The 72089-nt window shown below is 47.5% G+C and overlaps 1 protein-coding gene and 1 long non-coding RNA gene across 2 annotated transcripts; both read right to left on the reverse strand.

The window, feature by feature from the left end:
• Nucleotides 1–2915: 2915 nt before the first annotated feature.
• On the reverse strand, nt 2916–4731 carry LOC142814001 (uncharacterized). The gene is made up of 2 exons (XR_012894768.1): nt 4450–4731; nt 2916–3086 (listed from the first exon to the last, which is right to left on the reverse strand). It is a non-coding gene; the product is annotated as an uncharacterized LOC142814001 (long non-coding RNA).
• Nucleotides 4732–12549: 7818 nt separating this feature from the next.
• On the reverse strand, nt 12550–42816 carry LOC119172856 (cholinesterase). The gene is made up of 8 exons (XM_075893171.1): nt 42671–42816; nt 33949–34120; nt 29473–29493; nt 28599–28681; nt 22946–23093; nt 16286–16655; nt 14809–15101; nt 12550–12882 (listed from the first exon to the last, which is right to left on the reverse strand). Exons 1-8 carry the CDS (start codon nt 42814–42816, stop codon nt 12550–12552), a joined length of 1566 nt encoding a protein of 521 aa, XP_075749286.1.
• Nucleotides 42817–72089: the final 29273 nt, after the last annotated feature.

Raw genomic sequence — 72089 nt, forward strand, 5'->3', positions numbered from 1 at the left:
GTCGCGTTGTGAACTGCCATCGAAGTGAAGAAATAAATTGAAATGTTTAATTTCACCGATTTACATAGTTTTGCTGTAGAGCAGGAAGGCGATATGGCTGAATGCGGGCCGTCAAAGCTGTTGGGCAAGCGAATCTCTCTCATTCTCCACAGCATGTTGCAAGATAACGTGTAGTAATAATATGACTGTTATGTAGTTCTATTGCGCAGCCCTCACGGAGAACCACGCCATTATTGACAATGAACTTCAGCTGAGTGTCTGACCGCGGTGTGCGCCGTGTAGTGCGGAGTGAGCAGCTAGATACAGACTCAAAAGACGCGCGATGAACAGCACGCACAGCATGACTACCCCTAATCTGTAGTATTCACCACACAGCATCGCACACATACCTTTGGAAGGCGCGATGTTCCGCAATTAAAGTAGAAACTGGTTTGGTTGTTATTATCACTGTCTGGATTGACTTCTTGTACAATGTACTCCTCTGTGTATACCTATTGACTCACTCCCTGTAATGGCTTGCGAAAGGCCGACAGTATTTGACAAATAAAACAAAAAGTAATAGAATAAAATCCTAACACGTGCGTAGCAAGTAAATCGCAAAATGTTTGTCGTCACCACATGCAGGTTTGTTTTGCCTTCACTTGTACCGCGCGATAGCAGGTACGGCCGTATTTTTAATTGCAGTATATACAGACAAAACATAACCGTACACGAAACTTTCGAGGATGTGCAATAAAACAGCCCAACGCACAGGAAGCGAGAGCTGAAGGGAGAATGCAAGTGAAAAGCCGATAATGACCGTGTCCTTGATAAGGCGAATTAGTGCCACTTATGATATGATATATAGCTAAGTAATTTGATCGTGCAAGTACTTCATCGCTTTCTCATCGTATATATATTTGGGAGCTGCATGAAGTAGACGAGTTCGAGGGCGTGCCTCGAACCTGCTGTCATGCGATGCTCGCTTGTACTTGCGAGTTACAGCGAGCATAAAGAACTGAAACTTATTTTTCAGTGTACCTGCAGTGTAAATTATTTGGCTTTTCTGAAGCATACATGGGCGGAAGATGTGTCCGAGGTTTTTCATTTTTATGAAACAACATCTCGACACAAACGAGAGAGCGTGGTCTATTGTGGTCTGCACACGTTCATTTGCGGACGGCTCTGTTTGCACTACCCAGTTAGCGTCAAGACTGCGATGAGGCGCTGCCATCGGTTCTTTTGGCAGCGCCACCTAGGCAGAGTGTATTATCAATATACGGCTACCTCGCGAAGACGAAGCTTCAGTTGACGAAGTATATTTCGTGATGTGCAAGTGGCGCACTTACGTCAACATCCGTGACGTGACAGCATCCAAGACATACAGTACTGCAATCTCGTTTTCTAGTAAAATGAAAGAAATACGTCCGTTGTAGTGACACAGCGCTTCCGCCACTTCTTCCGCTCGCGCGTCCGGGTGGCACGACAAACTGGATGTGGGCTGACACGTAGATACTTGTATTTGTATGCTCTTTTCTCGCGTCCTTATTTAATTATTACCCCTTTTTGTCTGTTCATTACAATGGCTACTAACCGGAAGCTTTGCCTGACGCATGTGCCCAAAGATAACATATTAAATGTAGCATTTTATCTAGCAATTTCAAAAAATACGGCACGGCAAGCAGTGCTTCGGTTATTTATCAGTACACAAGGACTGCAAGTAAAATGGGAGAAAAAATGGCTGCACCTACTGTACATCGTCCTGGCGCTGTATGTGCTGTGGCCATCAAAAATCAATCCCAATTTTCAACACTTTTGCAATCATCAATTTTCCACAATTAACAGCCAAAACACCGACTCTACCTTCGCAGCTTCGTCTCATGCATTGCTAATGCAGTTTTCTGCACTGTAGTGGCCGTGTCCGCTCATATCCAACAACACCTGTGCATGTCATTCATAACTACATGCCTGCCTACAAACAAGGACATGTCTATGAAATCGCACGCTTAATAAAAAAGTATTTTTGAGCATACAAAAGTAGTTGTAAAAACGAAAGCCTTAGATGCCTCATGAAGATGTCTCATCAAAATGTCTCATGAAGTTCAGACTATCCCCACACTCCTCCCACCACCCATCCGGAAAAAAAAACTTTTTGGCTACACCACTGGTAGGTTCTATCATGTGTCACACGCAGCCACTTGCATTCCTACACTAAGAGCTCCTGTAGGAAATCCCGTGCTCATTCAAATAAAAAGCTAACGAGGTACCTTACGCATTAACCTGAGACAACTCGAAGGCGAACGCCTTGTGCAACTCACCTGGTTTTTCCCTGCCTCCAGGATCAGCTCACCATTCACCGCGACGTCACATCATGACGTCATCACGCGATGATTGTTCGCATCTGTTGTGTGCTTGCGCGTATATACAGTACAAACTGCAATGAGTCTCAGAGTGTTGGGGAACACCCCAAATCACGCACCCTCCAGGCTATGCCACAGGTCCCTACGTAACGAAGTATGTGTTCCCATTTAAACTAACGAGCCCAGTGGCCTTGTCGTAATTACTAAAATTAAAACCAGGCAATTTTAAAGCCAATGCTACCATTTATTGGATATGCGAAAATGAAATCAGTCATGAAACTACCACCCGCCGCTGCCTACCTCCCTGATCTCATCGCATCTTTCTCTTTAATAGAAGAGAAAGAAAAAAGCACCTCTCCAACATGAATTTATTTCTTTTATTTTGATTTGTTTATTTCGTCATCATGAATTACAGATGAAGTTGAAGAAATATTACATTAAAACGTTAACCTGATTACTGGACGACACAGTGATCAGCACTATTTTTGGACAGTCTGTGAGGAATGTTTAAAAATATCTTATATTGATAAGAACAGTAAGATTCACACGACAAAGTAATCTTTTTGCTTTAAGGAGCAACTACTTGATTTTGATGAGCTATATTCTTAATTCAAAGAATGATGTTAAGATTTGCAATCGGCGTCAAAACTAGTCAAGTTCTCTTTGCCGTCCTTGTCGATGAAGCGCGTCTTGCCGAGCTTGCTGAGAGGCGGCCACGGACTTTGGTCGGGCAGTGGAGGCACAGTGCTTGATGACGCAGCCAGAAAAGAGAGGTCATAATCAGTGGTGCAAAGGCACATTCCACTATCAGTGTTCATTTCATATCACTCAAGATGGCCGCGTTATGGTTTGTGGCACGTATTCGCAAAGGCAGAGGATGTCGGGCACATTAAGACGACCCCCCCCCCCCCTACCATTTCAAGTAGCGATGATGGGGACCTTTATTGCAATAACAACTATGCAGACACTCGAGGCACTTCATACAGAACCTTGCGATGACGTCATGTCCCGTATAAAGTCCAAATTGTCAAGATTGGCTCTCGGGCATCCTGCCTTCTATAGGTGAGGGAAAGCGAGTGAGGGCAACCGACGATCGCGGCTGACGCGGAGGGGAAACTCGAAAACTCGCCCACCGTCTAACCATCTTTCGCCGTCGTAAAGGCCTACCGGAGCACAGCCTCCTAGATTTCCCCTGGGCCTGCCGGATTATCGGCGGTCACTTGAGAAACGGCCGTCGTCGGAACTGCGGTGGTGGCGCCACTTAAGTAGGGTTGTCTTCAAATAAGTTTTTACGTTTCTGGAGCCGATATGCAACAAAAATAACGTAAAAAGTTTTATAAAGGCGTAAACGTAATTATAATTAATTATAATTAACCCCACGTAACTGACGGTGCCATAAATGACGGGCGTTTGGCCTCATTCAGCAGGCAACCCTTTCAATACAAGGCATAGCCTCTGAAATTAGCAAATGCCAAAGTTGCTGCTCTTAAAGGCTAAGTACCCTACGCAGGTGGCGCCGCCATAGATGACGGGCGTTTTGCGCTCATCCGGCAGGCAAGAAAAATATAGGAGACTATGACCGGAGAGAGGAGGCAAGGGGGAAGCATGGTTTTTGAAAATGAAGAGCACATCGCATTTAACGCAAATTATATGTACATTTAGTGAACGTGTATGCGGTGCACGCATCTTCGAGCTCACCATAAAAATAGTGAGATTGAGGTTAGTGTGCCGTAGTTGGAAATAGAGGAAGAGTGAGGGAAAGGACAATGTGCGTTAAGTGTGCGTATTCTGCTCTAGACAGTATGGTGGGAGAGTCCTTATGTAGGAAACGAGAGTACCACGAAGCGACGCTCTTAAACATTAGCGGTGTTTGCAATATTTGAACGATGTTGAAACGGTTGATCGCTTCTTGTGAGCCGGCACCGAACGTTGTGAGTCCCTGTAATTAAATGAGGGAAGAGGTGACAACAGCACACGCTCATTGCACTGTCAGCGCACCCGAAATTCAGGCCTATGCTCCAAACGCCGTAGGACAACGTTGGCTGCACACGCTTCGCTTGCACGTACTCCGGGTTTCCAAACGAGCGTGAATCGTTTCACCCAAACTTACCCGTTGCTCGCAAACTGAGCCACCTGCTGGATACCCAAGGGCGGCTGTAAAGACCCGCTGGAGACGTTCGAATCGATGAGGTAGTGGTAGCCCTCGACGGCGGCAGTGGCAACTCGAAGTGTCGCACACGTGGAGACTACCAGCGGAAATTTGCGCGCCAAATCTTCCACGCTGTTGACGTTGAGTCGCCCCCGGAGGAAGGACTTCACAAAGGAGGGTATGTTGAACACATTCAGCGTGTAGTCTACAAGCGCCTCCGTTGTAGAAGCGTTGCCATGGCGCTACGCGTTATGAAAGGAAGATGGAAAAAAGTGTTACTGCTGTATCCATTTCACGAGACACTACAAGAAGAACAATGCACGTGGTTGTTTAAGTAAGAAGCACTGACAAGTACATAAGAGGGTTTTTGGGGCTCATTCTTTTTGTTCGACACAATAGTAATGATAGGTAGCAGGCAACAATGCCAAAGAATTTATAGGGTATGACATTTGTAGTAACTATGTATAAATGTCTAGAATGTAAAATGAACAGATATTTAACTTGCCTACAGCAGCAACCAAACCTGCAAGCTTCGAATTCCGGGAGTGACGCTCTACCGTTTCAGCTACAGCGGCAGTCATTCTCTCGTCTTGTTCACTGGGTAGATGTGTGCATTTAAATTTGAGAGTGTTTGTTAGCACTGATCGCAGCCATGACGGTTAGCGTGGAACGCTTTTATTGCGATAGCAATTATACAGACACTTTCGGCTGGATTTTGCCGCTGGCGTCGGCGTCACTCACCGTATATGTACACGTATCCTTGTATATGTAAACGCAAGAAAGAAAACAATTCAGAAAAAGACTCTAGCGCGCGGAATCCAACGATGGACCTCTGAATTGTGAGTGCGACGCGTTAGCCACTGAGCCAGAAAGGAGCACTTTTTTTTCTTTATTGGAGCCAGGAAGGAGCACCTCCTTCAACGCTCAAACAGCAAGTTATTTATATCTACCACTTACCACTGGTGACTTGCATCTCGGGGGGAGGTGGAAGGAACTATCATGTTTTCAACATTACCAGCAAGATGGCGCAATGAGCGCGCGTCGCCACATCGTCGCGACGCGGCGGCGCGCACTCTCATCTCCCACGCGTACTTTGCCCCGAAGAGAGAGAGCAAGGTGGACGCTAATGTTGAATTCCAATGACAGATCGTGAGTGCAGGGCCGCATTGCGAATGGAGCGCGCAGATCCGAGCAGGATTGCTCTCGCCAAATCTACGATTGGAACGCGCGCGTCTCGACGGGAGCTCTTGGTGAGCGGAAATCTAGCGAGGGAGCAGGAGAGGGTGCGAGAAAGTGCAAAGCGGTTTCTGGACATCCATCGGTGATTAGATGAAAAGCGGGCGCAAAGAATAAGTCACTTGAACTTCCGGTCAAATCCGCCGATTTCAGTGGAGTGAGAATTCCTGCTCCACAGAGCAATTCGCGATCTGCAATTGGCTCTCAATCTGCCATTGGAACACACAATTCACGCTACCAATCCGCCATTGAAATGTGATTGCACCGCTCAGAGCAGAAAAACTTGATCTGGATCTGCCGTTGGAATTTAACATAAGCGTGAGCACCCGCTGCTTCGCATCCAAGGACATTTTAAAAAATTGGCAGATCCCACGTACAGTGGGAATCGATGATATGCGAAGCACGAATGAGAAATGTTGATATGTCCCTTTAAGATAAGCGCAACGTTACGAAGTGGAAGTAAATGATGCCGTACATAACTTTCGTGTCATGATTATCATGTTTGGAAGTGTCGTTTACCTTTGTCATCCATTGACGTCACGTAATACCGAATTTGGTATGTGTAGAGCTAGCAAAACGGCCGCGAGCGCATCGTGAAGGGCCCAAAATACTCCAATGTAGCGTTGGCGCGCACGCACGCTGGGCCCAGCGACACTGCGTTAGCAAACGCGAGCACGTTAGCAAAACGCGAGCACCAGCGCGAAATGCTGCATGCTGCATTTCGCGCCGATGCGTTACCCAGACAACACTGCGTCTCCCTCTTTTCGCGATGGAAGGATGCCGGACGCGCTGGAACGCGCACGCGTCAATGCAACGCAGTGCGGCACCCAGCTATGAGTATATGGCAGGACCGGCGCCTGGCGTGGCAACGACAGCGTGACGCGACGTAATGAACGCTGGCGAGCACGCGCTCCGCATCACGGCGAAATTTATTGCCGCCTTGACTGTGGAATGCAGTCATTTTCACTCATGACACACATCTCATGATTATCGTGTTTGCGACTGTCACATACCTTCGTCATTCGTTGGCGTCGCGTAATACCGAGTTTGGTACGTGTGAAGTTAGCGAAACGGCCGCTCGTGCATCGTGAGCGTGGCATGTAGTCATGTTGTTACATGAAAGTCATCTCGTGTTTATCATGTTTGCACCAGTATCATACCTTCATCATCCATTCACGTCTCGTAATACGAAATTTGGTATAAGTGAAGCTAGCGAAACGGCAGCCAGTGCATCATGAGCGTCGCATGTAGTCATGTTATTACATGACACGCATCTCATGATTATATGTTTGCACCACTCACATACCTTCTTCATCTATTGATGTACCGTAGTACCAAATCTAGTATTTGTGACGGTAGCGAAATGGCAGCGACCGCATCATGAGCGTGGAACGTAGTTATGTTGTTACATGACACGCATGTCATAATTTTAATGTTAGAGTCTGTCGCTTGTGTTCGCCATGCAATCACGTAATACCATACCAGTTTTGCGAAATGCCATGTGAACGAAATCCCCGCAAGAGCTTCAAGACCATGAAATATAAATCATGACATTCATGACATACATGTCATGCTGTTTATGTAATGACTAATAAAATATGTTCTTCATGCAGTCATATTACGCCACGCCAAGTTTGGTATCAATAGCATTATCCAAACGTCCAGGAGAGCTAAAAGTCGTAGGCGGATAGATAGATAGATAGATAGATAGATAGATAGATAGATAGATAGATAGATAGATAGATAGATAGATAGATAGATAGATAGATAGATAGATAGATAGATAGATAGATAGATAGATAGATAGATAGATAGATAGATAGATAGATAGATAGATAGATAGATAGATAGATAGATAGATACGGTCAAAGTCGCCAAAGTTCGCTAAGAAATGCTCGGCATTTAAACACTGCAATATTTCAAAGCTGTTTGTTCACATCTACACATGATTCACTTAGCTGGGAGATGGCGTAATTTTTTTCTTCTTTCGGTAAATGCGAAGGATTGCTTGCCGGACTTCGGCGACATTGAGCGTATCTATCTATCTAGCCGCCTAACGACTTTTAGCTCTCCTGGCCGTTTCAATAATGGTATCGATACCAAACTTGGTATGGCCTAACATGACTGTATGAAGAACATATTTAACTAGTCATGACATGAAAATCATTATATGTATATCATGAATGTCATGATTTACATTTTATGGTCCTGCAGCTCTTGCGGTGGTTTCGTTCACATGGCATGTTGCGAAATTGGTATGGTATGACTGCATGGCTAACACAAGCGATAGACCCTAGCATGAAAATCATGACATGCGTGTCATGTAACAACATGACTACAGGCCACGCTCATGATGCGCTGATGGCCGTTTCGCTAGCTTCAAATGTACCAAATTTGGTATTGTGGGACGTGAATGGATGACGAAGACATGATACTGGTGCAAACATGATAAACATGAGATGCGTGTCATGTAACAACATGACTACATGCTACGCTCATGATGCGCTCGCGGCCGTTTCGCTTGCTTCACATGCACAAACTCGGTATACTGCGACGCAAATGAACGACATAGGTAAATCCAAACATGATAATCATGACATGCGTGTCATGTAACAACATGACTACATTCACACTCATGATGCGCTCGCGGCCCTTCGCTACCTTCACATATGTTCACATATGGTATTACGTGACGTCACATATGGTATTACGTGACGTCAATGGTTGACAAAAGTATGTGACTGGTGCAAACATGATAATCATGAGATGCGTGTCATGTGAGAACATGACTGCATGCCACAGTCAAGGTGCCAATACATTTTGACGTGAGGTGGTGCTCGTGCTCGCCGGCGTTCACTTCGTCGCGTCACGCCGGCGTTTGCACGCCAGGCGCCGGTTTCGCCATATACTCGTAGGAGTGCGCCGCCCTGCGTTGCTTTGATGCATGCGCGTTCCAGCGCGTCAGGCGTCCCTTCTTCACGAAAAGAGGGAGACGCAGTGCTGTCTGAGTAACGCATCGGCGCGAATTTCGCGCCGGCTGCCACCGGGCCGCGCCGACAGAAGCTGATCGCGCCGGTCGCACCTGGCGTCTGACTATGGATTGCTCGCATTTTGCTAACGTAGCGTCGCTGTGCCTAGCGTGCGCGCGAGTCAACGCTACATTGGAGTATAGTGGGCCCTCCATGATGGGCTCGCGGACATTTCGCTAGCTCGACGCATACTAAATTTCGTGTTGACGTCAATGGATGACAAAAATATGTGACTGATGGAAATATGCATGATAATCCTTACACGCGTGTCATGTAAGAACATGGCAACATACCATTCTAATAGCGTGCTCGCGACCGTTTCGCTAGCTGCACATATACTAAATTTGTTATCACGTGACGTGAATAGATGACGAAGGTAAACGACACATCCGAACATGATAATCATGAAACGGAAGTCATGTACGGCATTAACTTCTACCTCGTAACCTTGTGCTGATTTTAAAGTGACATATCGACCTTTCTTTTTCGTGCTTCGCATATCATCGATTCCCACTGTACGTGGGATCTGGCAATTTTAGGGGCGAAGTTCCTTAAAGCGGCACCCAATCGTCCCTCGTAGTCGTAGTCGTAGTGTGTAACAAGTGGTACATGTTGACCTGCAAGGTGGTGTCGGTGAGAGATTTCTCCTGTGCTTTGTTGAACAATAAAAAGTTCGTGGCGTGCGCGTTCACTAAAAGCCGAATGCTCCTGTCTCTCATTCCCCATTAGCAGCCATCGGCATGTACATTGACCACTATCTGAACAAAAAAGGGCTGCTACGTTACACTCGCTGGGTGTAACCTCCTTAGTTTTAGAAAGGTTTAGCGAGCGTTGAGCCGCAGGGCCTTGAATACAATGAACTAGCATATACCATGAACTCGAGGTGGTTAAAGGTGGGAAGTAGATAAGAAGCGCAAGCCGTAAGAAAGTATGCGTGGGCCACCTCTCGTTTAGTCCTTGGAATGTCCGCTGGATGGCGGTGCTTCTATATGGGCAATATATAATGAAAAGATGCGAGATGGTGGTACTTGAAGTGTTGAATAGAAGGACGAACGGACACCCAGACAGATGCACGGATGAACGCATGAACGGACGCAGGGGAGGATGCGTGGACGAACGCAAGGACGGACACATGAACAGACGCACGCACGGACGGGCGGATGAACGCATGGACGGTCACACAGACGGACGCATAGACGGACGGAAGCATGAACGAATGGACGGACGAATGCTTCGCCCCACTCTCCATCATTCACTCCGTTGATTTTCTGCCAGTTTTTTTCTTCCTTCCCGGTAACCACATTTAGCCGAGCCACCCACTATTTACAAACTCTGTAGCATTGTATCATTGTCTAATTGTATTAGTAAAGTATCAATACAGCAGTTAGTTTATTATAATACGACTAGAAGGACCAGTCGCTGAAGGAATATCTGTGTTGCTGAGTTGAAAATTAGGTTTTATTTAGTGCATTCAAGAAATATCTCCATAACAGTAGAACAGGCTGCTTGAGCATCGGACAAGGTTCTCATATAGGTAGACTAGGAGAAGTAGTACAGTTATCTCTGGAGACGCGAAGCACTGCTGAGCTTTCGCATTTGCTGCGCAAGAACTTCACATAGCTAAAAGTGTCACCGGATGGCTTTATGCGCTCCCATAGTAAAGTTCCTTGTACTCTAAATCAATAACTAGTCTTCCTAAGCACACAATTCTTCGGTTATCGTTTAGTTTATACCGGGACAGCTTATAGCTCCCCATAGTACACTGCATATAGTGCTCTAATGCGTTCACAATTCATGCTAAGCGCTTCATTGGGGAACGTACCGTGTACGACATCTCAGATTCTCATGCGACGTGAATTTCATCAACACAACCTCATGAAGTGCGTTGCCCACGAGACGGCTTGCGAGATCTCTAGAGCGGGTATGTACCACAGAGGTTGCGAGATGGGAGATGGCGGTACTTGTAGTGTTCAATAGATTTTCGCACGGACGGACGCATGGACTGACGGACAGACAGACTAGAAGATGGGCGGACGAATGAATGGACGCACGAACGGATGGACGCACGAACGGACGGACGGACAGGCGTATGCACGGACTCACGGACGAACGCATGGATTGACGCACGGATGGTCGCGCAGACGGACGGAAGCAAGCACGAACGGACGGGCGGAAGCACGGACGCTTCGCCCCACTTATCTTTCACTCCGTGGATATGCTGTGATTTTTTTTCTGGCTGCTGACGTCCCAACGCAAGTTATTTTTTATTTTTTACCGTTCGGTCACTGACCATTAAACTGTCGCATAATACCTGAAGGCATTGTCTGCCAGAACAAAACTTTCGATTGTTGTAACTGAAAGAAAGAAAGAAAATTTTACCGAAGCTGGAACCTTCGTTCTGCCTGCCGACGTCAAGTGGCGCTAACAGACAGAAGAATATTGTTTCGCATACGCTGGTAAGGCTGCAATGACAACTCGGCAATGACTAGAACTCTCAAATTTAAATTCAGTTCTCTGACTGAAGTGAATAGGTGTAGCTGACTAAACAAGGCAAATCAATGTAATGCTCTCAGGTGGTGGTTCGGCTGTAAGGAAGACGTCATCCTCTTCTTACCGCGGTGATAATGAGCTTCAGATGATACATTCGTGTAGAAGACTTCAAGTATTTCTAAAAGAAGACTTGCTGATGAAGTGGTTCTTCTCTCATCCAGATACACTCCCGTAACGAATGTAGGTCAAATACCTCTTATTTTTGTAGAAACGTTTTTGAAATATTTTCGATAGTTCGATATTTTTTCTATAAAAGGAGTAATGAGGATTTAAATTAGAGAGATCTACAGTCTTTAACTTGCTTCTGTTTTTAGAGAACAAATAAACCTAGAGCGCTTCATTCATTGTGCATTTTATACTATGCCTTATTTTTTTGCCTGCCATTTTCAGTATCGTTATTAAATAACTTATAATCTGCATGGCCCTAGAACCAACGATTGACACTATCCAATATGCAGCAAAATACGAGGACTCTATCAAACTATGCAGAGGTTGCTATCAAACCGATTGTCAGGGTAAATCTTCAAGTCAGAGTTAAGTTAGATTTGATTCTTGCTGGTGCGTGCCCTTAACGATGATTTCTATCAAGATTACGGTGGCATAAATGATTCCCGAAACACCAGCCGATCACCGGGTGGCCTAGGTGTGTTTTCCCTCAAAGAGTTTCTTATTGCAAAAAAGTGGGCTTTCAGGGGGCATCCCTTATCTACTGACCACGTTAATGCGCTTAAACCACGGGCAATCAATTCCATGAATTATCCACCTAATGTCTGCTGAAAAAAATTACTTGATTAGTAAGCGAGTCGTGATGAACGTAACAGGGACACTGCAATTTCTAAGTGGCAGGCAGTTGTCACGTTTCAGCCCAAATAAATTGCGCAAATTATTTTGTTATCGGAATAAATTAGTGCCACAAACATATGCCACCAGGAACTCAAGACCTTCCATAAAACAAGCCCTTGTATGCCTGATTTTTCAAAAGTAGTGTGTGTGTGTGTGTGTGTGTGTGTGTGTGTGTGTGTGTGTGTGTGTGTGTGTGTGTGTGTGTGTGTGTGTGTGTGTGTGTGTGTGTGTGTGCGCGCGCGCGCGCGCGCGTGTGTGTGTGTGTGTGTGTGTGTGTGTGTGTGTGTGTGTGTGTTACGTGTTTTGCAGAATCTCGTTCTCGTGCTATACTCCTAAACTTTATGAATCTTCGTTAGGTGGCCCATTCTGTCATGCTTTCCTTCTAATAGCATGCACTTTGTTCTCAAGACCTTGGCGTGCTCCTCTTAACACTCGCATGCAGTACCTTTGCGAGTGGTAAAATTCGCTGCATGAAGAGATCCCGGGCTTCGGCCGTGTCGGATCCCGCGATGACTGTGTGCGTACGGCCGGCCGGGTTCGCCTGCAGTGAGCTGATGTCGACGCGGGGTGCGAATCGCAGCGGGAAATCGGAAAATTCCCGTGCCGCGCGCACCATGTCGTCGGCAGACGCGGCGCGGAAGCAAGGCAGCCACGTCGACGCATTCGCCCCTTCGTCCGCGGTTACGTTGCATTGCAGAGCCGATGCCAGGCTATGATACGGCTCTTTCCTGTCTGCCTGCGTTTGTACGTGGAGCCTTTGTAGACTTGTGAGCACGCTCACAGTGTGAACGTAACCATCACTAACATGCAAGCGTTTCAGCGACACATTGGCTAACGTTGTACGAACAGGAAAATGATTTGTTACATTCTCGTAGCTGTAGCATGCTTACTTCCTTTCTCTCTTGTATTAATCACACTACTTCGTATAATCTGGAGGGACATCATTTCATCGCAATGACTGATCTTTTTTGTTCTTTACACTTCATTTAATGTAACCACCACCCTCTTCAATGCCATTTAGTCCTGAGGGTATTAGCACTAAAGTAAAGTAATATGAAACTTTCATTTAAATTATGCGGCAAAAATTGCAGATTGTACACATATAACTGTGCCTGTTCTTGTCAACATCACTGAACTAGGCCTCCTGTTCTGGGAACACAATCGAATTTGGTCTGTTTCTGCTTGTCTTCATTTTTCTGTTTTGCCTAGCACACCTACAGCCTTGCGCTACCGACGAGTCTAAGGGCGCCCGAGGTATGCGCCTAGCGGATGTCCTTAGGCAATATCCAAGCCTATACGAAAGAAGGGGAACTCTAAGGGCTCGTTTTTTTTTTCTTGGACGCAATCTTCGTGATAACTAACAAACAATCAAGCCAAGGAAAGTACAGGAAACGAAGACGTGTGTCTTGCTGGCAAAATTTCCTTGATTTGGTTGGCGGATAGCTCTCATTTAACCCGAAAAAAATTCCTTGTTGCTCGCTACAGCAATCACCAATTGGCATTATGGTGACATTTAACGACGCGCTGTCTTTGCGTATTATTTTTTTTTCACTTAATTTGGACAAAAGCAACAAGGAACAACTCCGTGTTGGTTTTACGTATAGAGAGGAATAATCCTCCAGGTGTCTTATTCAAACGGCGCTATATTTTATGTGGGCTGTTGGTCAATGGGCTGTTATCAGTTATTCGACGTCAATGAGTGGCACCGGCAGCTCCAAAGGGAGTAAGCACGGGCACTTCATCTAGCGGCAGTGACACAGGTGTTTGTATGAAACGTGGGAGCTTGAGGAAACTGCAACTTGGTGCTTTGCGTCTGAACTTTCCTTGCCGCACAAGACTCCAACATGTGGATGAGCTTTGTATTGCAGTGTCAGCAGGATGAGTTATTTCAACAGGACTTAGAGGGGTGGTTCACGATCTACTTAAGAAAGACACGTTAATCACGCTTCAACACGTGACGCGTTCGATTCGACCGGCAGCGATGAGCAACGCCGACATCTTCTCGAAGCTTTTGAAAGAAGCGCGTCGTGTAAATTAGGCGATGGCGGCGTACTTAAACCCATGCGTAAAGTATCTCGGCGGATGGCGCTAAATCTTACTCTGCAAAACACTGTGCAAGAAATAAAATGGGCTAGAAAGATGGACCACCATTTCTTAATGTGAATATCAAAGGAGCGAACGGGTTAGAGCGAAGCTCGACGCCAAAAATATCTTTCTATTGAACACATTCAAAAGCGAGCTGGTAGATAATGCGGCTCATCAACAAGGCGATGGGAAGGTATTGAGACTGGCGAACATGCACTGATATTAAACACGGACCGAAGACACCACGAGCATTGAGCCTTTCCTGGGTTTTACAGCGACGTTTAACTACTTCTCAACACATACAATGTGTTTTAGTACACAATTGGTAACCTTACAGTTTTTTCTTTAGCTGACACACTTTTTCTCAGTTTTGAGGTCTTTCGAGGTCACCATTATGCATACATCTTGCGTCACCTTTAGTTCAAAAGCTCATATATTTACTAAAGTATAGTAAATGTTAAACAATCCTTGAAACTTCACAGCGAAATATGCAAAAAAAATAGATTCAATTTCACAGATTGCCACAATATCCATTGCTGTCAGAAAGGCGGTATTGCATGGGTGATGCGCGAGATACCGGATCGAGTGGGAGCAGCGATCCGTAGACAATGCCATGGTAGAATGCCCGCGACGCCGTGTCGTTAGGCAAGCTGTTGGAAGCCATGGACAGCAGGTAGGCACCCGACCCGCGTCCTACGAGCACCAGCTGCTTCGGATCGGCGCCGAAGGTGTCGGCATTGTCGCGCGCCCACAGTACGGCAGCAACGACGTCGTCAACGGCGGGGTCTTGAACCATGCCGGGCACCGGAGGCGGGTGCAGGAAGCCCAGCGGGCCGTGCCGATGGTTGGGCGCCATCACGACCACGTCTCCTGCACGCATGGAGCACCACGCGAGCTATTCGGGAAGTGTGACGTTGTGAACACGGCGAAAAGACGTGACACGCGGGACTCGTTCGTCTGCTCTTGGCACTATTTCTTGCTCGAGATTAAAGGGATACGGGTCGAAAATGGGAAAAACTGACGAAACTCCGTTCCGATGGAGGCGGAAATGTTGTAGGCCCGTGTGCTCAGATTTGGGTGCACGTTAAAGAACCCCAGGTGGTCGAAGTCTCCGAAGCCCTCCACTACGGCGTCTCTCATAATCATATTCTGGTTTTGGGACGTTAAACCCCACAAATCAATCAATGACGAAACTACTAAATGCGAGTCGAAAGATGCCAGTGTTCTGAAAAAGGGAGTTATTTTCCCGTATTTTTGAACAGTTGATTGTACTTTTATAGGATTGCCAGCATGCGGCGGCTGCTCGCAAGCGCGAGTCGTGACGTCACACTCACCGAGCAGCATGAGGATGCACGTGTTTTTGTACTCCTCTTGCTTTCCTCCACCTCTCCTTTCATGCCAATATTTCCACAAATTCGCTGGTTCTTTGCCCCAGCCGAAAGCATCGTTCACTGCTGTTGCTGTTTTGGGCTTTGGGAACGGGCTTTGGGAACCTCAGTGCGAGTTGAGCGGGTCGAGAGACGTGGGCGACGGCTGGCATTGTTGGCTTGCCCGTTTCGGTTGTGTGTGTGTGACGTAACCAAATGTCACTTTCTATAGTTCACGCGCGGCCGCTAGACATGGCAATTAAGAAAAAACAAATTATTTTGTTATTTTCCCGTAGTTTTTGCCTGGAATGAAGGTGGTCTTTATCGATTTCAGGGCCCAATTTTTCAATTTGGCTGAAAATCAAGGCGGGCAAAATTTTGTTCAGTATAACTTTAAACTACTTTGTCCCCTCATTGGTAAGCTACATCGTATTAGGTATGGGATATAGACTGCCGTCATATACGTAACCTAGACCAGAAGCCGGCAAACTCAAACGAGTGGGACAGTATCACGACATCAGACCCAACACTACTACCACTCTTTGTCTTTCGAGGCCGAAACGGAAGTTTCGACCTCAAGCGGGGTTAGACTAGAACAAAGAAAAGTCGCTTCCTGTTGGCATTACAACTTGTGTTTGTACGTTGCAACCTTGTGACACGCGTGCTGTGAATGACACTCGCACCCACCCTTCGCGGCCAGCATTGGCCAGTCGGGATGGTCGTTGGAGCCTGTCTCGAACCAGCTTCCCGAAACAGCCACCACCACGGCTCTGCGCCGACCACTGTCGTTACTTGTGGATGCGGGCATCCACACGTTCACGTGCAGACAGTCCTCGGAGCCGAGCACACTGCCATTGCGCCACTGGGAGCACGGCGGCCGTGGCTCCAGACACTCCCGCACCTTGCAGGGGTCTTGGTGAGGGCCCACGGGAAGCGGCACCAAGAATCGCCGAACGCCCGACGTGCTCTGAGCGAACGGGATGCCGAGGAAACGGTTCAGCAACACGCCGTCTGCGCTCACGATGCGGCCGAGCAGACGGCCTTTCTTGCTCGCCACCTGCACCCAGAACAGTGACGTCAAGATGGAGGTTAATAAGAATGAAATTAGGTAGGTTGGCCTGCTGGAGGGTCACTTTTAAAGTTTTAGTAACGCAGCTACAGTGACACAAACATTTGTAAGTCACGATCCAAGAGGCATTGCTATAGGAGCGCTAAGCACAGCCCAGTCAGAGTCATTCACGAGTCCAAACATTCTAGGACTGTGGCGCAGCAAGCACGTCGTGCTGTCCGACGTACCTGGCGCTTGCGTGTACACTTCCCAGACATGCACAGCCCCCGCGCTTCTGAGAAGCGAGAAGAAATGTGCACGTTGTGGTTAACGCCAACTTTGCCGTGGTGCTTCATCCATACCCGATCCATGCGAGCGGGTGACATGCAGAAATTAAACCTCAGTGCAGCGCAAATAAATTCACGAAAAATGGAAGCCGAAGGCGCAAACTTTCAATAAAATTGTGTGCTCTGAGGTGCTGTCAACGCCTTCGTAGTGCGACCCTGATTTGACGGAGTTCTGTAAAAGAACTTCTTGTTGGGCTATTTACTACAACATTTCTAAAAGGTAATTCAAGCGCGAACACGTGACACAATCACTCACACGCGCACACATCCAGGCATCAAACATACACAGCGCTCTTGTGTCGTGTGTTCGCGCACGAATCAACTTTTAGAAATGACGGAGTTCTGAACGCGTGCTTTTGGCAGCTACCATTGTCGGTCTGACGGTGAACGCTGTGGTTCTTCGGTGTCGGCACGCCTTGTTTGTTTGAAATAGAAATCCCGTTGAAGTACTTTTTTTAGGGGTTTTACATACTAACGCAATAGCGTTCCCGAACTCGTTTAGCAAATATATCGTTGCAGGTATCGGCGTCGATGTCGGCCTCGCTAGTTTCGAGCGAAACGTCAGCGTTGACCGTCAGCGAAAACTTCATAAATATGCAAATGACTAACGAAAAACTCCGCTTGGAGTGTGGATCGAATCATGGCCATTCTGCGTGGCAAGAAGACGTTCTACCACAAATATAGTGTGTTAATGCGGGCTCACTCAAGAAAGCTCAAGGATGAGCATGATTCTCTAGACTACTGAATGCGATTTTGGCGCATTCTAGCAAGCGAGGTGTCACCATATTGTTTTGGTCTTTTTTCAAGAGTATATATTTCGCCGTGGAGAAATAAAGCTTTTTGTCGGTAGGTGCCTGGCCCTGTCCCTTCTCTGTTCGTCTTGTGGTAGCGGATCTACGCCGTTGCTTGAAATTGTGTTGACACACACACACACGCATACGCACACGCACATGCACACACACACGCACACACACACACACACACACACGGACACACGCACACACGCACACACGCACGCACACACACACACACACACACACACGCACACACACACACGCACACACGCACACACGCACACACGCACACACACGCACACACACGCACACACGCACACACGCACACACGCACACGCACACACGCACACACGCACACACGCACACGCACACACGCACACACGCACACACACACGCACACACGCACACACACACACACACACACACACGCACACACGCACACACGCACACACACAATAAAAATGCCATGTATTATTATACTCGAGAAGGTCGAGTAGCAACGCCTGGCGAGATGTCTGCATGATGTCACGGCAAGGATGCTTCGACGCCAGCATTGTGCGCATACATAACATACGCTTGCATCGTACATTGTTCTGCTGTTTGCGATCGCATTGACAAAGGTAGCATAAGTAATGGTCCTACTAAAACAACAAAAAAACGTTTGTTCAGTACGATCATCAAAGATTTCTCACGCCACCGTACCAACTTTGATCAGGTTTGTGTTGTCGCGCTGCTAAACTCGATGATGGGTTTAATTCTGGAACGTGGCAGCAACACTCCGACGTGAGTGAAGAGTAAGAAGATGTTTGCTTTGAATACAAAATTACTATACAGCGTGTGCGGTAATAAAGTCGTGCTATTTACACATACCGCAGCGTGTTTACATATAATAGATTGTTTTCTTCACGAGTGGTTCAAAGATATATTTTCACTTCCACAAGTTTTATTTCTATCGGACATATGAGCGTAGCTGGCCGCGGACAGTTATTTTTTCATTTTATTATCATTTTTTTGCTTGTGGAGCAAGCCCTACGCACAGTTGCAAAAACTTATGATACACTGGTGTAGCAGGTGGGCCCCCTATGGCCCTCTCACATTCAGTATCGAGGCTCGCAAGGCATTTGCAAAGCGCTTGGCCAGAATACCATCGCAACTGTTGTATTTGTTTTTCTCGTGTACTCGCTCACTCCTCATGCTGGTTCACGCTTTTCTCGCAACAATTTTGGAGCTTCATCTTACTAAAATGAAGTTCGGGTGAATTTCGGAAACTTCATGCGGCATCGCAGCGACGGCGCTGTTTCACCGGTAAGTACCGATATAGATAGTCCACTCTGAAGTTAATTTTCTTTGCATTTAATTACACCTGAGCTTCAGCAAGTTGTCTGTGAATGTGACGTGCGAGACGAGACAATTACTTCCTGAGGCGAAGACCATTTAATTATAACTTGGGAAACGTGACCGAGAGCGCCTTCGAAGCCGCTTACTACGCTCATTTCGACTTACAACGTTCATATCGGCAATCAATAGTGCTCCCACTTGAATTAAACATTACCCCTTGTGAGGGAGCGTTTGATAGGCCCAGAAGTTCATGCACATCGGAATATATGGCCACATCATTCCAGCTGACTCACTGTTTACAAGAAATATTTGCGGTATTTCAAGTACACTAACATTTCATCTCGAGTACTAGGGATGCCATAGTCGAAATCAAGAAGAAGAAAAGGTCATTGGCAGGGCACCTAGAGCGGAGGCAAGATAACCGCTGCTCGTTAAGCATCACTCACTGGATTACAAGAGAAGGCAAGTGGGTGAGGGGGAGACAGAAAGTTAAATGGGCAGATGAGATTAGGAAGTCTGCGGGTATAAAGTGGCAGCAGCAAGCACAGGACCGAGTTGACTGGCGGACGATGGGAGAAGCCTTTGTCTTGCAGTGGGCGTAGTCAGGCTGGTGATGATGAACATCTTCGCATTTCCCTGAACGTGTAGTGTGTGACCGGCTCGTTTCGTTCAACATACTGGATATACTATAAAAAATTGCAGATTCTTCTAACGTCTCTTTAAACAAAGATCGAAACTTAATCAGGTCAAATTATTCTTGCCAAATTACCTGAGTAATCTGTATAAAAACCGCCATGTACTTCAAGAATCTGAAAACATTGTAATCCAGTTTGTAATTATTGGAGACAAATGGTCTACACCCTGAGTGTACGCCAAGTTGTAACGAAGTCAGAACCATCTGCGTAAAGCATTTTAGCACCGATTTTCTGGCGTAAGCAGTGAAAACAACGAATCCCTTGCTTTAATGCACCACTATTTTCACAGGGGATCTCCCGTTGAGACGAGAGTTTGTCCATTAGATTATCAGAATTGTGTGCCGCTGAGTCAACTTTCGCTACCAGTGTAAACAGCCGCCTTCTACCATGGCAGATTTGCATCGTAACAATGAGCGGCTGTCAACACCACAGCGCGTAAGAGTGGGCACATGGCGGGCGCAGATAAAGGCGATACTCGACCGCAGAGCAAGTGAGTCCTTAACGTGATGCCACTTCACCCCGAATGCCGCGCCGCCACTGTTACTTCTCGGGGCTAATAGGAGGAGGCCCCTTAACCTATGTAATAATGTATGGCAGAAGTGTAAAATGGCCCCAGGCATCATACTGTGCAATTGGCGCAACGAGTGACATTTTTGAAGGTACATTTATTACAAAGCGTTCGAACATATTTGATCATCATCAGCAGCAAAAGCATCAATAAATTAAGTACCTTCGTAGGTTCACGTGCTTCGCAACGAAAGTTTAGTGGGCCCTTCGCAACTGTACTCCAATTTCGTGTGTTTATATCAGTAATGAGTAGTGACTAAACCATTCGTTTTTAAACGTAATTTTTCAGCAACATATATGACTTGTAAACGAAGATAATGATGATTCGTGGCTGATCCATCAGGTGGTTTGCGCCAATCATTTAAGGAACATGCAGTAGGCATTCTAGGATACTTTAAAACCGACAATGTTACACGCAGAGACGTTCGTTTATTTCGGCATGGTTGAGGTGTTCACCGTGAACCAAATCCAGTCTAGCAATTGACCCGATTGCCCGGTCGCGTTCAACTCTTGAAAGCGAAGCCCGAGCGTTCTGCAAGCCCCCCCCCCCCCCTTTTCTTTCTTTCTTTTTGCAAGAAATGATTCGGCGAGTGGCTGCACGTCCATAGCTACCAGTATTTTTATTTTATTTTACTTTTGTTGTTTTTTGAGGGGCTCTCGATGAAACGTGGCCTTCACATTGTCGAAATTTCAATAATAATAATAATAATAATAATAATAATAACAATAATGTGGAATTTAACGTCCCAAAACAAATATTCAATTAGGAGGTACGCCTTACACTCTTATTCAAGTCCTGGTTAAATGCAGGCTTTATCCATGACATCAGAGAAAGGAAATCCTGGTTTCCTGGCCGTATGTGGTACTTTAGGTGGGACCTGGTTAACGGTGTAGTGGAAGGCTACGGAAATTTCGACCACCTGGTGTTCTTTAACGCGCACTGACATCACTCAGTGTACACGAGCCTCTGGCACTTCATCTTCATTGAGATGCGACCACCACGGCCAGGGCGGAACCTCCGACCTACGGGACAGCAGCCGGGCGCCGTAACCTCTGCACTAGCGCGGTGGTCCTGTCGCAGGCTTGGAACACGATAGAAACACGCCGAAATGTGCCGTAAGAGAAGGCGTATGGTTTAGGTCAAAATCTTAAATACCTCGTCAAACGCAAGAAGGGAACGTTGGTGGCGTGAGCATGACTGTTTCAAGTAATAAAGGTGGTGTTTTATAGCAGAAGGACGGACAGGTAGACGGACGCGTGAAGTGGCTATGTGCTACAGGGTATGCGAGATGGTGGTATTTGGAGTGTTCACTAGGTGGACGCACGGACGGATGCCTGGACGAACAGACGGGTACCAAGCTGAAAGAAAGTTCCAAGCTCGGCAGTCCTTCTTCCTCGTTGGTTCCAGTCCTTTTGCTGATGAAGATAAAGGATCGTCTTCAATGCGTTCGAAGAGCAAGAGAAAGAAGGCTTCTCCTTGGCGCGAGTGCACGCTCATTATGCTACGCATGGAGCATTACTCCAAGCCCGGTTACAGCCCACTACAGCATGCTACGAAACGCTACAGCGCACTACAGCGCGCGACAGCATGCAACAGCCTGGTTCTTTAAAGTGCTCCGTACCTAAAATCACAATGCGATGACGTCGTAACTTTACATTATCGCTCTGTTAACGGAAGGCTGATTCCAGAGACCCACTGAAAGTGCGTGTAGTTCAGAAAGCTGGTAGTGTCTTCACTACAAAAAGCTGCTCAAAGCCTCGTTGGAGGCAAGGAACTTTCGTGGGAGAGGGGGCTGCGTCAATACAATTCACTGAGAAGAAAACACCAGGCCTGCGCGGAAGGCGCAGCGCAATCACAGCGAAAGCTAGAAGAGCGGCCTTTCAGAGCCTATTCTAAAGTCTCATTAGGTAGCTGCTGCAAGCACACTTGCTTGATAACCACTACGGCACTATAATAATAACAAAGTACGTAATAGGCCGGCATTCGCTATGCTATTTTTCGTCATTCTTCTGAGAAGCGTGGTATCCGCTAAACACTTGCAAGCAATATTGTGTTGATTGTTCATGCAGTGGCTGATGACGATGAGGAATTATGCCTGAAGTGGGTATGTGCCACAGTTTATAGGTAAACAAAGAACAAACTTTCTTAATATGTTGGAGCATTGGACGACCCACTCGTTACGCTATTAGCATTGTGTGACGACTGGTTGTTTTTTCTTTGTTTTAAAACGCCTTATAAGTCGTATTAACGCGATTGCTTTACCGACATCTGTCCCATGTACTGGCGTAGCTCCGTGGTGCAATACTGGGCTGGCACCCATCGGACCTCGGTTCGAGCCCCACTGTGTTATTAGTATAGGTTTTTTGTTTTCTAATTTCGTGCGATGTGGTTTGGGACACCGGCGGCGGTGGCAGTGGCGGACAGCTACGGCGCCAAGCGTGACCCGAATTTCGATCTCTTGATCTCATAACAGCTTTCGCTGTAAAAACCAAAATGACGTATCTTGTCCCCGAGTAGCCTTCAGTGAGTGGAAGATAGCATGTGAATTTTAACGAACCATGACGGTGCCCTCTGGCAGCGGCTTGTCGAGCGGTCGGCAGACGACTGCGACGTCTTGTGGTGGGGCACTGATCACGATTCCCACCAATGCTGCGACGAGGCCCAGAAATATAACGGCCATGGTCACCGCCGCCCCCAGGCAGGCTCTGCATATAAAAAGATTGGGCAGATCCTAGGTACCATGGAAAGACGTTATGCGAAGCACGTCTAGGGAAGAAGACTGTGCTGTAATATTTTGTTGTTGAGGGACACGTTATGAAATGATGCTATATATATGTACAAACGTCCTACCAACAGACATAGGTTAAACACCCGCATGTGCTTTGTCTAACCAGTTGTTAACTGCTTAGTAACCATGCCCACAGCAACATGGGTATGAGCAACACTTAGAAGCGGTGAGCTGATATGAAACGCTTGTGCTCACAAGGATGGTATCTCTGGACACTGCTACATATATTAACTTCTGTGGATTCTTAACTGCTGTTGACGCTACCCCGACGAGACGGCTCTATCATAGGAATACTTATGTTGTGTTTATACAAATCGTTAGTGAGCATGGCAATACAATTTCACCACCATTACGACTTCATGGTGCATTTTTGCAAAGCAGTATCGAGACCTGACCTGACTCTGTGGTAGAACACTTGTTTTTCACGCATATTTCTTGGGTTCGATTCCGGCCGGCTGGGGCCCTGATATTTATTATTTTCAATCATCGGGTGAACGCTGCCAATGTAAGTTTTTCAACGCTCACACGTTAACATTATTCATCTCTGTTCTCGCCGTTCCGGCGTAGACAACCTGTCAATCACCTGTGGCGCACGGCCGCATTCCTGTGGCACATACTCACGCGCGGTATACGGGTATGTGCCACACGTGTCTGGCGGAAGGGGTTTGACGACCTACGTGACGGGATTGTCACACTCTTCATGTCACGAGCAGCGTGTCATATTCGTCAAATCATCCTACCCTCCCATACTAACTTTATTTCACCCCAATTTCAGGGGTTGATCATGAAAGCACCCACAGGTAGGCGACTAGATAGATATACAGATAAATAGATACCAAAAGTGTCTGGAGTACACAAAAAAAATGAAATGCTTCGCGTATATATATAAGGAAGGATTATGATGTCATGATGAGAAGGGTCTCCTCCTTTACGTATTAAAATTGCGTAGCAGACGCGTACAACCTATCACACCAGCCGTCAAAACACATCAGCCCTTATTGACACGTAGCAGGCTCTTCGCTGATTTGCGAAATTAAAAATGGTGGCGTAGCGTGCATTTAACACTTATATATTGCATTGGAATTATTCATAATTCCAGAGGTTTAACGTTTTGAAACCCCGATAACGTTTTGAGAGACGCCGTAGTAGATAGCTACAGAAATTTTGACCACCCTGTGTTCTTTAACGTGCACATAATAAATATATGTACACGGGGCTCAAGAATTTTCACCTGCATTGCCAATGCGGCTGCCACGGCCGGGATTCGAACCACTGACCTGCATGTCATCAGTCGAGCACCATAACCTGCAGGCCACCAAGGCGCGGGTGTGCATTGGCATTCCAGGATAGTTTAAAACGGGCAATGTTACGCGCACATACCTTCGTTTTAAATGTGAAACATTTCTTAGGGAACTTCGGTGACTTTATCTATCTATCTGTCTATCTATCTAGCCGTCTACGACTTTTAGCTCTCCTGGCGTTTCAATAATGGTATCAATACCAAACTCGGTATAGCATAACATGACTGTATGAAAAACAAATTTCACTAGTCAAAACATGAAAATCATGATATGTATGTCATGAATGTCATGATTTACATTTCATTGTCCTGCAGCTCTTGCGGAGGTTTCGTTCACATGACATGTTTTAAAACTGGTATAGGTATGACATGATTGCATGCCGAACAGAAGCGACTGACCCCAACATGAAAATCATGACATGTTTGTTATGTAACAACATGACTACATGCTACGCTCATGATGCGCTGGCGGCCGTTTTGTTAGCGTCACATATACCAAATTCGGTATTATTTCATGTCAATGAATGACGAAGCTATGATACTGGTTCAAACATGATAAACACGAGATGAGGGTCACGTAACAACATAACTACAATTAACGCTCATGAGGTGCTCGCGGCTGTTTCGCTAGCTTCACATGTACCAAACACGGTATTACGCGACGCGAACGGATGACATAGGTAAATGACACATCCAAACTTTATAATAATGGCATGCGTCTCATTAACAACGTGACTGCATGACACACTCATGATATGCTCGCAGCCGTTTCGCTAGCTTCATATGTGCCAAATTTTGTATCATGTGACGTCAATGGATCACAAAGGTATGTGACTGGTGCAAACATGATAATCATAAGATACGTGTCATATGAGAACATGACTACCTGCCACAATCGAGGCGCCAATACATTTCGACGTGACGTGGTGCACGTGCTCGCCGGCGTTCATTTCGTCGCGTCATGCCGGCGTTGACAAGCCAGGCGCCGGTCTTGCCATTTACTCGCAGGCGCGCGCCGCACTGCGTTGCTTTGACGCATGAGTGTTTCAACTCGTCCGGTGTCCCTTCGTCATGAAAAAATGGAGACGCAGTGCTGTCGGGGTAACGCATCGGCGCGAAGTGCAGCACGTCGAATTTCACACTGGTTGCGGGCAGGCCATGCCGACGGACGCTGGTCGCGCCGGTCGCGCCTGGCGTCAGACTGTAGAGTGCTCGCGTTTTGCCAACGTAGCGTCTCTACGCGCAGTGTGCGCGCGCATCAACGCTACATTGGAGTGTAATGGGCCTTCCATGATGCACTCGTGGCCGTTCTGCTAACTCCTCATATACAAAATTTGGTGTTACGTGACGTCAATGAATGACGCAATATAATACTGGTGCAAATATGATAATGCTGACAAGCGTGTCATTTAAGAAAATGACAACATACCACGCTCATAGCGTGCTTGCGGCCGTTTCGCTAACTCCACATATACTAAATTTGGTATCACGTGACGTGAATAGATGGATAAGGTAAAGGACACATCCAAACATGGTAATCATGACATGGAAGTCATGTACGGAATCTTTTACCTCAACCTCGTGACATTGTGCTGATTTTAGAGTGACATCAACTTTCTTCATTCGTGCTTCGCATATCATCGATTCCTGTATACGTGGGATCTGCAAATTTTTTATGCAACAACTGTTGCATTTTCTCGCCATGTCCAGTCGACCTGTCCTGGCATATATGTGTTCAACAACCATATAGTTGAGACCACTACTGCTTTGTTGCTTCCGCTGGTTCCCCCAGCCCGCCGTACTCGCTCTAGTCGGGTGTCTTAGAGCACGTTAACAGTTTCTTTTCTGCATAGACACCTCCGAGACTTCATGTGGTGCCTGGGATGGGGTGTGCTTCCCACCCTCGACCGCCTCGAAAGGTGAAGAATGGTCCAGTCAGCAACATGCCCAAACTGCTCTCTTCGGGAAACAAATCAGCATTTTCTGAGACATTGTGTTATTGCTCGTGTGTTTTCGAGAGCCGTACATGCTGGATTTCGCTGCCTAAGAGTAACTCGCTTCGTTTGTTTTTGGGCGTTGTTCTCGAGGCCGCTGCACTTGTCTTCTCATTGTTGCTGGTTCTTTCTGCCTCTGGCACAACCGCTGCGAGGTGACTGCAGTCGGCCACCGCCGCCTCGCGCTTTTTCTGATCCTAGAGCAATTGCATTCGGAGCTGCTGTCTGTTTTGTCGGAGGAGCTCTTCTCCCTCGGTGAAGATGAATTCCTTCGACACTGGTCTTGCCCTTTTGTGTCGGTCTATGACGGACGAGTTAAACTTGTCTTTCGGCCAGCCTGGTATTGGTAGATGTGTCGATGCGATGACAGAAATGACATGCCAACATGTAAATATGCGAAATGTACATATTCATGTTTCATTTGTTCCTCTTGTTTACCGTGCAATATTAATATGTGTAGTTGTCCTTTTCGGACACATTTTGTGTGGCTGTGTTTTTGTGAACCCTCGAATGTATATGTTCTATCCCCGTAATCTCATATCCATTTTCATGTAAATCAAGTGTGTTTTGTAATCATCTTTATTGTAAGTCTAAGAAGAAAATGTTCTGGTGAAATGCTATTGACTTCTGTGACATTAATTTTTCCTATGTTGTCTATGGTTATAAAGGCTGCTGCTCATCAAATGGAAGGCCCACGGTATGGTTTTCAGCTCTCCTATAGTAGAGTTTCTAGAGTTCCGAATACTCTAGATCGCTAATCCCTTTTTCTAAACACACTTCTTTCAATCATTAGGCACTTTTTTTTCTGAACACGTACGCTGCCTGCAGCTTACGCTTTGTGAGGGCTATAAATCCCTCATGCGCATAAATGTATTCTCCATATTGCACCCAAAATATTTTTGATTGGGGATGACATAAAGAAAAGGGCTCCGAGATTCGTTATAAAACCAATTATATCTAGATCCACGCGCACTTTCGCCGTTACCATCAGCCTTCATGAGGTTCTGTACATGAAGTCAAAATCGGCATCATCCTCTCGCGTGGTGTGTGTTCATGTACGAGAGAAAACGTTCGAGAAAACCTGATGATCGCAGCTAATAAAAGAGGCGAAACGTTCCGGTCGGCACTCTCACTGAAAGACGCGCACGGAGAGGTCTCAGCGGGAAGGCGGTGGCCTCGCAGCTGTGGCAGCAACAGCGTACTTTGACCGCCCAGTAGTGATTGGCCGTGGTCGCGCGTGCCATAACTTGACAGGGATTAGCAGAGTGCTCATAGCCTTATATGTGCTGTGTTCTTATCTCTGATTTTACATTGAAGCCATGAACATACGCCAGGGCTTTGTCTAGTTACAACAGGTCGAATGAGCCACCAGCCTTTCTTCGCATAGCATTCCAGCTTGTTGCTGACGAATTTAGTGCCTCGTCCTTGTGGTGGTTATGACTTTTTTTAGCGGACCTTGCAAAACAAGACGGGTCATGGTAGGTCTCATCAGTTACAAAGGGCTTCGCATCTCTTCCCAAGCTACTCTCAATCAATGCCTCACAATCTGCTCCCAGTGCGAAGCGTATGCACTGGTACAGGCATCGTCTAGCCGGCGGAACGCATGTACTCCATGGGTTACTGCCCATAGCCTTCGTGCAACAGATGTGGCGACAAAGAAAGACTGGAGCACATTACTCTATCTTGCCTTGCTCTGGCTGCCGAACGACGCGTGATGGCGAACCACTGTTGCCTGCTCGGTCTCTCTCTGACAACTGCCTAAGGCTTCCATTTTCCCGCATGGTAGAAGATACAGGCCCTGCGAGCTTTCCTCGAGTTTGCGGTTCCTGCAGACCTCACCGTTCCGTAGCCGCACGATTGGCCTTCGTGCCCCTGTCTGCTCTGACAAACACTACCTTAACACGCATCTCGCTCCTATTTATCTTCTCTTCTTCCTGTAATATTTACTTCCCATTCTTCGATCCCAGAGACGCTGAGCCATGCGCCCACGACGGGAGGCAGAAATAGCCTTCTTTTTCTAACTCACTCTTAACCCAAACAACTTTCACCTTCTCTCATGCACTGGAAAGGTGGTGTGGAGGGTCAACTTGGCCCGCTGTGCGCATGCCTATGCTTTTAGCTGGCTCACCTGCCTGGTTTTCTTTCGTTGACGACCGGTGCAGCACCGCCATATTGTGCCGCAGAAGGGCCTCCTCGCGCTGGCGTAGGATGCTGCATGTTGAAGGCCGAGCCATTTATTGGGTTAGGATTAAACGAAGGCAGTGTTGTTCTTAGCAATCATTCAGCCAATAATACTCTACGCCATTATCTATAATTAACCAGCATTAACAAGTCCCGGTAGTAGGCAAATAGGTACACCCTAGCAATTTTGAACAATATCACCCGAGCGCTGAGTGCGGGATAGAATAACTTTTAATGTTTTCATAAAGTGACAAGGGGAGGCAGAGGCTTGAAAAGGTAAAGGGCTATCGCTTACTATATGTTGTGTACGAGAAATTCTCAAAAACAATAGCTAATAGAATGAAGACAACATTATACATCAGTCAACCAAAGGACCAAGCAGGATTGCCTACAGGTTACTCAAGAATCAGCCATATACAAACTATCAATCAGGTGATAGAGAAATGCATGAAATACAACCAACCAATATACATACACTTCATAGATTACGAGAAGGCACTTTATTCGGCCGAGATATGAGCAGTCAGGCAGGCACTGTGAAATCGGGGCATAGACGAAGCCTATATAAACATACTGGAAGAAGTCTACAGTATATCCATAGCTACCATAGTAATCCATGAAAAAAGTTAAAGAATCCCAATATTGAAGGGTGTAAAGCATGGAGACACGGTCTCCTAAATGCTATTCTCCTCATGTTCACGGGAGGTTTTCTGGTCCCTAGATAGGTCAGAGTTAGGGATAAGATATATGGAGACCATCTCAGTAACCTGCGACTCACTGATGAGATTGATTGATGGCATTGATGACATTACTGAACTGACCTGAAAAGCAGAAGGGTACGTCTGAAAATTAATGTGCATAAAACTCAAGTAATATGCAACAGTCCCAGCAGAGAACAGCGCTTTGCAATAGGTGGCGAGACATTGTAAGTTGAAAGGAAACATGTCTGCTTCTTAGAACAGAAGCAACCGTGGAGCCGAACTACGAGAGTTAAGTAAACAATAGATTAAGGATGGTATGGTGCGCATTTGGGAATATCCCAAATCATGAACGCTAGTCTACTACTATCGCTTAACAGAAGGTATGTAACAGCTGAATATTACCAATGCTTACCTGTATACCTATGGAGCTTGGAGGCTTACGGAGAGAGTTGAGGACGATGCAGTAAGTGATGAAAAGAAAAAATGGTAGGCGAAACCCAAAGAGACAGGGGAGAGCACAGTGAGTCAAATGCAAACGGGTTAAGGATGCCAGGATGTCACCAAGATGTTAGCCAATGGAATTATTGAACCCTCTTCGAGCCCTTGGGCGTCCCCCGTTGTGCTCGTTAAAAAGAAAGATGGCACATGGCGCTTCTGCGCACGTGGGTTACCGTCATCTGAATAGAATCACGAAAAACGACGTTTACCCTTTGCCCCGCATTGATGACGCTCTCGATTGTCTCCACGGCGCCCGATACTTTTCTACCATAGTCCTACGTTCCGGCTACTGGAAGAATACTGTCGACGAAAAAGACCAAGAGAAGACTGCATTTGTAACTCCAGATGGCCTATATCAGTTCAAGGTTATGCTGTTTGTGCTATGCAACGCCCCAGCCACGTTCGAGCGCATGATAGACACTCTCCTACAAGGGTTCAAATGGTCAACATGTCTTTGTTATCTTGACGATGTCGTTGTATATTCCCCAACATTTGAGACCCACCTTCGGCGTTTGTCAGCTATTCTCGACATATTCCGCACTGCAGGCCTTCAATTGAACTCGTCGAAGTGCCGCTTCGGACGCCGGCTAATTACAGTGTTGGGCCACCTTGTCTACGCCTCTAGTGTGCAGCCGGACCCCGAGAAAATTTGTGCAGTTACCAGTTTTCCTGTACCCCAGTCAGCCAAAAACGTCCGGAGTTTTGTAGGACCTTGCTCCTATTTTAGAAGGTTTGTGAAAGATTTCGGAACCATCGCTCGACCTCTCACAGAGCTTCCGAAGAAATACGTCACATTTACGTGGGGTACCGACCAAGCTGCTGCTTTTTCTCACCTAATCACGCTACTGACGACTCCACCCACTTTGACCCATTCGCTCCAACGGAAGTTTGAACCGATGCTAGTGGTCACAAAATCGGAGCCGTGTTAGCCCAACGCCAACGGGGACACGACCGAGTTGTCACCTACGCTAGCCGCCTCCTCACAGCTGCTGAGCGCAACTATTCTATTACGGAGCATGAATGTCTTGCTCTTGTTTGGGCAGTCTCAAAGTTCCGCCCATATTTATATGGCACTAATTTCTCTGTGATAACTGACCATCATGCGCTATGTTAGCTTACGTCACTGAAGAATCCTACTGGCCGGCTCGGGCGCTGGGCTCTGCGACTCCAAGAGTATACCTACACGGTGACGTACAAGTTCGGATGCCTACATCAGGACGCAGACTGTCTGTCCCGCTACCCGGTCGAAGAGTCGAACACTATGTCTGACACCGAGCCTTGCGTCTTTTCCCTTTCGCAAATGGCATGCTTCGGTGACGAGCAGCGCCATGATGCGTCCTTGCGTGCTATCAATGAACGCCTCGAATCATCATCTTCCAGTCAGACCCATCGCTCATTCGTGCTCCACGATGGTGTATTATACCGCCAAAGTTTTGAGCCGGATGGAGCGGCTCTGCTGCTTGTCATTCCGAAACACCTTCGCTCAAAAGTTCCAAATGAACTTTATGACCTTCCGACTGCTGGTCACCTTGATGTGTCACGCACTTATGACCGAATACGCCGACGCTTCTTTTGGCCAGGGCTCGAACACTCAGTCAGAAGATACGTTGTGGCTTGTGAGAAATGTCAGCGCCGAAATACACCATCGACACTTCCCGCCGGACGCCTTCAACCACTTGAGTTCCGTCAGAACCGTTCTTCCACATTGGCTTGGACCTACTGCGTTGGCTTGGACCTACCGCGAGTCCGCGACGTACACTTTCCGCCCGGTTCTTTAGTCCTGCTCTGGTCTCCGACCGTCAAGTTGGCTTGTCAGAAAAACTGCTTACTCGCTACACAAATCCATACCGAGTCCTTCGTGTGGTTACTCCTGGGACATGAACTTGGTCCTGTCGCCCTGTCGCCTTCATGTGCCCAACAGGCTACTGATATTGTACATGTTGTGCGATTGAAGCCCTACAACTCTCCTAGTGACGTTGACATTTAGATGCACCGATACGGTGCTTGTGCCGCCGGGGGTTATGCTACATGCATGTATATTGGTATTCTAGGGGGCGACGCGCGTGTGTGCCTGACGAGGAAGACGAAGAGTTGTCTACGCTCGATCGCTGGTGAACCGGTCACGCCATTACCGCTGGTTTTGAATATATCTAATCCTGAGCTTCGTCGTTACGGCGTCTCTTCTTTTCCGTAACAATATCATAGTTCAAATTAAAAAAAATGACATGGACTGGGTACGTAGCATATAGGCAGGAAGTCCGCTGGTCATTAAGATGTAACTGAGTGGATACCAAGACAAGGTGAACGCGTGAGAGGGTGACAAATACTAAGGTGGGCAGATTGAATTAAGAAGTTTGCAGGTATAGCATGGAACCAAAAAGCACAAGACTGTGTTGATTTGCGGAAGATGAGAGAGGTCTTTGCCCCGCAGTGGGTGTAGTTAGGGTCATGATGGTGATGATGATAGTACCAATATCTGTCAGCGATGCGCAAATGCACACAATACCCTGTACTGCGAAGGCAGTCTGATACGCTGTTTCCTGGAACTGAGATTTCGAAGTAATCTTAAAGTAAACAGTGCCCTATAACGTAGCAGATCACAGAAATATTGAAGCGTATGTGATGGCCACATACGCAGCAAAATGCAAGTGTCCTCAGTTGTGCTGTACTGCTAGGCAAGTTTGATTGCGCTACTTTGTGCTCCTTTATCCGTACCTTCTTTTTCCATTATTGCCATATACAGGCACATGCAAAGCATCAGCTTCGAGGAGCCGAGACACGCTTTCTTATGGCGCCCTTTTTGACGCACATTTTCAGGCTTATTTAAACTAGATAAGAAATTAACATGCAAACACTGCGGAATCAGGGCGTAGATGAAGTATATATAAACATTCTGGAAGAAATCTACAGGGGATAAACTGCTACCATAGTGCTTCATAAAGAAAGCAACAGAATACCAATCAAGAAGGGTGTAAGGCAGGGGGACACAATTTCCCCAATGCTATTTACCGCGTGCTTACAGGAGGTTTTCAGAAGCCTAGAATGGGAACAGTTAGGGATAAGAGTCAATGGAGAATACCTTAGTAACCTGCGCTTCGCCGATGACATTGCATTGCTGAGTAACTCGGGGGACGAATTGCAACTCATGATTACGGAGTTAGACAAGGAGAGCAGAAAGGTGGGTCTTAAAATTAATCTGCAGAAAACGAAAGTAATGTACAACAACCTCGGCAAGGAGCAGCGCTTCGAGATAGGTAATAGTGCACTTGAAGTTGTAAAAGACTATGTCTACTTAGGGCAGGTAATAACCGCAGAGCCGAACCACGAGATTGAAGTAACTAGAAGAATAAGAATGGGGTGGAGCACATTCGGCAAGCACTCTCAAATTATGACAGGTAGATTGCCACTATCCCTCAAGAGGAAGGTATATAACAGCTGTATCTTGCCGGTACTTAGCTACGGAGCAGAAACCTGGAGACTTACAAAGAGGGTTCAGCTTAAATTGAGGACGACGCAGCGAGCAATGGAAAGAAAAATGGTAGGTGTAACCTTAAGAGACAAGAAGAGAGCAGAGTGGATTAGGGAACAAACGGGGGTTAAGGATATCATAGCTGAAATCAAGAAGAAGAAATGGACATGGGCAGGGCATGTAGCGCGTAGACAGGATAACCGCTGGTCTTTAAGGGTAACTGACTGGATTCCCAGAGAAGGGAAGCGGGTTAGGGGGAGACAGAAGGTTAGGTGGGCAGATGAGATTAAGAAGTTTGCGGGTATAAATTGGCAGCAGCAAGCACAGGACCGGGTTAACTGGCGGAACATGGGAGAGGCCTTTGTCCTGCAGTGGACGTAGTCAGGCTGATGATGATGATGATGATGATGAAGAAATTAACTGCATTGCGCGCACGTCTGAAATTAAACACAAGAACACTGTTGCTAGCGTAAAACAAGTTATGGATATTCTACATCAATTAAGTTCTGAAAGAGTGCCAATGGTAACAGACATTGTGTCATTTCATTTTGCATTATTTAAGTAAGGGCAGAAGTAGCTCTATTTTGTCGCACAGGCTGCGAAACAGAAAGGCCATAATTCATCCTTACGTCGGCAGCAGCAGATTTCTGCGCCTGCTGCACAGTAAGTGTGGAGGACGGAGGCAGCGCCGCGGGGGTAACATCGGTCGCTTCTGGGGGCTTTCCAGCTTCTTGCACACCTTTGTCAATGCTTTTCCGTGACTTCTTCCGCGTATCATTGGAGCTTTGCGTATCTAGATTCCTGCGGAAGAATGAACGCAAACGCCATCATCTGTCTAACTGCGTCGCCTGTTAAGAACAGTGTACTTTACAATAAATGCTATAGCTACTGCCCAAGCCATGTATGACCTGCAGGAAAAAAAATAGCGGTTCGTGAGCCCATGAGTTCGCAGTATCACGAACCACTTCAATCGTCTACTACGTCATAGATTATCTGCACTTGCATTTTTTTCTTTTGGTTTCACGTTCTTATACATACTGGTGATACTCGCGGCATGAATGTCTGCCCATAAAATCACTTAGGTGTTTCTAATATCACTTAGGCTAACGCTACCAAACGCGAAGTTTGAGGCAGACACCCATCACATGGCGTGGTAGAGAAATGAAAAGCTCCAAAAGGAAACACTTCGATTATTCCCTACTACTGACAAAGACCCGTGCCCCACGTTCCAGCTTCGCTAATACAGAGTGCTTGGGTGGCAATAATAAATACCGACCTAGTCGAGCGAGTTTCACTGCGTATATTTTCCCGCAATACACTTGTGATGCAGTTGGGAACCCTGGCCCTCCTCACATTCTCTGTATCTCCGCATGGCCTTGAAGTGAATAAAGTATACTCCGTGAGAAACTGCGCGAAATTTAGTTGTGGCGCTGCACTTGTGCATGGTCCTACAGTGAACGCTTTTGTCGGCTCGTATGTTCACCTCTCCGAAAGTCTATCCTCAATTATCGAGGTGAAATCTAAATAGTAGTCGAGCGATGAAAACACGTAGAGGGATAAGCTGAGCCAACAGAAAAAAAAAGTGCCACAGATCAGCTAGCTGATGTTTCGATTGTAGTATCTATTTTTGGCGCTGCCCTTTGACAAGGATAGGTTCTCCTATATTTGTCGCAGCCGGAGTGAGGCATTTTCTCCTGTTTTTTTTTTCAACCTATCCACTTTTTAATTTTGAAAGCCCCCCCAAGCAACGAAGTAATGGGAGAGGCCGGAAAGGAAAAAAAATGGCAGCGTATGCACGCGGTGAATGATGGAGAGTGGGGCGAAGCATCCGTCCGTCCATTCGTTCTCGCTTCCATCCGTCCATCCGTCTGTGTGACCGTCTGTGCGTCCATCCGCCCGTCCATGCGTGCATCTGTTCGTGCGTCTGCATGTCCATCCGTGTGACCATCCCTGCGTTCATCCATGCATCCGCCCCTACGTCCATCCATGCGTCCATCCGCCCGTGCAGCCATACGTGCGACTGTCCATGCATTTGTCTGTGTGTCCGTTCGTCAATCTAGTCAACACTCCAAGTACCACCATCTCGCATCTTTTCACCATATATTCCACATATGGAAGCACCGCCATCCAGCGGACATTCCAAGGACTAAACGAGAGGTGGCACACGCACACTTTCTTACGGCTTGCGCTTCATGTCTACTTCCCACCTTTAACCACCTCGAGTTCATAGTATATACTAGTTCACTGTATTCATGGCACTGTGGCCCAACGCTCGCTAAACCTTTCTAAAACCTAGGAGGTTACGCCCAGCGAGTATAACGTAGCAACCCTTCCTTATCTTCTGTGCGTTGTTGAAGCATAAAACATTCGCAGCGTGCGCGTTGACTAAAAGCCGAATTCTCCTGTCTCTCATTCCCCCTTGACTTACCCGGCACTGACGCCACGTAACCAGTACATTATTTGGCAGTGGAATTGCCGCGAGTACCGTAGGAAACGAGGGAACCTGCAGCAATTCGTGATAAACAGGGAGGCGCCAGATGTCATTGCTCTGCAGGAGACCGGGGGGACGGCAAAGTTATCGGGGTACAAGTCATATAGTACTTCTGGTGAGAAGGCGACTGTCACAACGCTGGTGCATGGAAACCTCACGGCTGTAGAGCATGATACCGGAGTGCACAGCATAGACCACGTCCTTATAGAAATAATACCCTCCCGTAAGAAAGAGGCAAGCCTGTTCGTGCTTAACATTTATAGCCCACCCCGACAGAAGCTCAAGTTTAGTCCACTTATCCGCAAAGCCTTGAGCATAGCGGAGAGACAGGCTCTCGTCATAGTCGGTGACTTTAACGCACCGCACGCTGCTTTGGGATACACTGTCGAGATATAAAGGGACGCAACTTATGGACAGACGCCCAACACGAGAGCCTTACGCTGATAACGAATCCTGAGGAACCCACAAGAATAGGCAACAGCGTTAGTAATGACACAACACCGGACCTAATTTTTACGAAGAACATAGCAGACTCGCGATGGGTAAACACGCAGCAGAGTTTTGGCAGCGATCACTATATTTGTAGTTACAACGGTGCACGCAGGCCCTCAAAAAAGGCAAGGCAGAAAACTGGCTCTTGTATAATGGGACTGCTTCCGCAAGATTCGAGAGGAGGATTCGGATGATATCATAGTAGATATACAAAAATGGGTAGAAAAGCTTTAACAGAGTGTCAAGAAAGCCACTAAAATTGTTCCTAAAGAAGCGGGAATGGCGGAGATGGACAGCAAACTGTTGAATCTGTGGGAGGCAAGGACTAGCATCCAAAAGCGCTGGAAAAGACATAAATACAATCGTAATTTAAGAAAGAAGGTAGCTGCATTAGACAAGGAGATAGAGCTCCATGCAAGTCGGCTGACCCGACAACAGTGGGAAGCCACGTGTTACTTGATGAATAGAGAAATGAAGAAGTCAAAGACTTGGAAGATTCTCCGAAGTCTCGTAGACCCGCAAAGTACAAAGACTGCACAGAGGCATAAGCTGCAACATGTAATACATAGCTATGGAGGAACAGAGGAAGAGCTCTTCCACGAGCTACGAAAAAAGTACTTCGCAGACGCAACAAAAGAACCACTTTCCGGTTACAAGGGGCAGGACAACCTTATACTCGATGCTGATATAATGGAGGCTGATGTTAGATTTGAGCTCGCTCGACTGAACGCGAGGTCTGCTCCGGGACCTGATAAAATAACTAATAAGACGCTCAGAAACTTGGACGACGAATCCATTAAGGCGCTCACTGAGTACATGAATAAGTGTTGGGAGAGTAGGACTATTCCACGTCAATGGAAGACTGCTCAGGTCATTATGATTCCGAAGCCGGGAAAGAAAGCGCAGTTGGATAACCTTAGATCAATTTCACTGACTTCATGTATAGGCAAACTCATGGAGCACGTCATCCTTACGCGTCTCACTACCTACATGGAGAAGAACGGACTCTTCCTACATACCATGATCGGTTTCAGACCTAAACTATCAACCCAAGACATCATGTTACAGATTAAGCATCAAATACTCGACGTGGGAACCAGATCTTTAGGCTCTAAGGCTATACTTGGCCTCGATCTCACTAAGGCCTTCAATACCATCACACACAGAGCCATATTAGAGAATCTTGAGGGACTGGGGATAGGACAGCGCACCTACGCATATGTGAGAGACTTCCTATCCGACCGCACTGCAAGAATCGCGGTAGGAAAGGCAAGGTCTGGAGAGATTGAATTGGGCAGTAGGGGGACGCCACATGGTTCGGTGCTGTCTCCCCTGTTATTTAATGTGGCGATGATTGGCCTACCCACAAAACTTGACCAGATTGAGGGCCTCAGATATAGCATATACGCAGACGACATCACCCTCTGGGTGACCGGTGGGAGTGACGGCGACATTGAAAACATATTACAAGAAGCTGTTGACACTGTAGAGAGATATGTAGAAGGTAAGGGGCTAAAATGTTCTCCCGAAGAGTCGGAATCGCTCATTTATAGGCCCACATGTAGGGGACGCAAAAGCATACAGGAAAGGCCAGACATCACGATTTTTTCAGGGAGAAGTAAAATACCCATGGAAGCGAACCTACGAGTTCTCGGCCTCCGTATATCTGAGAATGGGCACAATGGAGAAACTATTAGGGTATTAGAGAACAGCGTCCACCAAACAAGCAGGCTGATCGAGGGAATAGCCAACAAAAACTATGGTATGAAGGAACACAACTTAGATCGTTTAGTCCAGGCTTTTGTAGTCAGCCGCATCGTGTACGTTGCCTTATATCTTAAACTACACGCAGTTGAACAGAGCAAAATTGATTGCATCATTAGGAAAACATATAAACAAGCAATAGGTATACCGTTAAATGCGTCGAATGGCAAGTTCTTGACTCTAGGGCTACATAACACGCTCGCAAAGCTAATAGAGGCCCACACGATGGCACAGTATGATCGGTTAACCCAGAGCCCTACGGGCAGGCATATTTTGGACGCAATTGGCGTCACGTACAATGTGCAACATGGGGTAAAAAAGGGCATTCCGCGGAGGCAAGGGGGCATATCGTGATGCCTCTATTACCTAGAAATATGCATCCTGAGCATCACCGCGCTAGAAGGATAGAAAGGGCGAAAAGCCTACATAAAAAGTTCGGCAACGCCCGGGACGGGGTCTATGTGGATGCAGCAGAACACGAGAATGGCCGAAGCATGGTAATCGTAGCTACAAATATTCAAAGGGATTTCAACGTCAGTGGCAGTGTACGTACAGATAGGGCAGAAGTGGTGGAGGAGGCGGCTATAGCACTAGCAATAGCCTCCACAAAAGCCGAAGTCATGATCAGCGACTCCAAAACCGCTGTTAAAAATTATGCCAAGGAAAGGATCTCACCGGAAGCGCTAAGAATTCTGGCAAACTTTTGCGACGAGCGGGTAGTTCATATTGTATGGGCACGTGCTCACTCCTCCCTCCCGGGAAATGAAATCGTGCATGACCTGAATCGAGAACTGGCCGGCCGAACAGGCGCAGCGCGAAGTCTGGGGGTGGAGAGGGACCGCATGATTAGTTATGAAGAGATCATAAAACACTACAGGCTAGGAAGGGTCCGATTCCCCCCGGCACATACCTCACTCAACAAGCAGCAGGAGAGAGCATGGCGCCTCTTACAAACCAACACGTTCCCGAACCCGGTAACTTTTCACTACATCTACCCAGAGATGTACTCAGATTTGTGTAAGTTCTGCAATCAAAGGGCGGATCTCAATCATATAGTGTGGGCTTGCCCCGCAGTGACAGGGCAATATAAAAAATACAGCAATGGAGAGCTGTGAGAGACCACACTGCTAAGCGCAGACCCAGAAGTGCAACTCGACGTCCTTCGGCAAGCCGAGGATGCCGCCAGAGCTCAAGGACTCATGGCTGCCACCTAGGGAAAGAAGACAATTCTTCCACATCTTGCCGTTTTTTTCTTTATAAAGTTATTTCCTCCTCCTCCTTCAAAACACCGTTTATTGATGAAAAAAACCAACGAAAGACGCCAGATGTTTTCTAAAAGCAAAACGAAACGACGCCAGATGTTTCTAAAGTAAAACAAAAAGAAGACGCCAGCTGCTTAACGAAAGACGCCAGGTGTTTTCTAAAGCAATGGTTTTATAATCAAAACCATATAGGTACAGGTTTGTAGTTGCCGATGCTCCTTGCCCTCGGTGTGTGCTCGTATGGTATATTGAGCACTATCTGACAGGAAAAGGTTGCTACGTTATGCTCGCTGGGCGTAACCTCCTTGGTTTTAGAAAGGTTTAGCGAGCGTTGGGCCACAGTGCCATGAATACAGTGCACTATAGTATATACCATGATCTCGAGGTGGTTAAAGGTGGGAAGTAGACCCGAAGCGCAAGCCGTAAGAAAGTGAGCGTGTGCCACCTCTCGTTTAGTCCTTGGAATGTCCGCTGGATGGTGGTGCTTCTATATGGGAAATATATGATGAAAAGATGCGAGATGGTGGTACTTGGAGTGCTGAATAGGTGGACGAATGGACACACAGACAGATGCATGGATGGACGCATGAACGGCCGCAGGGGTGGATGCATGGACGAACGGACGCACGCACGGACGGGCGGATGGACGCATGGATGGTCACACAGACGGACGCATGGACGGACGGAAGCAAGAATGAATGGACGGACATATGCTTCGCCCCACTCTCCATCATTCACTACGTGGATATGCTGCCATTTTTTTTGCGACGACACGGCTAAGCGTATACGTTTCTAATGCGCTCTAGTCACGGTGCATGTCTTTTCCCATGTGGAAAAGTCGCGAAACGACTTTTAGAAGCTTTAGTTCAAGCCATGCCAGTTGTTCCAACCCCTACGAAAATGACAAAGGACATCACGGGTAAATGAAAAAAAAAAGTGCGTTGCATTACATGATTTGTGTCTCTATCTTAATTATGCGTATGTATATGCGTCTGATGTGAGCTGCTACACTAAATAGTGCCTCACCAACAAGAATATAAGTATAACACAAGAAAATACAAGTCTGCATGTGTTTACTTAAAACATCAATGCCACCAGTGAGTCTCCCCTAGCTCTTACTAGCTGTCTCAGTACAACTGAGGTCAGGTGTTAGGAAAAGCAAAAAAAAAATGAGGCAGTTGCAGGTGGTAGCGGCACTAGTATTTTTTGACTGGGGCCACGCCAAGTGAGTTCTTCCAAGAGGGCAGGAAAGTGGGAAACTCATGCTTTCTGTTTTGATTATGCTGTCTCTTGGAGAGCATAAGGGGTGGGGGAGCGAACATGGCTCTAGCTGGAGTACCTGTATATGCTACGTTTAGGCAGCAGAGTAACGCATTTGTTTACAACGTCGCTAACTACCATGCACTGTGGAGAATCTGGTGCACAGGCCGCTCCGCCGAAAGCGGTTGCCGTCTACCTGAAATTTATCAAGTGACCGTCCTGCCCTCTCTAGCTCATTAGCTACGTACTGGAGCTTTGATTTGCTTTGGATTTATGTCTTTAATCTTCTACCACAGAGTATTTGGGGTGGATTCAGCACCAATTTCGAAAAAAAAATGCAGTGAAATAATCAATGCTGTAGACCATAGAGTTACATACAATAATACCTAGAGAGGAATCTGGCACTGCGATCGTGCACCCCCATGGGAATTATGGGAAGTACAGGCTTCAGATTGGATAGGGTTGGCTAGTGAACTGTCTACAGACCTCTTGCTACAGCTTTAGTTTCATTCTTTGTGGAACGCGGGTAGTGGGATGCAGAAAAACAGGTTGAAGCAGTACCTTTGTTGCTCGAAGAAACTGACGACCACTAGATCTCCTGATTTGACGCTACGTTGCAGCTTTGCGAGTCGTATTTGACAGTTTAAACGAAGCGTCGTCCACTCACCGCTGCGCCTAGATGTAGCGTCTCATGCCAGTACAGGAAGAGGAGGAGGAGAAAAACTTCATTCATCCCAAGAGGGATAGGCGCGGTGGTGGAGTGTCAGAGGAGCCTACCCAGCGTAGGCCTCCGCTAATTGCCTCGCATTCATGTTTTCTGGAGCGCGTCTTTCCTAAACTCCTTTTAAATCGACTTCAAAGGAATTACGACTAAGTAGACGCACCGTTACGTTCCGCTGACTCGACTTCACTACAAAACCAGAGATGCGTTGGGGGCAGACCACCGGGACTGATGCATCTATAGCGTCGCAGAAGACGAAACAATAAGTGTTTCTCCCTTAATACTGTACTGTTATTTGCATAAATATATAATGCGTACTTTTGAGAAAAAAAACAAGCACGTTTCTTTTCAAGTGTTGAAAAACATAATTCATGAAATCTTTATGTCAAATCTGCAATGCAATGGCAGAGCGATGCGTACCCTGGTGGTTAAATTTGTCCATGTTTCAATTCTACGCCATGGTCACAAAACCTTTTTGCAATAAAGCTTGCGTACAAAAGAATGTAGCAAGTTTCAATTTAATATCCTTTCATAATTTTGTTTCACGCTCGCAAAAGAGGCGTCGCGAATCTCAAGAACGTGATCCATCCGAAGCAGATCCGAAGCCTGTATTTACCGTAATTACCATGTGGGTACAAGCACCGCTGAAGGAGCCCGCGTAGACACTAGCGCCAGATTACACTGTAGGTCTTATTGTATGCAACTCTATGCTGTAGGCTTAGTGGGGCGCTCCTCAAATCTGGGAGGACCTACATTTTGTGATTGTGAGTGGTTGCTTATCTTCCATAGCTCACGCCACTTAACCATGCAGTATATAGGGCCGGTTTACATGTTATTCGGCACCACGCTACGCCTTTGCTCTTTACGTTACCGAACAGAGTGCTTACCGAACAGAGAATGTGCTTTTGTACTCTGGTGGCACAGTCTCGAGAGCAGGTGTTTGTTCTTTTTTTCACCGGTCGTTGACACGCCTGGCGTGTCTACAGGTGATCGGCGACATGCTTTGTCGATCGGCGACAGGCTTAAGCAAATCGCCTGCAAAAACAGAGTGCGGCTTTTCCGCGCAACTATGGTTGCTAACCAGGCAAAAAGCCAGGACCATGCGCTACTCTGCTCCCGTAGGGAGCATATACAGTGCCTCTAGCTCCAGCACTGGGCTAGCGACGGCCCCTGGTGACAGGACGCAGAGACGTGCTCAGGCGTCTCTCTTCTGTGCACCTATCCAACGAAAGCTCCTGGGGCACCACACTGATCTTCTCTGGGCAGTTCTAATACGCGTCACCTTCCCCCCCCCCCCACCCAAACATGCAATGCCTGAGCCACTTTGGAAACTCCAATGATGGGTGCCCATCACGACTCACTTTACAAGACCGTCGTCGGTGCTCGATGCTCGTCGAGACTTGCCATCACGCGACTTGCTCCTCTTCCGGCTCTTGCTCCCTGATAGCCCCTGTGAATTCGCGCGGGTCGTGGTTGTTTCGCCATCAGTTTTGTTCGCGGCGTCCATGGCTTAGGTGTAAAACCGTCGTAACCACTCGGAGTACTGTGCAAAAGAATGTCGCTGGCGATGGCAGTGTGGTACGGACCCGCTGTGGGCGATGACGAAGAAGATTATGACGGAGGTTCTACAGTTATCGTCCATATGATACTATATGTTCTCTTGGCCAATCCCCCTGAGTGGGTATGAGCCATGGATTAGAGGATACAAACAAACAAACAAACAAACAAACAAACAAGGTTCAACATGGTTTAATTCATCTGCCAAATTTAAAAACTACGAATTATTGAACAATTCTCTCGAATGGGTATGTGCTATATTGTTTTGAAGCTGAAACAAACAAAGGTGAGGACTCTAGAAAAAATGACTTCAACAATCCTCTCAAGTGTAGTGGATGATCATCACAAGGATGGAAATATACGTTTGGATAAGGTGGTGATTTAAATCAAATTACAATTGATGGCTTCTGTTTCCAGATAACCTTCTTCCTATTCTTTGTGAACCGTTCTGAAGAAACACCTCTTAAAGAATCGGGCGGGCCCACATCACTGCGCCCTCCTGCAAGACTGAAAAGAGCGGCGCTCGTGGCCTTGCCCTCCTCCTTTTCCTCATCCTCCGTTTCTAACCCCCTTGTTATACCATGGCTACGCTATGCTGTCTTTCTCGCTCTTCACATTTCTTTGTATTTTTCTTTTTCTCTTTTTCTTTCCATCTCTTTCTTTTTCTTTGTCTTCCAATATTTCTGTTCCTTTCTCTTCCACTACCTCTCGCTAATATCAACACAATCATATGGTTCGCGTAAATGCTCGTTCTGCTGCCATATCTGGGAAGTCGAGTGATTATGACGCTCGCGTTCGAACCATGGGCAGCACGGTTCAAATATTGCCCCAGGAAAAATTTTATTTCGTTTCATTCATTCCTTCTCTTTCTACTCTTCACTTCTCGTTTCCTCTTCTACTTCTCCTCATCTACCCTTGCCCGAACAGAGAGCCTCCCTCCTCTTCATTAGCTCCTTGACTCAGCACTCCTAGATTCACTAAGCTGTTTACTCTCAGCCGTCCAAGTCTCCAACCTCCTTACCAAGGAATCGAGTCGTGCTAAGAAAAAGATAAAAACAAGAATACGATAAACAGGGCTCATAACAAAAGTAAATGCATTCTTACTCCATAGTTATTATTGAATGAATAATAACATAAATCATAAACTATATGATGATACAACTAAACCAAGCGATTAAAAAACTATTAGGGATATGTATTGTTTAGCAGTGACAAAAACTTATGTGATGAAGATGAATGCGTAGTGACTTCTTAGGAAGTAAGAAAGATAGCGACCGATGACGCATTTATTGTCTGACGATATTAGCCCTCTGCCAATTCCGTGGAGAACTGGAAAATATTGCACATCACTTTCTGTCACGTCCAAGATATTCTCGTAATAAAACTCGACGTCTCATTAGTCCTCTGAAAAATAGCCTTATCCTTATCGGCAGAAAATGTTTTAAGCTTCGATGCCTCAGGCTTGGCTAACTGCCACGGGGATGCCTTTGATGCCGTGTGCGATTTCATTATAACTACCCAACGAGTACCATTTTATTCTTTTATTTACAATTCTTCGTTATTTCAACAAGGTAAAACCTAAGTTTTCCAAACTGTTCCCTTCAGGTTTATACGGCAGTCCGGAATGCAAGCTCGAAAGCATGATACTTGTAGTTTACATTAAATTTATTACGTATTGTTGCCATTTTATTTGTTTTTTTCATTGACATAATCTTACAAGAAAACGTATATTTACAGATATTTACAACGATTACACGCGATGACAATGCCTGGCACACTGGCGGGCTGGAACCAGTCTCTATCCACTTCGTAGTCTTTTCTTTCAGCCAGGGAACCTCTACCGCTTTATGCCCCAATCCCACTACTGCCTTGTGGCACTACCCCGCGGCGTTAAAGCGCCGACCCGGCGCTTGTCACGAAAGGGGAGTGTTGGGTGACACATAAGGCTTCAGTCTGACGACGTGCACAACAGTGGATTGTGGTGGCATTGAGTGCGCTTCGTCGACGACTCGCTGTATCTCGTAGGTGAGGTTGGTGATCTTGCGAAGGACTTTGTATGGTCCGTCATAGCGAAATAAAAGTTTTTCTGAGAGGCCGATGTGGTGACATGGGGTCCACAAGAGTACGAGAGAACCTGGTGCATACGAAACTTCGCGGTGGTGACGATCGTATCGATCTTTCTGAGAGGCTTGAGAAAGCATGAGTCGTTCTCGGGCAATCTGTCGTGCTGCGTCGGCTCGCTCTATGGCATCGCGGACGTATGTGACAGGGGAGCTTGAACCAGCGGGAAGGAGTGTATCAAGAGGCAGAGAGGGTTCCCGTCCATAAAGAAGGTAGAACGGGGAATAGCCTGCGGTGTCATGTCTGGAGGAGTTGTAAGCGAAGGTGACGTAGGGTAACGTTGCGTCCCAGTCACGGTGGTCTGGAGAAACATACATTGACAACATGTCCGTGATAGTGTGATTCAGGCGCTCTGTAAGTCCATTAGTTTGTGGATGGTATGTCGTTGTGAACTTGTGGTTCGTGGAACAGGATCGTACGATATCCTGGACGACACTAGATAAAAAGTATCGGCCTTGGTCAGTAACGAGCTGTCGAGGAGCGCCGTGATGCAATATGATGTCATGTAGCAGAAAGTCGGCGACATCGGTAGCGCAGCTGGTTGGAAGAGCGCGGGTGATCGCGTAACGTGTCGCGTAGTCGGTCGCCACGGCAACCCATTTGTTCCCGGATGCAGAAGTGGGAAATGGCCTGAGAAGGTCGAGCCCTACGCGGTAGAATGGTTCAGCAGGGATCTCAATAGGGTTAAGAAGGCCAGCTGGAAGCGATGTTGGTCGTTTTCGACGTTGACAAAGGTCGCAGCTGGCGACATACTTTTGCACAGAGCGATATAGGCGTGGCCAGAAACAACGGCGCCGGACGCGATCATAAGTGCGGGTGACTCCCAGGTGACCAGCGGCAGGTTCATCGTGAAGCTGTCGGAGAACATCTACACGCAAATGGGAAGGCACGACGAGAAGGCGGTCAGGACCATTAGGGCGCATGTTGTGGCGGTAGAGAACTCCTCCATGAAGGAAATACAAGTTCAGAGAAGTGGGTGGAGTAGCGGAACTCAGGCTTTCTATGATGGGAAGTAAATCCGGGTCGCGGCGTTGCTCAGAAGCGATATCAAGAAAGTCTGATATTGATAAGACGCAAGCCTCCGTAGCTCTCTCTGTGGCGTCTGGTGGATCCACTGGATACCATGACAGGCAGGCGGCGTCTTGATGGAAGTGACCAGATTTATACACGACCGAGAAGGTGTATTCTCTGAGGCGTAGAGACCAACGACCGAGACGTCCCGTGGGATCCTTTAGCGAGGAAAGCCAGCAGAGTGCATGATGATCAGTTACAACAGTAAAACTGCGGCCGAAGAGGTACGGGCGAAATTTAGCGACAGCCCAAACAAGAGCAAGACACTCTCTTTCGGTGATGGAATAGTTCCTCTCGGCAGGGGATAAAAGGCGGCTGGCGTAGGCGATGACACAGTCACGTCCATGCTGACGCTGAGCTAAAACAGCACCAATTCCGTGGCCACTCGCGTCCGTACGAACTTCTGTCGGGGCAGTCTGATCGAAGTGGGCTAATATTGGCGTAGTCGTGAGAGCTGCAATGAGGGCCGAAAATGCAGCACTCTGAGGCGAATTCCAAGTAAATGGGACGTCTTTTTTAAGAAGCTCGGTGAGAGGCCGCGCAATATCGGCGAAATTTCGGATGAAGCGGCGAAAATAGGAGCACAAACCAAGGAAGCTCCGGACATCCTTATGAGAAGAGGGCACGGGAAATTGAGTCAATGCGCGAATTTTGTCCGGATCGGGCTGTACCCCAGATGCGTTAACGAGGTGACCAAGTACAGTTATTTCGCGACGGCCGAAACAGCATTTGGAGGAGTTCAGCTGGAGACCAGCGTTGCGAAATACTTGGAGAATACTGGACAGTCGCTCTAGATGGCTTGCGAACGTCGGTGAAAAAACAATTATATCATCTAAGTAGCATAAGCAAGTGGACCATTTGAAGCCGCGCAGAAGGGAGTTCATCATGCGCTCAAAGGTGGCCGGCGCATTACAAAGCCCAAACGGCATTACTTTAAATTGGTATAACCCATAGGGGGTTACAAATGCTGTTTTTTCTCGGTCCCGTGGGTCAACAGCGATCTGCCAATAACCAGATCGAAGATCAATGGACGAGAAAAACTTTGCGCCATGAAGGCTGTCAAGGGCGTCATCTATTCTTGGTAAAGGGTAAACGTCCTTCTTAGTGACCTTGTTGAGATGTCTATAGTCGACGCAAAACCGTCATGTGTTGTCCTTCTTCTTGACAAGCACGACCGGGGATGCCCACGGACTAGATGAGTGTTCGACGACGCCTTTGGCGAGCATTTTCTCGACCTCTTTCTGGATGACAGAGCGTTCGGCAGCGGAGACGCGATAAGGGCGGCGATGAATTGGGTTGGCATCGCCGGTGTTGATGTGATGGGTCACAACTGATGTCTGGCCTAAAGGGCGGTTGTCAAGATCGAATATGTCCGCATAGGATGTCAACAGACGGTGGAGGTCTTGTGCTTCGGAGGGCGAAAGATCTGGCGCTATCATTTTGGCAATGTCAATGCTTGACAGGTTGGGCGCAGTGAGCAAGTTGACGTGCGGAGTAGGTTGCTGAGCCGACAGTTCAGAAATATCACACTCTTGCAACGACGACATTACGCCTAGTTTAATACCAGCAGGCAGCACATGCGTGGAGAAACCAAAGTTCAAAAGAGACAGATGGGTCTGATTGTGGCATACTCTCACCACGGTGTGCGGGACAGCAATGGAGTGTTTTAGCACAACGTCGGTAATAGGTGAAACGACATATTCACCATCGCGCACAGGCGGATCACACACGAGCTGCACGTAAGTCGCGGCTTGCGGCGGAAGATGCAGGAACTCGGTGGCACAAAGGCGACTTTGAGTGTCAGAGGCAACAGTGGCGTCAAAAGGGAGTTCCAACTGAAGAAGACCCGTCGAGCAGTCGATAAGGGCGGAGTGCGCAGAGAGAAAGTCGAGGCCAAGAATCACGTCATGTGGGCACTGCTCAAGCACGGTGAACAATACGACGGTCTGGCGCCCAGCAATACACACGCGAGAGGTACACATGCCGAGAACGGCAGATGTGCTCCCATCGGCAAGCATTACTGCACACTTAATAGGAGGTGTGATCACTTTTCGCAGTTTAATACAGAGAGCAGCGCTCATGACTGAAATTTGTGCACCAGTGTCTATGAGGGCTGTAACGGTAACGTCATCCACCAAAAGGTCCAAAATATTGCGGCGCGTAGGAATCGTCAACAGAGGATTTGCAGAATGGGTCGTTAATGCAGCGTCACCTCCGGGAGCTGCATGGTCTAGTTTCCCGAGGTTGAGGGCCCAGGTCGTGCAGGGGACCTGGATCGAGAAATCATCGGCGAGAGAGATCGGCGGCCTTGGGGTGATGGTGACCGGCTGAACCTTCGGCCCTGAACGTTAGTAGGAGCAGGCTGTGGATCGTACGGAGTAGAAAAGCTGCGAGAACTGCCTTCAAAGCGACGCCATGTCCCAGTGTTCCAAGATGAATTGGATGTCCAACTTTTGGACAGTAGCGTGCAATGTGGCCGGCGCGAGAGCAGTGAAAGCAGATCGGTCTATCATCTGACGTTCTCCATTCAGCAGGGTTCCGGTAGCGGGAAGGGTAGCGTGAAGGGTACACCGGAATCTGGTTAACCGAAGCCGAGCTCTCGGTGGTGCGAACAGCGCAAACAGGTGTGATGCCGAGATTTCCTATTTCTTGGCGAACGACGGCTTGGATGAGGGAGACGGTGGATGCGTTGTCTTGAGGACCGTCAGAGGCGATGGCTGCAGGAGCCATTGCTTCGAGTTCGCGACGAACGATTCGGGTGACATTTTCGGACGATGTAGCTTGCGTGAACTTGGGGCTGTCTTCACAGGTCGAAGTGGCTGCAGTTTTAGGCAGACGCGCAAACTGGCGGGTTATGCGACGGTTCTTGGCGTGCTCGAAGCGCTGACACTCCTTCACAACCGCGTCGACGGTGGCGCAATCTTTGACGATCAACAGATTTAAGGCGTCATCGGCAATTCCCTTCAATATGTGAGCGATTTTGTCAGTTTCGCTCATGTTCTCGCCCACCTTTCGACAGAGGCCCAATACGTCCTGTATGTAAGATACATATGATTCTGTCGATGTCTGCACGCGACATTCCAGGTCTTTCCTCGCGGCCTGCTGTCGCCCAAATGGCCTGCTGAATAACTCGAGAAGCTTCAATTTGCAAACATCCCAGCTGGTCAACTCCGACTCATGCGTCTCATACCAGGTGAGCGCCGTATCCCGCAAGTAAAATACAACGTTGGCCAGCATCAACGTAGGGTCCTACCTATAGTATTCGCTAACGCGCTCGTACAAAGCGACCCAATCTTCAACATTCACCTTGTCCTTGCCTGTGCCCGAGAAGGTTCCGGGGTCTCGTGGAGGCAGGAGAATCAGAGGAGGCAGCTGCTGCTGCTGGTGCTGCTGGTGCTGGTGCTGCTGCTGCTGCTGCTGGAGCTGCTGTTGCTCTTGTGGATGGGCCTGTTGAGCCATTGCAGGAAAATGAAGGTGGCGACCACTCCGAAGTTCCGTGTTGGTTTGCCGGAAAAGCCAGGTAGGCGTACCCCGGCACCTCCACCAATAATCTTACAAGAAAACGTATATTTACAGATATTTACAACGATTACACGCGATGACAATGCCTGGTGCACTGGCGGGCTGGAACCAGTCTCTATCCACTTCGTAGTCTTTTCTTTCAGCCAGGAACCCTCTACCGCTTTATGCCCCAATCCCACTACTGCCTTGTGGCAATATCATTTCTAAAAGAACACTTAACGTCGCATTCTTGGCCAATCCACCAAGTGGGTCAGTGCCATTTAATAAAGGAAAACAAACAAATGAGCAAAGAAACAAACATTTTTTTATGTTTGGCGAAATATTGAAGATAGGATACATTACAGCCGGCTATCCACACATCATGACAGTAATGTACAAGATAAACACACAAAGACGAAAAATTATAAATAAAAAAAGAAAACCCTAATTAGAGGCTACGTATACGTGCACAATATCTACACTACAGGGCTTGTATTTTATGAATGAGCACAGTATGTATGAACATGGTCCAATTCATATATCGCAATCGCATTCTGGATTGAGTCAGTACATTTAGTGGCAAGGTGTAAAATGAGCTAAAGAGAGTTAATTAAATTCGTGTTTCTTAAAAAATCACAGAGGGCGCCCACTGCGCGCCTTTGATTATTGGAATGTGGCCGCGGTCCAACTATTATTCCAATCGTAAATGGTCGTCAGTCGAGTCAGTTCAAGCGATCACTCATTTCGGCGCGTTGTTCATCATGTTGCGGACATTATATTAGGATATGCTTCTCTGGCGCATCGACATGATTACAGTGGTCGCAGTGCGGGGACGTTCTTCTTTTTATGCGGCGTCAGAAGTGAGGTGTGTAGCAACACCTAATCGTAGACGGTGCAGTAGTGCGGTAAATGGTCTACCAATCTTTTGATTAGGTGAAAATTGGAGAGACTGTTCTATTTGATATAAGAGCGAGGACTTCGTATTTTCGTCAAACCAAACGTCCTTGCATAATTTGTGGCACAGTTCAGGAAGAACCTTCTTGCTTTCTGAGAAATAAACAGGCGCTGGTGTCAAGTGATCTTTTTTGGGTGCTTCAGTGGCTAATTTGTCAGCAATTTCAATTCCTATCACTCCTGTGTGACTTGTAAGCCACTGAAAACAGATAACCAATGGTAATTATTTTGAAGATTTCATATATTATGCTAACATCTATATGAAAATAAAATCCTTTAGAGTCAGAAAATATTACCTAGTTTTGCCTTTTTTTTTATTTTTTCTTTTTTTTAGGTCCGTGTGCTGAGATATCGGTGCACGTTAAAGAACCCCAGGTGGTCAAAATTTCCGGAGCCCTCCACTACGGCGTCTCTCATAATCATATGGTGGTTTTGGGACGTTAAACCCCACATATCATTAGTTTTGCCTTTTTCTGGCTTTCAAGAATGAATTTCGAAGCTTTTAATATTGCAACAAGCTCCACTACTGTAGACGATGTCTTTCGAGAACGTTGGAAGTCTTTTTTTCTAATTTATATGCGTGTATATGAAAAGCCGCAGCGGAGCTTTCGTTCATTGTAGAGCCATCCGTGGAACCAAATGTGAAACGTTCTCGATAATTGGGCATTTGTTGAAGCGCTAGAAATTTTGCTTCAAAGTAGTGTATCGAGAATTTTTTTTCTATCCCTTTGATTTCCAAAGTAACTGGAGGCGATGGAAGCTGCCAAGGAGAAAAATTGGTATGTGGACGCAACAAATATTTTGTTTTATTTAAGTGCCGCCTCATAAGCTCTCTATGTGTCACCAGTTCATCCGTTTTTTTAAACAAGTTTTTTATGCAGCAGATGGTCATGATGCCTGATAAGCGGGGGAAGTGACGGCAGAGTTCTTGAGTGGGAAGAACTTGAATCGGCGGTTCTATTGCTTCTGCGATTATGAAGCCACTATGAGCTGAGCGTGGTAAGCCCAGACAAAGATGAACACTGCGGGCTACGATGTTGTTTAGTTTGCGTTCATTTGTCTGAGGCATACTTTGCATCGCTGGTAATGCATATGCGATGGCTTGTCCAACAAGAACTATATGAACCTTCTGAAGGTATTCTGATGTGCCACTGTTGTGATCGGCCTCCCTGGCATGGCGCTGCTTAGATGTGAGACGGTTGCTGGACAGCGCTCCCAGAGGTGAACCAAAAGCGACAACGACACGCTAACCGTACTTAGAATTTTGCGGGGCGGACGTCTTCCCTCGTAGAATTCTTTAAACTTACCCGCCCGACTGATAACCTATGAATTGCTGTTTACAATCAAAGCGGCTTAAAAAGGGTGGCTATCTTTGTACGTCTTTGCTCGTTGGAGTGCCACGGACAATGGGCCAAGCGACTGAGCTCCATGTTCGAGTGCGTTGTCAAGTTCTCTATGCTGCCACCATGCCACCATTTTTAGAAACCGCGGCTTGCCTGGCGCCATTAACTCCTCACTGCAACGAATTGCGGATTTGATTTCTACATAAAACCCAACATCTTCTTGCTGTGCTGTGTCGTGCGCCTGGTGCAGTGTTTGTGCAGTGTTTTCTCCCTCACCACAGTACGAACTGGGCGTGCCTCTCCCCTCTTTTCCTGCGTTGGGAAGGAGGTGGTGTTTCACCTTCTCCTTTTGATGGCGGGGTGAAGAGGACAATTTTATTGGACCATCCTTGGTCTCATTGTTTCCCCTGCAAGAGATCCTGGGAAGACATGTACTTAAAAATAATGTTTCAAATCTGCATGTTACAACACCGCAAATGTAGTCGAAAGACGACAGTCTTGCGTCTGGAGAGAGTGAACAAGACGTTTATTTAATGTTCTGCGCAAGAAAATTGGTGAAGGGTATTCTGGAGGCACTGCGTTAGAGTGCCTCGAGCATGTAGCGGAGGCGAACGAGCACATTGAGGCACGTTAGACACAAGCGCCATCTGGCAGTTATCATCGAAAACGAAGGCGTGCTGCCCGCAGATAAAGATGCGCGTCAGTCTTGGAGGTGATAAGGTGAAGAACGCAAAACGACGTGCAGGTGACACCACCATGACACCGTAGCAAAGCGTTGGAAACACCTTTTTGAGCATCGCGTTGCACTGTCAGCGCAGCGTGATAAACGCTACATTCCTTATAGTTACTTGTGTGTGCCTCTTCTAGTATAAAGGCAGACATAGAAAACTTCGAAGTGTTGTTATGGCACCTCAGATATGCGCAATAATTCATTTTTAATTTTACAATCGCACAACAACGAACGCTAAACCTTGAGCAATATTGGTGAGCGCTGCGAATGGGGTTGGCCGTTTGGTGCCGTTTGAGGTACCGTTAGGGCAGAGAAACAACAGATTGACAGACAGACAGACAGACAGACAAACCAAAATTCTTCCGTCGAAGGTCCCCAATAAAGACTATCGTCTTTAATACACGTGCGAAGAGACGCTCGAGGCATGCTACCAAAAACATCATAGTATCACGCTACCTTGAACGTGTATGTAATGTAAATAAACGCTCCTGTTAACCGCACCGGCTCTCTCCTCGGCATCTCCCCGGGACTTTGGCTGGCTCAGGTCTTATGGGCAGACCCCAGACTACATCATCACCCCATTTGGTTCCTGTAATAGATCGATGAGGGAACATTCAGCGTGTGGTTGACCCACTCTTCAATGTTGGAGATATGAGGTCCCCAGGTTAGCATGCTGTCCAATGTTATGCCAAGGAAACGATGCTTGGGCGCAACAGGTGCTACACAGTCTGGTTGACCGAGATGCTGAGCTGGTCGTGACGCCTCCTGGTAAAAAGTAACACTGCAGATTTCCCCGCCGAAACGTTTATGTGGCATTCTGTCAGAAAGCGCACCGTTATATTTATGCCTTTCCGAAGCAGATACTGTACTTCCTGGCATTCATGCCCTGACGACCAGAGGCAGATATCATTTGCGTACATTCAAGTATGTACTGATGATGGTAACAGAGTCGGCAGTTGACTGATTACCATGGTAAGTAGTATGGGGCTTAATACACTTCCTTTAGGTACCCCTGCTTTGAGGCCAGTGCTTGTCGCCATGAATACAGTTCGACCAGTCAGAAAATTATAAATCTGACAAAGTGGGCGTCCCTTCATTCCTAGACTATATATATTTATAGTCTGAACTCTACGCCTATAGGTATGAGTGCTCTTCCGTTAGTGTGCTCTTATTAGTCACTTCAAAGCATGCTCTTTTAAACTGAATAGGTTTGTGGACAGTGATTCTGCTGATAGTGTTAACAAAGCGCTAAATTCGTCAGCCATGATCTCTTCCGTCGAATTGGTTGCCAATATTATCGCCCACCCGGAAAGAATGAGTATGAGTTACTGGAGGTTTCAGTGAGCGAAATAATTGCCATACTTTTGAGACTGAAGAAAAGGGCTTTATGATTCGAAAAATCTCTTCGTTTCTTCGGTGAACTGCAGAGGAGGTGGCAATCGCTCTAGATACCACAACGTGCTTGGATGCAGCTGTGGTATTTACAGACTCTCAAGCAGCCATGCGAAACTACAGCAAAGGTCGTGTGTCTACCCAAGCAATTCAGATATTGAAGCGCCGAAGCACTCCGATGCCGCTGACCTGTGTGACATCGGTTCCTGGGCACGACGGGCTGGAAGGAAGCGAGGCGGCTCATGCCGTGGCCCGCAATCATGCCTACCGGGCTGCACCTTCCCGCTTTCTGGACTCCAGGTCCACGAAGGCTGAGTCTGTACCTAAGACTTACTCTGCAATACTGCAACACCATAGGCTGGCACGCAGAGAGTATCCACCACCACACTCGAAGCTCAACAAAGATGACAGCATCATACTGAGAAGACTGCAGAGCGACACACACACGGCATACTAATGCACCGATTGTACCCACATTACATGAATAAGTTTACCCGATTTGCGCCGTACATGACACGCTGGCCCACCTGATTCTCAAGTGTCCATGCAATACAAATACAGATCTATCGCCTCCACCAAACCCCTGCGTCGCTAGTAAAGAAAACGAACACATTCTCGAAACGTGAGAGGCCAAGCTCGCTTTGGAGGACCCGGACCAACAACGATGTCTCGTCGGGGCCAAGGAGGCAGCGAAGGCCAGAGGGTTCCTGGAATGAGGAGACATCCCACCTAAGGTTGACGGACAACCTACACCGCTACACCGATTCGAAAATAAACGTTTATTCCTCCTCCTCCTCCTTCTTTATACTCATCGACGCTGCCTGTACGGCGATACCGGCGCTCGGTTCTTCGACGAATCGCGTCGCGTGACGTTGTTGGTATTCATCGTCTATGCTTGCGTGTCCTGCTAGAATCGGAAGTGTTTTGTTGCTAGATTGAATGTTCGTGAGCAGCGTGCTATTGAACCCAGTTAATTTCGCGTCGCCACACTTGTGTAGATTGCTTGCAATTAAGCGCATGCCCGAATGATTGCCAATTCGTGCACATCTACTATTTCTGTGATTACCAAACTTCATGAGAGGGTGGCCTATTAATACTGGCCGATGGTCACTGCCATGTTTACTGTTCATTGCAATTGAGCTTCTATATCTGAGGAGCAAAATGTCACGTCTAGACATGCGCTACAAAAGGGTCCGCGGAAAAAAAGGTTGCCGATCCATCATTTACGGTGCAGAGATTGTAACGATCCATAATGCTCTCTATGAGCTTTCTTCGAGAATCACAATACGTTCCATCCCAGAGAGTGTGATGAGCATTGAAGTCATGACACACTATAATATGATCTGACAAGTATGTTGAAAGATGTTCCAATTCAGTAGTAAAAACTGGCTTTCTTAGTTCAATTATGACATTCATTGTGTGAATTTCACACTTCCCGAACTGAATCTTGTTTGCCTTTTTGCAAATAATGATATCACCACAGCATAAACGGAGACGACGATGATGATGATGGCCTAAAAGCGTGGCTCGCATGCACTCTGGGGGATTGTCGAAAAAATGAGTATATAGATAGAGGGGATCGCATATTACTTTTAAAACTAATGAAACGGAGCAACGCCTCCTAGTTTTCAAGGAGACGTAGAACGTAGACATCTTGTTTATCCTATCTTCTTTCTCCTCTGTGCCCTTTTTTTTATTTCTCTATGTCTGTGTGGCGGCCGCCGAGCGCGTGCCATCGCAAAGCGCTACAGTCGCTAGCGATGCCATTTAACACCCTCGACGTACACATCATGCGACGGCTCGTTATCTAGCTTTCTTACAGAAATGGTCTCACTAAGAAAAGCCTCGTGCACATCTGAGCAAGCACCTCTAACATCATTCACTTTGTTAGTACGGTGGGGATTGTTTTTTTTTTTTTTGCACCAATCCTATGGCCACAGGATTCACGGCCGATCCCCCGTGTCGGGTGGAGGTATTTCCCTTACAACCAACTAGCCCGAATGACAGTGCCTGACATCGCTATCACCATCATCTTGACTGCCCCGTGAGCAACCTATCCCTTGGCGGTATACAGTTGGCGCCCCGTGTCCTCGAGCTTGCACAAAAAGAGTGGCTCATCACAGTAGCGGAAGAGTCCACGCTTTCTCGCAGCCAACCAACGAACGAATCCATCTCCCTCGCACCATGGACGAACCTAGCAAGCCCATCGGCGAGTCCACCAATGCCACTACGGGAGCCGAGACGAGCGGAGGTTCGAAACGACACAAGAAGCACAAGTCCCGCGACGGCAAGCGCCGACGTCCGTCATCCGGCGAGGATGCAGTGAAGTGAGTGCGGCTGAAACTCGGTTTAGCGAAGGAATGGCCACTCCAAAAATATTTCGCTAAGCCTGTGTGCGACTACCCGTGCTGTGACAACCTTGTGTCTCAAGCATGGGGAGCACGTATACGACTTGAGGCCTGACCACATGTATACGCGTTACAGCGTTTCAGCGCGTGGATTTTTCACGCGGCTCCGTGTCCGCTTTCTACGGAGAGAGAGGGTGCGACGCCGCGTCAGAAAGCCCTACGCTGACAAGCTGTAACGCGCACATGTGGTCAGGCCTTTAGTTTCACAGCGGTTCCGGGCGCGTGTGCACCATTGCTGTATTGATGCCGACTGATGCTGCCCCTATACTGTCCCGCGTTCAAAGATGAAGGAGTGGTTCATAGTCTACTTCGCTATATCTTCCTACAGGCAATATTTCTTCCACACCCCTCACCTATTAAAAGCACTTGTACAATGTCAATACTAAGATTTGAGTCTATCATTGATATATTTCGTGCTTGTGGACTACTAGTCGTGTTGTACAAGAAAATATGCTGGGAATTTCGTCGACGTTTGCAGGGTAAAATCTCCGAAATAGGGAATTCGCATGTCTCTAAATGGTATTTTTTTGGTGTAGTACGGAACATCACTGCGGTGCACAGCTGTTTAGTTTAGACCCACCTAAATTAGGTCACGCGTGCTTTCAGAACTGCGTGGACGCGTCCAAAGCTGAATTCTTTTAAGGGGCGAAACAGGGAAGTTTATTGCAAACTGGTAACAACATTTCAGGTGAGTACAATTGTCTGGTGTAACAAAATCACTTCAGTGGCGTGATTCATGAGGACAGAGACGCGGAATGGGAGGCTGCGTTCGTACGGCTCCTGTGGACGCGCAACTAAATCTGTGTTTCTAAAGTTTTTTCTTCAAGTGTTCATGAACTGTTGCTCGCATCGGTTCCGAGAAGTCGGATCCAACCGATACCATATTTGACCACAGTGAGTGAGTTTTTGCAAAGTTAGGAACAATTTCTTTTCCTGTGGAGCGGTGTCCTCTTTAACCCTAACGAGTGGCCCGCGAGAGACCGCGCTTTTGCTGGGCTTGTTCTCGCCTGCGGCCGGCCCTTCAGAGGCCCGGCGCGCGGAATTATTTGCTCACGATGGAGTATGAAGTGCACGGAGAGGATATTTCAGAAGAACAGTTTACTCAAGATAATGGTTGGCAGTCCGCTGGGGCCAGAAGAGCTGGCGCCAAAACACGCACTGCTGACTCTAACGCGCCATCGTCGCAGCCGGGCGCACACCGCGGCAAATCGAGAGGCGCTGCGCTGAAGTATAAAGTAATACGGGCGGGAAAGATGCCCTCCCTTCCTCAAGATGACATCAAGATGGTGATCCGGCCGAGAGGTGGACTCAATATCTCGAAAATTGGCGCAGCTATGGTGGCAGACGCAATACTAGTTGCCGCTGGCATAAGCCAAGAAGATTTGAGTCAGGATACTCTATGCCTGAATACGCAGCAAAATATTATGGTTGCCAGTACTCCCAAGCGCGAAAACTCAGACCGATACGTTCGGATAAAGCAAATACTCATTTCAGGCAAGGTGCACGAGCTAAGTGCCTATGAGACTGCCCCACACTCCACTTGCAAAGGGGTTATTCGCAACGTCCCACTTCAAGACGGCCCTGACGTCATCGATGCGAAGATTGTCAACACAAATAATCCACTCGCCTTAGCAGCCAAGAGAATAGCCCAAACTGGCACGGTCATCATCGCTTTCGACGGGTATCGTGTACCGAATTTTGTCAGGTATGGACCAGTGCTGATACAGTGCTCACTCTACCGCAAGTAAATCGACGTGTGTTACGCGTGCGGCCGTCTTTGTCATCGCGCTGACGTGTGCCCCACCCCGGTGACACGATTTGCCGAGGCTGTGCTGCCGCAAGCCCTGACAAGCAACATGTGTGTACTCCCAAGTGCAAACTCTGTGGTGGCCAGCATCTCACGGCTAGCAACGACTGTGCTCAAAGGTTCAAGATCCCGTACATTGTGCGCCGTCGTCGCAGTGAGCGTGCCAGTATGGCTGGTGCTGCGTCACCGTCCCCGCAACGTCACCTCGACACTGCGGACGAGTTCCAATCTTCGTCACCCACCACGGATGCTCAGCGCAGAGGACGCCCCCGTTCCAGGGGACGCTCGGGAGGCCACTCCGGATCCAGGCACCGTGGTGCCTCCAAGGGATGTTCCGGCTCGCGCTCCAGGTCGACAGAACGTGCCCGGGGAAGTTCCACTTCTCAGCCTCGCTCCAACTCAAAGCCGGGGCACGTTTCGTCGGGGCCGACCAGGTCCCGCTCCCGCACGCCCACCACCCCAAACAGCAAGAAGCCGACGCTCTCCTGGGCCGACTAGGCCCGAGGAAGACGTGAGTCTCCTAGAGGTGACGAATCGAATCGCGGTTCTCCCCACGCGAGTGAGCTCGACGAGATGCGACGAGCTAACGAGCAGCTGAGGAAAGAAAACGCGCAGCTTAAGCAAAAAATAAGCAGGCTAGCAGCGGAGATGGCGGAGATTAGAAAGCTCGCGTCCTCGCCCCCTTCGACGCAGCCCGCCCCAACCCCGGTCACCATGGATACGTCTGAGGCACTTCATATGCCTAGCGGAACCAAGCGCTGAGCGGTGGAGAACACACAAGAAGAAGAGGCGGTAAACTTACTGTCGGAACTCAAGGTTTCCTTTGTGAACATGCAGGCTACCTTAGCGAAACTTTAAGAAGCCGTGGTGCACCCCAAGATGGGATTAGAAGCACTGAGTGAACGCATAAGCAAGTTAGAAGAGGTCGATGTGAGGAGAGACCCCGGTCCGACTCCTTTGCAGGTCCCAGCACAACGCAATGTACTAGTGCCACCGACTGAGGGCGCGATCCTCCGGGCTGCTATAACTGCTCAATTCTCCCCTCAGCCTAAACATGGATAGTGTGGACGAAAACTTCAAAATCTGGCAATAGAACTGTGGTGGGTTTACTCACAAAAAGCCCATTCTACAGCAATATTTAAGAACTCTAGATGTTAAGCCCCAAATCATCGCTGTTCAGGAAGTTGCGTCTGGCACCCCCATCAATTTTCCGGGTTACCTAGTAGCGTCATCACATTCAGGAGGTAGGGGAGTTGCCACACTTATCAGCAAAAGGTACAATTACCTATCGCGTGACCTCGGTGCAGTTGCCGATGGCATTGAGTACGTAATGACTGAAGTTATAATGAACTCACCCAAGAATGGTCTTCGAAGAAATAGCCTTTTTATTCTCAACGTATACTGCAGTCCCAGTTATCGCAGGGCGAGAGCAAACTCTCTCCTCAAGAGGGCTGTGAGCATGGCCAGTAGTTACCCCCTTGTAATTGTAGGGGATTTCAACGCCTCACACAGCGTGTGGCGATACATGTATGATACCCCCAAGGGACGCGAGCTATGGCAGACTGCGACAGAAGCCGACTTGACGCTTATAACTGACAAGGATTTCCCCACTAGGAGAGGTAACTCCATATGTCGGGATACCACCCCGGACCTGACTTTTGTGAAAAATATAGATGGGGTCAAATGGGTCAACACGGCTCTAGACCTCGTAAGTGACCACTAAATCATCGAGGTATCCTTTGCAATTGCCCGCTTTAGGACGAAAAAATTCAAGGGGGTCGACTGGGACGTTTTTCGCGAAGTCAGAGCTGAGAGAGCACCGACGGCTGGGACAGACTTTGAAGGATGGTACAAAGGAATCAGAGATGACTCCACGGCAGCGTCCAAGGAGGTCGTCACTGACCTCGATGTTGAAAACATGGACAGCAGGTTGGCACACCTACTAGAAGCTAAGCAAGCCCTACTCACGAGGTGGGACAGAAGAAACAGGAGGCTCCGTCAGAAGGTTTCCGAGGTTAACAGGGCGATCGAGGAGCACTGCAAAACCTTGTGTAAACAACAATGGCATGAGCTCTATGAGAGCATCGAGGGTCAGCTCAGATCTGGGAATAGCTGGGGTCTTCTCAAACACCTTCTCGATCAGGGCAGCACCAGGTCCAGTCAGAGGCGATCCCTCGCGCGAGCCATCCATCTTGCTACTGACTCTACCCCGGACGAATTGGTTGTCAACAAGCCTATAGACAGGCATCTGCGAGTCGCGGATAGCTCTGCACCCACACAGTTTCCGGACTACGCGGGGTGCGACGTGCCGGAGTTGGACCAAGACTATACTGTGGCCGAGATACGGCAGGCTCTCTTTTCCCTAAATGCCAAATCCGCCCCTGGCCCTGATGGCATAACCAATAAGATGCTCAAGAACCTTGATGATGACTCCATCGAATTCCTTACGGAAAAGATTAATGAGGTGTGGCGCAGTGGGGAGGTTCCCGCACAATGGAAGACGGCCTACACAGTTCTAATCCCGAAACCTGGTAAAGCACCAGGAATAGATAATCTAAGTCCGATTTCCTTAACTTCCTGTGTCGGTAAGGTCGCAGAGCACGCCCTTCTGAACCGACTCAAGGTGAACCTCGAGACCAATGACGTACACCCACAATATGATTGGTTTCAGAGCTGGTCTCTCGACACAGGATGCCATGAAGCTGATAAAGCATCAGATCATCGACCGGAGCACAGGAGATACCAGAGCCATCCTTGGATTAGACCTGGAGAAGGCTTTCGACAACGTTTTCTCACGAATTCATTCTCCAGTCTATTGCCAGCCTAGGAATAGGGAAGAGGGTCTACGACTTCGTGAGATCCTTTCTTTACCAGAGAACTACCAAGCTCAAGATCGAACGGTACTTCTCACGAGAGATCAACCTCAGTTCACGCGGCATGCCTCAGGGCTCAGTTATTTCACCAACACTGTTTAACATCGTGATGATCGGGCTCTCCAAGGAACTCACGAAGATTCAAGGAATCAATCATACCATCTACGCAGATGATATAATCATCTGGTGCACCGGCGGGAGCGATGGTCAAGTTGAGGAAGCCATGCAGCACACAATCGACGTGACCGAACGTTTCCTCCGTCCCACCAGTCTCAGGTGCTCCCCATCGAAATCTGAACTTCTGCTCTACAAGAAAAGACCCCGAAGCGGCGGCCACCGTGACTGGAAACCTGCGTCTCAAAGTGAAATACGGCTTTTCACTACTGACGGGTCCCCAGTGCCCAGAGTGGATTCGCTCCGAATATTGGGACTGTATGTGACGCATTTAAATTTTACCTAATTCACATATTCGAGAACGACGAGTCATGGCAAAAAATCAAAGAAAAGATGATTACCCGTTTTAACGACTATGACCAAGACCTACTCATTGCCAACCAGCTAGAGAAAACCGCACACTATCGTCAATTTCCTAAGCAGTCCTCAACCATTCGAAAGCCCAGCGCGCATCGACAACTGCCTCAAGACGAAGTGGCACATGGGTTTACTTACAGAAGGCCATGCGTATATTGGAAAAAACCCAACCGCCAAGCGCGCCCCCCTTCTGCGCGAAACACGGCATTCCCGAAGTCATCGCTTCAGCATACGACACGAGACGTTGCTCAACCACCTGATGCCCTTCACTGTTCGTCTCGCATACGTGGTCTACCACCTGGGTTTTCGTCACGCGGTTCTTCAAGCGCTCCTAACGCTCCCCACTTGCCTTATAAGGACGCCTTGCTCATGGTAGACCAGCTGACACATGGGGAAAATACCAAACAACGCCAAGATGACTCAAATAATGAAAATCAGTCTTCACACACTGGATCAGCTTACTTTCCATCTAGCACATTTGGGCTACCTCCTGGTTTTCTGTCACTTGGCTCTTTCGTCGCTCACAACGCCCACCTCACATCTAGCACGCTCACAACGATTGGGATAGAGCTGCGTAGCTCGGAGAATACTCAGCCAAGCCCTGAACTTACCATCCAGATTCAGGCGCAAGAATCACTCGCTGCGAACAGCGAAGAAGAAGCCCCTGTTGATGTATCTGTCAACTCTGAAGCATTACCTTCATTACCCGAAATGCAGCACAACAGCCTAGAGACTACTACCAGCCCACACGACACCACATTCAGTTGCCGAGAAAGTCAGTGTCATGGTCAAAAAGAGCTGCCACCTCAGCTCTTTTCGCAGCAACGTCATCAATGCCAGCAAGTCCAAGAACAACAGAGATTCCAAGGGCTATACGAACAAGGAGGACGACGAATGGAATCATCTTCGGAAGAACACACGCGGTTTATGGAAAGCTGTTTACAAGTGTGTCAACCAAACCGACGACATATTCAAGATTTCTCGCTCGAAACAAAGAAAGCATTGAATCTAGGATATTTTTCCAAGGGACGTCGAGTAAGCTTTCTCCAGTTGAGATCAAAACTCAGGCAACACGACGTACAACGTCGAGAAAGGCGCCAAACCATACCCTGTATTCCGCAAGGACGCAGAAATCACACCAGCCTCGTTCAAAAAGCACGCAAACGGGTGGCGCCGCACGGGTTCCAATCAAGACAAATAGCACGAAACCTGCGACATCGCCATAGAAAAATTTCCAAAAGCCACGAAAGCCCCCCTTGTACTCGGCAGAAACACAGGCAGCGCCCAATCAACCTCGATCAACGCGCACGCAAGCTGCCTGCACGACATGTGCCACAACGAAGAATTCGATGCCTACGATACCTGAACTGTCCATTCTGCAAGGTGTTCGAACCTCGTTTGTTCTTCACAAGAATGCCGGCTGCGATTTCCGCTATCTCCACGTCCAAAGCATTCTTGTGTTATCCTAGGACGCAATCATCAGCCTCGCCCACCAGAACTCCTGCGTTAACCGGACTGCTGCACTCTTTCCTGAAGTTTTGCGAGTTTACGCAACACCACGGGGCCATGAAACCAATTGTGCATTTTGACATTTGTGACTTCTCAACCTCTCCTTGTGTACTTTTCCTTGTTCGTAATCCATGCCTTCTTTCGGAGGGAGGGGGAATCGTGTGACGTATCAAGTGATGGTTAGTAGAGGTAGAGAAGGAAGAAGTCAGCAGAACAGAATAAACATGGCGTATGAGCCACGCCACGTTTCTTGAGAAATAAGCGTGGGCTGTGACGGTCGAGTGTGGTTGTATGCAGATGGTCGGTAATGAGGAAGTCCTTGTCGTAGTCATTAAAACGGGCAATCATCTCTTCTCTGATCTTTTGCCATGATTCGTCGTTTTCGAAGATGTGGGTGAGGTAAAATTTAAATGCCTCACCGGTGACGTAGTCACTGAAGTTCGTAACCATCTCCTGTTCCGACCAAGATGCAGCGGTAGCGTGGAGTTCGAACTGGTTGAACCAGTCCTGTACGGGTCCATCGTCCGCTGATCCGGTGTACTTGGGGATGTCGAGGTCAGCCGATGGTGCTGGTCGTTGTCCTCCTAGGCGATGATTCGGTAGTCAATGTACGGTCAGGGCGTCTTCTGGGGAACTGCGTCGATGATGAGTGACTGATGAAGGGGCAGGCAGGTCTCCATCCTGTCGACTCGTGTGACGCTAGATGCGGAAGACGTGGCGCGGCTCATACGCCATGTTTATTCTGTTCTGCTGACTTCTTCCTTCTCTACCTCTACTAACCATCACTTGATACGTCACACGTATATCGAGTCCAACGGTGCTAACGGAGCTGCACTGAGACAGATCACTACCAAGACGGAAAGTGCTCTCGGCCTCATCCGGAGGATCACCAACAGACAGCGTGGAATCAAGGAAGACAATCTCATCCGCATCATACATGCGTTTGTGCTCTGCCACCTTTCGTACTCGGCGGCCATGTATAATTGGCATGTTGCAGAGAGAAGTAAGCTCAATTCCCTCGTAAGAAAGGTCTTCAAGCTCGCGCTCGGCTTGCCTGTAAGCACTCGCACTGAAAACCTTTTCAAGCTTTTCAAGTTCACAATACACTCGAAGAGATAATTGAGGCGCAAGAGGGCTCACAGCTGCTCAGGCTTTCCGGAACCAAATCGGGCTGCAAGATACTCGATGATTTGGGCCTCAACTCTATTGACCAGTGCCCGATTCCATGCAGATTCCCAGAAACATCAGGTCTCAACTGCGCATCGCACCCATTCCCCGCAATATGCACCCTGCGCACAACGTCGGTCGGCGTAGGGCCAGGGGTAGAGCTCTGCTCGAGCACGTCCGTAGCAACCCCACTGATGCAAGCTTTGTGGATGCTGCGCCATATGTCCAACAAGAGGCATTCGCTGTTTCCGTCGTCGACTCAAATTTCAGGCTCACTTGCTCCACCACAGTACGCACATCGAAGCCCGTGATAGCCGAACAGGTTGCAATCGCGCTGGCTATGCTAGATAGTCGCAGAGAGTCAATATACAGCGACTCCAAGGCGGCTATCAAAGCCTACGAAACCGGGTTGGTAGCCCCTCAGGCCCTCCGGATTCTCCAAAGCGTCGTGAGTATCACGCCGCATTCTCTCACTTGGTTTCCCGCTCACCTGAGGTCGATTGAAGGCTCTACCTCTAACCTGAACGAGGGCGCACACGAGGCCGCGCGAGGACTCACTGACCGCGCTGCCTCCACAGTCCCTCGGCCTCGCTGGGAACCCTTACTTACGTTCAACGAAATAACAAAGTACTTCTATCTTTCAAGAAGGGTATTCCCTCTCCCACACCCGGCCTTGTGCAGGGCGCAGCCAGTCACCCTAAGACTATTGCAAGCCAGTGCGTATCCTAACCCCGCGGTTCTTCATGCCATCTAGCCTGAACAGTATCCAAGTGTGAATTGCCCAGCTTGTGGACTGTTAGCCACATTCAATCATGTGTTGTGGGAATGTGAAGCCGTCGGCCCCGCCCTCAGCGAGGACAGGTGGGCTGCGCTCTTACGCAGCCCCGAACTTAAGGATCAAACCCTGGCCGTCCAGAGTGCCCGTGAACGGGCCGCCAAACTTGACTTGACGGTCCCAACGTGGGATTAGCCGGGTGGCACGGGGTCTCCCCAGCGTCTTCTCAGGACAAAAATAAAGTTTTAATCAATCAACTTCAGTGGCGTGTACAAACAAGAGAACATAGACAGGATGTAACACACAGCACTTGAATATTCTCACAGATCACGAATCACTCAAGAAACAAAGAGAAAAGAAAAGCAAAAAAGCAGTAATTTGGAACAGATTCATATATTACCTGCGACGAGAAGCAATTTTTTCCCGAGTTATAACGGCAGTAAAGGATCTTCAATATTCCCATTCCGAACTCCGAAAAACCGTGTATGCCACCTTTTGATAAAAACTTCCTCACCCTGGGTTTCAATCTATTCCGTAAGGTACTGAACCATGATCATTCTAATCTTCTGTAACGCTGGGTATGCAGCTCGTTCGGGTCGTCGCCGTGCTTCGGCCATACAGCGGCGACGCCACAAGACGAACATTGTGACGTACAGTACGAGTTGTTCAAATAAGCCCCTTCCTTGGCTCGAAGGAATTGACACTCCGAATTGACGACGCACGGCGTGCCACACGCCTTTGGCCACTACGCATTCAAACATCGTGTGGCTGATCGTTTCTCTTTTCCCGCAGTTAGGGCAGTAATCATTGGGAACAACACCCCGCTTTGACAGCCTCTGACCAGTGGGCAACGCGTCCCATCGCCGCAGCCAATGAAATTCTCTATTTCCGGTACGTGGTTGTTCCGCCATTTCTTCCACTTGCGGGGCCTTTATCTCTGTTTTTCCTCGTCAGTAATCGAGCGACTGATTAACATTTCGCTAATGCGTGCGGATGCGAGCTTTGCAATGTATTCTTCGGCGGCGTCGCCGTCAACCGAACGCTTGAGGCCCTCTGCTGCCTTATAAAAGGCATGTGGGTGTTCTGCTTGAGGTCCCCGGTATCTTTCCGGCGTGAATGCGGCTCCAAGAGTTCCGGTCCAATATAGCAATAAGCTACGGCCAGGACAGTCATTGTCCTGAAACAATTTGTGAACTGTTTTCGCTAGAAGTGCCTTTGTGAATGTCGCAACATCTGGCAGACTGAGTCCTCCACAACTTCTTGGGAGCTTCAGGAACTATTGTTGCACTTGCGGTGTCTTCCCGTCCCATAGGAAGGCTCCAACCAATGACGCAAGGTGGCTCGCAAAACGTTTGGGTATGAGTGCAATGTGTCAGATATAAAAAGCGTATGCGCATGCTTTGGCTTTCACCACCGTCACTTTGGCGTCAAGTGACAAGTTGAAGTCAGTCAGTGGCATACGCGAAAACCTGCGTGGCTCTATGTACGGCGTCCTCCCAATTTCTTTCGGCCACCCCCCGTCTTGAAATTATACCCCGAGGACTTTTACGGCATCCACGCATTGAATACCGCCCGGCAAAGAACCGTTGAAGCCACCGGAACGGAGGGCTTTGCTTTTCCCCGCATTCAGGAAAGCACTCGATAAACTGGCAAACTCTTCGAACACGTCCAAGAGAGCGCGGTAACTGGCTTGGTTTCGCACGAACACAGAGATGTCATCCGCAAAAGCGGTGATGCTAACTGACTACAGACCTGTCATTGGAAAGCCCTGAATATTAGGGCACTTTGCCACTTTCCTAAGGAGAGTATCTATGGAAAGAACAAAAAGCACCGGTGCGATCTGGCATCCCTGGCGAACACCTCTTGTTACTGGAAAGCTTGCTGTCTCCACGCCGTTGATGGGAAGTCGGCACGGTCATGTTGGTGTATAGAAGCTTTATACAGCGAACGTACTGCTCAGGCAAACCAAACAGTCTAAGTACGAAGTATAGGTAGTCATGTTCTAGACTATCGAATGCCTTAGCTTGATCCAATAACACGAAAGCACCAGTAACGTTTTTGGCGTTGGCATAGTAGAACGAATCTCTTATCAGAGTAAGTGTTTGAAAAATTGACTTACCCGGCGCTGCACACGTTCGCGTGGGTGACACTATATCGGGCAGAAAAGGTTTTAGCCTCAAGGCAAGGATCATAGCTACAAGTTTGTAGTGCGTGTTAAGGAGGGTAATCAGCCTCCATGACCGTGGATCGTCAGGATCCATGCCCTCATTTGGCAGCAAGACTACACGGTCCTCCCTGAAAAACCTCAGCTTTTGCCCATCAACAATGAACCCGTTAACCATGTCAGTAAGTGCGTCGCCTAGGACGTCGAAGAAAGTTATATAAAACCCCGTCAGTATTCCGTCTCGACCTGGAGCCGTGGTAGTATTCATTTTCCTCAAGGCTTGCCAAACTTCTTTCGTCGCCTAAGCGCAGAGCATATCAGACGCATCAGGACACAGCGTGGGCAAGCCTTCACAAAAGTCTGCGATTTTTTATGCTGGTTGCTCTCTTTGGAGCGATTATCTGCAGAGCAGAGCCTTTCAAAATGCGCCCTGTGCGTAAGCCAAGTTACCTCGTTCATCCGTGACAGGTGCAGTTCCTCTGCGCGTTTAAAAGCCCCGGATCTTGCCCTCAACAAGAGGTCGTATTTAGCCTTTTTGGCCCCAATGTACTCTTGAATTGCGCCGTTTAGATTACCAACGCGCTCAATGATTTTAATACGCCTCAATGTTTCATTCATTTTTGATGTTAGACGTGCATGGCGCATTTTCCCGGCCTCCTGCGCAATCACACGCAATCTGGCCCTCAAGAGATCCCATTCTGTCGGCGTACTTTGTGGCGTGTCTTCCAAAGACGCATAGACATTCATGCGCATTTCAGATACCGAAACTTCTTCATTTAAAATTGATTAATCCTTTCGCCACAACTTGCAGCAATGCCTTCCAAGCTGGGCCTTCAAGGTGAACAGCACTGGCATGTGGTCGCTGAGCTTACGTTGCCCAGGTGCTAAAGAAATGACATAGCATGTCTCTAAACTTGCAACGAGCTCGTTAGGGATATAGACTCTGTCAATCCTGCTCTGAGACGTACCCTGAACGCGCGTGGCTCATAAAGGTGTTCTCGTGAAGCGTTGTCCATGCATCGACCAGCTTCAACTCTCAACTCTTTCTGCAACTCTTTCGAATGGAATGTGCTTTGTCCTTGACTAGGGCCTCGGACATCTCCAATTAAATAAAAAACACAGTTGAAATCGCCTAACAACACGCACGGTGCTGAATATAGCAGGGATGACCTAGCACCTCTAAAAAAGTCATTGGCAAGAGACCTATCCATGGGCGCGTAAAAATTGGTGAATCGGATTTTCTGGTCGTTTATCCACATGTCCACCGCAACAACACGGCCTTCTGCATCGAAGAGGCAATGCGCAACCCGCCTGAACCTCGAATTGAGAAACACGACACTGGTGCCACGCGACTTTGTCTGCGTTAAGGAGAAGAAGGCTTCAACCAAAACTCTAGTACGGAAGGTCATGACGTCGTGCCGCGTTCGAAAGTTGGTCTCTTGCAGAAAAAGCACGTCGACCCCGAGAGAGCGCACAAGGTTTATTATCTCCTGTTGTTTTACAAGATCTTTGAAACCACGAACATTAAAAGTCATGAAAGATAGCATATCCATTAGGGATAAATTTGGGGGGAATGAAAAAGTCGTTTTCTGTTTTTTTAACAACGATGAGTAAGGGGACGACACGGCCTCTCCTGTGTCAAGCAGCAGTAGATGAAGTCAACGTGATGATACTCGAAGGACTGGCGCTGAGATTTACTCACGCGCACAGATAGAATGGACCCAGTAAGCAACACCAATAACAACAAAAATAGTACACGCAGCATGCAACGTAACACTAATGATGCAATTACTATAACAGGGCATAGCCGCCACAGCATAGAACTCACAAATTGGCCCATGAAGGTTCCATCGTGAATGACAGTAACATATAGAATACTAAACAGTTTGCATGCATCATAGACAACAAATGTATAGTGGTTGTATGGCTGGGAAGCAAGCAATGCAATGGTACAGGCAACAGGAAGCGGAAATAATGGATGTGGGCAGCACAAAATTTAAAAAAACACATTGAGTCCTCCCCGCATCAGGTGATGGATCACGGTTTGGCGAATCCACTCGGGGCTTGTTGGGTGTTCCGGAGGTGGTGACATCACTTCTACTGCTTGAGCTACCAGGCTTGGTGCGACGCTGAGAGATTGTGGCTCTAGACAACTTGTCGGGAGAACACGTGTTTTCAGGAGACAAAGATACCGATCGTGAGGTTTGCGAAAATCTGTCACTCCTTAATTTTCGTGATAGTGACCGGCTCCTACAATGTCTGGAAGTCTTGTCGGACGCTTCTTCTTGGGCCTGTACAGCGTGTGTGTGAGATGTTTTAGGTTTTTTGAAGACGTGGTCTTTACTTCTTTCGTGGGCGTCGTCTTCACGCTACCTTCCAGGCCCACAGGTGGCCGTTCATGGAGCTCATAACTTGCACTTGTTGCCTCGGAAGGTCGGAGCAATTTTCCCGGTTGGCCAGCGCCCCGAGATGCTTGGGACACTTCCTCCAGCGGTGATGCGTTCGAGGATTGTTTGTTTTCTGTGGCCTTGAGTTCCTCTGATGAAGACGTAGGAGACGCACTCGGCGTCTCCACAGCGTTGCTGCGCTCCTCTGACGACGTTGTGGGAGATGACAACGCTGCGGTGTCCTCAGTCAGCGCAGAAACGTCGTTGTCACTCGTTGTGCATGGCGACGCGGCATCAACGCCGCTGGCGTCTTCTGTCTTAGCGTCATGAAATTTTGGGTCGGTTGCGCTGTCTTCATCCCAATAATCTGAAATCTTCTGTTACCGTGGCTTGGTTTTGCGTTGCAAAACTTCCATGTGCCTGGAGGTTCCAATTTGGCTTGTTCTTTTCGAAGCAGACTGTCCAAGTTCTGGGAATTCTTTCAGTGACTGTGGGGTGCTCTGCGCTGCGTCTGCGTATGACTTGGGACGGAAACAATCTTTCGTTGCGTGGTCCCCATTACAGCGCTTACACTTGGACACACAGTCCTCAGATGTATGGCTGAAGGTGCCACATCGTTGACATAAGGTTGTTGTGCAAGTAGCCGCAACATGACCTTCTCTGCTGCAGCGTGCGCATACTCTACGCATACCAGGATACTCGAGCATCACGCGGTGACCTTGAATTGATAGGAAGTTAGGGGCGCGCTTGGCCATCTCGATTCGGACGATGCGGGTACACTCTTAAAAAAAAGTTAGTAAAAAGGTAGTAACTGCAAGCGAACAGGTAGTAACGACAACGGTTACTACCTTTCCTGAACCGTTCCTAGCTTCTTCCTACCTATTTACTACTTACATTAGTAAACAGTTGCAACCTAACTGCAATAGGGTAGCAACTGCAGCTGTTACTACCTCTCTTGAATTTTTACTACCTCTTTGCTACCTATTTACTACATACATTAGTAAGCAGTTACTAGCTGCATGCAAAGAAGTATAGTAGCTGCAACGTTTACTACCTCACTTGAGGTATTACTAACTTTTTCGTATTCTTGTTAGTAAAGAGTTGAAATGTTGAGTAGTTGAAGGTATTGAAATACAAATTCTATACTTGATCACGGTCTCTCTCTTCACCAAGCCCAGGGGTGGTTCATGACCCTTATATATATATATATATATATATATATATATATATATATATATATATATATATATATATATATATATATATTATTCGAAGGTCGTTATTCGAAGGTCGCAGGTTCGGTCCCTGCCCACGGCAAAGTTATTTTTTCACCCACTTTTCTTTCTTCACGTTTACATTACAATTTGGTCTAATACCTTTCCCTATACTTTCCTCTTGGCATTATTGTCTGTTAGATCTCATTATTATTGTGTCAAAACACGCAAACACGAGCCCTTAATTATACACTTCTTTCCCTTATATATATATATATATATATATATATATATATATATATATATATATATATATATATATATATATATATATATATATATATATATATATATATATATATATATAGGCACCATGTGTAAAAAACAGAAAATATTCTATAGGTGTAAATTTTCACAGCTGTACATTTGCATAACTCTAAGCTAACAGGCCCTAAGCCGTAACTTTGTGGCTGCCCATTGTGTTTCATGTTGATTAACCGAAATTGTTCGCTGAATGATAATATTTCGGTTGCAGTTGAAGGTAGCAATTTCACATTAACAGCAGATGTGCGCATCAGATAGTCCAAAGTAACAATCATATCAATTATCCGCTCCGGATACTACTAAATAAACAGAGCAATATGTAACAAAGTAACCATGCACAATGCGTTTCACTATAAATGTGGTGGATATCATTTAATTTGTTATCACACAAAGTGCCATGCGCTCTGCAGCAATACAGTGGGAAGAGACCAATAACACTGATAAAAGAAAAAGAATGTAACAAGCTTTGGTTAGAAAACAGTAGATGAAAGGGTGCATCAGGTACAGTAAAAGATAAATACAGTAAAGACAGCACACTAGAAACCATACACTAAAAGAGAGATGTAACATAAAATCATACGTCATCTTCAGTTGCGTAGCCAGGGAGGACATTTCCAAATACACAAACTCCAGAGCAAAAATATATGAAGTATGACTGAAACCCCTCTCCTAAAAAAACATTGGCTACGCTACTAGTAGTTTAGATTCAGCCCGTGACAAAAAGCTGTCTAAGATGACAATTTGGACATCATTCAACAATCATAATTTCAGGCCGTAGCATCAGCTCAGCACCAAAATATAGGTCAAGAACTTGAGGTGATGGAAGATTGAAGGGCTGTACAAGTTTTTGCTCGTCTGTATTGTCGACAACATACGACCAGCGGTGACGATCGAATCTGACTGTCATGAGCACATCTACAAGCAGGAAAAGGCTTCCGCAGTAAATATACAG

This window comes from Rhipicephalus microplus, chromosome 4 (assembly GCF_043290135.1).
Source record: "Rhipicephalus microplus isolate Deutch F79 chromosome 4, USDA_Rmic, whole genome shotgun sequence".
Lineage (NCBI taxonomy): Eukaryota > Metazoa > Arthropoda > Arachnida > Ixodida > Ixodidae > Rhipicephalus > Rhipicephalus microplus.

What these genes read in the sequence shown, in the direction of transcription:
- LOC119172856 (XM_075893171.1), bottom strand. Translation starts at nt 42,816, where the DNA reads ATGGACGCCGCGAACAAAACTGATGGCGAAACAACCACGACCCGCGCG. An exon ending in CGTACCCTTCTGCTTTTCAG is followed by an intron (nt 28,682 to 29,472) that starts GTCAGTTCAGTA and finishes TTCAACATGCAG; the next exon opens with CATCCTACGCCAGCGCGAGG. An exon ending in TGCCAGAGGGCACCGTCATG is followed by an intron (nt 16,656 to 22,945) that starts GTTCGTTAAAAT and finishes TTCTGGGTGCAG; the next exon opens with GTGGCGAGCAAGAAAGGCCG.